Source organism: Amblyomma mixtum, chromosome 10 (genome assembly GCF_055824585.1).
Source record: "Amblyomma mixtum isolate Tamu chromosome 10, ASM5582458v1, whole genome shotgun sequence".
NCBI lineage: Eukaryota > Metazoa > Arthropoda > Arachnida > Ixodida > Ixodidae > Amblyomma > Amblyomma mixtum.
Genome location: NC_143021.1, coordinates 124,005,479 through 124,077,567, shown reverse-complemented (window position 1 = coordinate 124,077,567; position 72,089 = coordinate 124,005,479). Strand labels below are relative to the sequence as shown.

General features: G+C 45.3%; 2 protein-coding genes across 2 annotated transcripts; one reads left to right on the top strand and one right to left on the bottom strand.

Annotated features, from left to right (window-relative positions):
* The first annotated feature begins 20,293 nt into the window (after positions 1 to 20,293).
* Positions 20,294 to 55,931, top strand: LOC149326849 (uncharacterized). The gene is made up of 10 exons (XM_089564701.1): positions 20,294 to 20,429; positions 22,241 to 22,302; positions 40,960 to 41,016; positions 43,096 to 43,165; positions 46,642 to 46,679; positions 47,347 to 47,436; positions 50,125 to 50,203; positions 54,807 to 54,886; positions 55,736 to 55,828; positions 55,920 to 55,931. Exons 1-10 carry the CDS (start codon positions 20,384 to 20,386, stop codon positions 55,929 to 55,931), a joined length of 627 nt encoding a protein of 208 aa, XP_089420827.1. The 5' UTR covers positions 20,294 to 20,383.
* Positions 39,049 to 40,453, bottom strand: LOC149326850 (uncharacterized). The gene has a single exon (XM_089563418.1). The coding sequence runs from the start codon at positions 40,399 to 40,401 to the stop codon at positions 39,049 to 39,051; it is 1,353 nt and encodes a 450-aa protein (XP_089419544.1). The 5' UTR covers positions 40,402 to 40,453.
* Positions 55,932 to 72,089: the final 16,158 nt, after the last annotated feature.

Below are 72,089 nucleotides of genomic sequence, written 5' to 3'. Positions count from 1 at the left end.
GGAAGAACTACATCGCACAAATCTTTATACAACTTCTTCCTGCTAACAGAAGATAAATATTCATACGAAAATCGAACAGACAGGAATCGAACACTCACGACAACCTCTCTAAAGTAACCAAAAATACGTCCCGAGAACCTTTCGGTTGTGACAACAAAGTCCGGCAGTGCATTTCCGAGCCTTAATTGGCACACAGTGCGCAAAAACGGATCGCTTACATCGCGCACAAAACAAAATCTGCTTACAATCTGCCGCAGAAATAAGTGTCCCAGACTCAGGCCGCCATCCTTCACCCGCCTAAACAAATTGGTCCGGCTACAGCGTTCCCAGTCCGCAGCCCACACAAAAACGGCAAAGATCCGGTGCAGTCTCTGTACGTTCATCCTTGCACAATGCAACACTTGCATCACGTACCACAGCCTAGACATAAAAAACAGATTGCACACTGTGGCCCTTGCGAAAATTTAAAGGTGTCGCCCTTTCCACCTTTCCACCTTTTCACGCGTGGCTTGCGTCTGTGCTTTCCAGTACGAATCGCTATCGCGATAACCGTCCAGTGGAACGCCTAAGTACTTTACTGGGGTCGTCACCCAGGACACGTTTGCAAAATTGCCGGGCTTCGTTGGCCATTCTCCGTGCCAAAGCCCCAGGGACTTTGAGCAATTCACTTTACTACCGGTGATCTTGGTGAATTCTTTTACGCATGCCACGGCCTCGGTTATACTCTCCCGGTTCACTGTGAACACCGCAACATCATCCGCATAAGCCAGCAGCTTAACTTCTGCTGCCTGTAGCTGGAATCCTCGAATTTTTTCACTTTCCATGATATTCAAACACAACGCTTCAATGTAAATGCAGAATAGAAGAGGGCTGAGGGGACAACCCTGGCGCACCGAACGCTGCAGGCTAATGGGGGCCCCCAAACTCTTATTTACAATTAATCTTGTCGTGCAGCTCCGGTACGCCAAGGCCACTCCCTCACAAATAATGGACCCTAAATTCACATGGTCGAGTATGCAGAACAGGATATCGTGCGAAACACAATCGAATGCCTTCTCAAGATCTAGCTGAAGGATGGCTACACAGCTATTTGTGTAATCACAACATTCCAGCACACACCTCGCTTTATGAATATTGGAAACAATAGAGCGTCCCTTGATCCCACACGTCTGGTGGGGACCGACTATATCCTGAATTACTGACTGTAGTCTACAGGCTAAAATCTTCATGAAAACTTTATAATCCACGTTTGTGAGGGCGATAGGACGATATGCTGTGACCTGCTTTAACTTTTCTGCGTCATCGGATTTAGGGATTAGCACTGTATGGGATTTACCATAAGACGGGGGCAATTCATTTTCTTTATAGCCTTCGTTAAAAACTGCTGTCAGTACTGGCACTATTTCGCGTTTATATGCTTTGTAAAAAGCGGCGCTTAACCCATCAGGTCCAGGAGATTTTCCCAGGTTCAAATTTTCTATCGCTTGCTCGACCTCCGACGCAGTTATCGACAGCTGCAGCCTTTCTTTCTGTTCGTCATCTAATCGCGGCAAAGCGCCAAGAAACTTTTCCTTGAATGCGCTCACATCCACTTCTTGCTTTGCAAACAGCGCCTGATAATATTCAAGAAATGCCTGCTGGATATGCCCGCTTTCTCCAGATAACGCCCCGCCCCATTCAATCTGTTCAATGTGGTTTCGTTGAGCATGCGTTTTTTCCATTCCTAGCGCTCGTTTTGAAGGTGTCTCCCCATCAGCTATATCTTGCGCCCTAGCCCGCACCAGTGCGCCACGATAGCGTTCTTCGTCAAAGAGTTCAATCTTATTTTTTATTTTCCTAATGTCATCCATCCATTTGCCAGGCTCTTCGCTTTCCCTTTCGAGAAGTCTAGCTAGTAAAGATCTTAAATTGTCCTCCTCACGCTTCTCCTCTTGTCGTATGCAACTTGACCTTTCGATTGCTGCTATTTTCATTTGTTGTTTGCAAAGTTCCCACTGCTGCCATACTTTCAGTTCCCCGCTCGGCTTTAATTTACTGATTTCTTCGTTTACTTTCCTGCTAAAGATGTCGTCTGTAATGAGCTTATTATTTAATTTCCACATCTCCCAAGAAAACTGATTTCCTCGTTTCTTTGTCCCTATCCCACACTTCACTAAACAATGGTCCGAAAATGATACCGGTACTACATTGTAGCTACTGCATTTTGAAATAACGTTCGGTGACACATAAATGCGATCTAGCCGTGCATGGCTTGACCGTTGAAAATGGGTGAGTCTCACACAACGCTCGTCTTCTAAACACTCGGCCACATCATCGAGGTTGCATGTGTCTATAATTTCTGAGAGTACTTCAGTGCTTCTGTCCCTAAATGCCCTTGCACTGGTTTTGTCACAGCCCCTCAGGACGCAATTGAAGTCACCCATTACGATCAGGCATTTCTCACAACTGAAGTGCTTTTGTACGCGTTGAAAAAACGCTGTCCTCTCATCCACCGCATTTGGGGCGTACACACAAATGATGCGCCAATATGTTTTGTCGTACAGGAGGTCAACCAAAACAAATCGACCCGAAGGACACGCCGTATATGCCTGAACCTAAAGTCCCGGTACATTCTTTACAAAGATGACACAACCCGCAGACGTTCCTACAGCGTGGGCGAAAACTGCAAAAAACCTAGACGTGAAACGTCTCACCATGCTCCCGGTCTCCTCTTCCCCGTCAATTTTCGTTTCCTGCACTGCAAGGACGTCAATGTCGTGCTCAGTTAAAAGGCGGTACACCTGGCTCTGCTTCTTCTTACTTGCTAGTCCCCTGACATTAAGTGTACCGACTTTAATGGGGAACGCATGAGCCATTCTAATGCAGAAGAAAGAGGCCGGGAACATGGTGCTTACCGTTCACGTCTAGCGCTTGGCTAGACGACATCGTTGACACCGGAGCCATCCGGTGCTGGTGCCAGGCCTGGCAGCGGGGGCGGCTTGTCAAGGGCTCTCCTCTCCGTCGACGCATTTGATCGTGTCCGGATGGACGACCGCCGTCCTTGGGTCGTTTTTGCCGGCGGCTCTTCGACGCTGGGGGCTTCCGCCTTGTCGTCTTCGGTTCCGGTCTGGGCGTGTGGCCGCTTCGCTGGGGCAGGGACGCCGGTCGTGCGGGCGCCGCTCTGGTCAAGGTTCTCCTCGGTCAGAGTCGCTGGCTCGGTTTCTTGGAACGCTGGCACGCTTACTTCACCGCTCGACGCCTCCGTCTCCTTTCTAGTAGGTTCTGCCCCCTCAGGCTTGCGTCCGGCATCGCTGCTGGCATGGTAAAAACCACTTTACATTTCGATGAGAAGACTTATGCTATGCTTCCCACTACTATAGAATTCGACGGTTAGGTGCGAGGACAAATGTTTATTTTTAAGGTATAAGGAGCTGAACTACAGCCGATTGCACTTCCACTGATATTGTGGATCTTGATGTGCTCTGTGATAAGTACTGAAAGATCTGATATTTGTATGTATTTTAATTTTCACAGCGCCTGCACCATTGATCGTAGTACTCTCATTGCGCACATATTGTTAACTACAGTCGGAGCTCTTGCATGAAAATACCTGGCGTTATTAGCTCAACTAAGCCCAGAAGGCAACATTTGCCTTCTGGCTGAACGTTTGTCCAAGCACATTGGAAACGCCTAACGTCATACTGTTTGGATAGGCGCGGTTTACAACAGGAGGGCACAAGCAGAGAATCAAGGAGAAAAATATTTGAAACAGGCCAAGAGTTTTTTTTATGCGTTGGTTGGGCACTTGTTAATCGCTTGTTCATCCCTTCTTTTCCGCGTGTTTCAAACAGCAAGGCCCACTCTATGAGAGGCACTCATCAGCGGCTATGTGTTTCGCACGAGATTGATGTAAGCTGATACGGTGCATATCGGAGCTCTTGTATACGCACGAGTGTCGCGTGTCAGTTAAGGTATGCCACATATGTAATCCATACAAGTCACCTTTCTGTAGCGCGTGAACTACTATATATGCAGCAGATGTGTTCATCTGTTACATTTGTGACGCGTATGAGCTCGTACGCAGCCTATACGCGTTCATACGAGACACATTAATTTGTGACACACATGAACTTGTATGAAGTATATGTGCTGATACGAGGCGCATTTGTCGACACATATGGCTCATATGGTGCCCATATGAGTCAAACGAGGCACATATGAACTCGTATGAAGCCTATATTTGTTCATATGAGGCACGTATACTGACACATATAACTCATATGGGCTGCATACGAGGCAAAGAGAGAGAACGAGTACCGTGGAGGCGCAATGCCTTCGCATTCTTCCAATTCGAGTTCCCGCAGACGATGTCTAACGTTTTTTTCTTAAGCTATATGTATCTCTTATATAAGCGCATGGTCAGCGCTGTCCTATCATGGAGCAAACGCACGTTACTGTTTACCCATTCCGGCTTTAATGGAGTGCTCGACACGTTGCGCCATGCATATATGTTTTGGTGCTGTTCTGCAGGTATACCGCATTAACTGCGACGCCCAGGCACATCAAGGTACAGCGTATTTAACGTTAGAGTCGAGAAGTTACTTTTATAAAATGCTATTTATAGTTTTTGAAATTCAGGCCTGAAAATCGGTGCTGCATGTATGTTTCTCCGACTCGCATTCTTTCATTGCACGACTGGACTTTTTACATTTACACAGAACGAAGACCACAACCTTAAAGGGGGAAATAATCGCATGCATGCATGCAACTTTGCATATTTTAGTTTAAAAAACTGAGATTTAAAAATCTCACAGGAGGTTATGCGGGTTTTTACGAAGATATCATTATCTACGCCCCGAACTATATATGCTTATAAATAATTAACAATGTGCGAGCTATATATATATATATTGCGCCTATCGCCGCCATTAAGAAAACTAAGAAGTCACAATAGCAACTGCATGATGCTCCATAGCAGTCGGCACTTCAAAGTTGCGTTGCCTATTGCAGGAATTGGCCAGCTTCTAAATATGGCAAAGTCAATGCAGGGGAAACATTCGAGAAAGTGGTCCAATACTGCCAACTTCTAAAAATGGCTGAGCCAAGGCGGGTGAAACGTCCGAGAAATTGGTCCAATACTACCAACTTCTAAAAATGGCTGAGCCAAGGCGGGGAAAACGTCTGAGAAACTGGTCCAATACTGCAAACTTCTAAAAATGGCTGAGCCAAGACTGGGAGAACAGAGGCAACGCGGGGCCTTCACAGGGCTGTCGTTTGCCAACTCAGATCCTACATTGGAACGATGTCATGTGCTGCTCGGGAAGCACTGGCTGAATGTGTGTACCGAGAAAAATGCCACACACTAATGTTACAATAATGGCCATAAACTCCGAACATTAGTAAGGTCCTGCCGTAAAACAACGATAGCCGACCAATCATTCAAACTAAATAAAAGAACATATTTTATTATTCTGACGGCTGATCAGTGCTTGGTACTTTTCTGCGAATATTATTACCAGTAAGACGGAGTTTCATGATATCCTCCATTTCGTTAGTAAAGCGCTCATCCTTTAAAAAAACAGGAGTAAATTTACTTCTTCAAGTACTGTGGGAGCATGCCTACCAGGGACGATGTCAATAGCAGTAGCGAATGATATGTACCTGCTATATTTGCGATATTTTATCCCTATCTATAAATGCGATATTTTATCCCTATCTATAAATGATGATATGCTTAAGTTCAGCAGTGAAAGCTAGATTCCTGCACATGGGAGTTGCAATTCATCCAATTCTGGAGACTTACAATGCAACACGAACTTTTAAAAGAAATAATTATACAGAGGTGTGTCAGATATTGAAAAGTTTATTTGAATTGAGATAAGAACACCAATCAGAAATGAGATTACTGTAAGTTGCAGATCCTACACTGTTCCTCACAATTACAAGATTACAAGATTAATGGAGTTTCATTAGACAATGTTTCATCTTATAAATATCTGGGTAATCACATCACTAAACTTTCCTGGCTCATGCAGATAGCATATGTTATTAACAATGAAAACCGTGCCCTTGATTACATACGCACAAACTTCTCTAAGGCTCCGTCCCATTTGAAGTTACTTTTATATCAGACACTAATACTGCCAGAGCTAGATTATGCATCATCAATATGGGACCCTCCACGACTAACTTTAATCGATGCTATAGAATCTATTTAGAATCGGTCAGCTCGCTTCAACCTTTTCAATCATTCTCGCACGGCTAGTGTTTCTTTAATGAAAACTAAACCTGGTCTGACTAATCTCGCAATTCGCAGAAATATTTCACGCCCCAGTCTTTTCAACCGCATTTTCTTTCATAACGAGACTCTACAACAACATTTTTTTTTCTTCTATACCATCATGCGTGTCATCACGTGTTGATCATCCGCATAAAGTTTCCATCCCAACTTGTAAAACGAATGTGCTTTTTAATTCTTTCATACCGAAGACTAACACTGAGTCGAACAACCTTCCACCCCATATTGCCTGCTTTGAAGACGCGTCACCTTTCAAGCCACTTATCACCAAGCATATCATCAAACAAGCATCTGCATTCATGGTTTTTGCCTTTTGCCTGTACTTTTTACTGCGCATTCTTATTTCACCCACCCCCTCCATAACGCCCTGCGGGCCCTGATGGTATTTTAATAAACAAATAACTATGTGACTGCGCTTGAGTTGGAGCTTCGTTTTTAAGTTCACGTTTATTTAGCCGCGGGGTTTTTCACAGTATATCTTTAATGCAAGAAGGAGGAACAGTACCGAGGGAGGGGTTAACATTCCTCCGCGCGAGTTGAATGTACCATAACTCAAGTAAAAGCCGCCTGCGTGGACGAGGGTCGATGTTCAGAACAATGGTTTCCTCGAACTCAGTCTTGTGGTCACACGCCTTGCAGTGCTCGGCTAACTCTCTTCGATCCCTGTTCATTGTTTCACATCCGATTTCTTGTTTTTCATTGTCTCGGAGAAATTCTTCGTTTCGCCATATTAAGATGCTGAGAACTTCGAACAGGGTATCATGTTTACAGCGCCTTGGGCTTTTTATTTCGGGCCTCGATCTTTTGTGTGGTGGTACAGCGTCCGACGGTGGAAATCGGTTTGCGTGTCGTTGATTTCCTTTCCCTGAACAAGAGCTAATGCTTCACTGACGGCTTTTACATAAGGAATGCCAACGCGTTATTGCCGATGGCACGTGCTTGGGCGAGGGGTAGAATAATTTTTGTTTTTACTTAGTCTTTTTTTATTCTGGATAATAGGCTGAATGAAATAGGCAGAGTGTTTTTTCACAGGTCAGAGACAATTTGGAAGTTTCACTTCTTTTTTCTTCTGGAGCGGGACAGGCGCTGTCCGCTCTTTTCAATGAAGTTCTTGCGAAAGATGTGGCAAATGGTATGGTTAGAGCCGAATCAGAGGCACTGTCTCTTGTGGCTTGGCTTTCTTTACAACGAGAACCGTAAGCCTTTCTTGTGCGTTGTGAACAGAACGTCGAGAAATAGAAGGCTGCCCTGCCGTTCATCTCGACGTAAACTTAATGGCTGGTTCCATGGAATTTAGGTCAAACGCCTCGTTTTTCTGTTGTGCGGAGTGGTTTGCGTACATTGTGAAAACAATCACTCTGGCGTTTCGTCTACTACGTCATCGGTCCGTGCAGTCAGCAGACCACCCGCTGTTCCCTAGCTGTCACTAGCGTTATCCGAATGTTCACCACTAGTTCACCACGGCATGCGCTACACAGTGGTTGTAGACGTATTGTGCGTGTGTTGTCTGTCTGTTGCGGGAAGTGCACGCATGTGTGAGCCTGTGTCACTCGGACTACAGTTCATATGCTTTGTTTAAGTCAGCTCCCGCGTATAAGGCGGCGGCGATAACTCGTTGCTACTTGTAATGCGTTTATTCCAAGTCTCCGGCGATCTAGTTCATATTTATAAAATAACTGCCAGTATTTATTTTTCGGCGATTGCTTCACTCTATCAGGAGGCCCTATTTGCAGTCTCGACTTTTGGGCCTCCTGATGTATATACCCCATACCCATGTACTGTAAATATGAAATAAACTTGATTTGATTTGAAAAAAAAGATATTAGGGCGATGAAGAGCATACGTAGGTAAAACCATGCAGGGGAGAGACATGCCGTGGGCGAAGAGAGATTTCATAAAACAAGTAGACGCGTAAGCATTTGTGTTAGTTGAGGGCATTTCGTTACAGCATCATATCCATCTGATGTGAGAACCAATTTCGGAGCGTCTAGCTATATGTCTGGCTCTTGGACGCGCCAAGCTGAATTGTATTCGTTCCTAATAAGGTCTCGTCTACATTTTTGGTCGGGCTCTGTTATTATTATTCCTCTCTTGTGGGAGCTTTTGTTTGGTTTTTGTGCTTGCGGTCATGATCGGCAAGCGCCAAGGAGTCGAAAAGTGTTGGTACTTCAGAACAGTGAATATATTGCAATTATGCATTCATTTTTTTATTTTGTTTGCCAGCCTTCATGTATGGTATAAAGAGCATGACTCTGAGGCCATTTGCCACATGTGTTTGTTGTGTCGACGTCTGGGATAATGTATCGTTGAAAAAAATACTTTATGAAATAAAGATGCTCATGTACATTGAATTTGAATGATGTCTTAGGCTACATTGAGAAAAAATTATTCTAAGCGTTCATTACGCAGAGGAAATTGACTTTGCGTTTCTTTTTGTGCACCACTAGTAAAATGCGCATCTATGCTGTGACATTGCTAGAAGGTAGAACAGCAAATCGCAATAACTCTTGGGAGAGCTGCAATGGTGGACACTTTAAACATGAAACGCAGCATTGAAATAATCTACACTACCATGAAACTAATACTGTAGGCTACTCATGCTCTTCAACTTCTCTAAATAATCTCAAAAGCTATGGTCACGCTTATAACGCATCAAACCAGTGCTTGGATGCGAGAAATTCTCTGTTGCTGTGCTACTATGAGCGCTGTCGCCCCTCGATATTTCTGTAGCCTTAATGAGCGGCTCTTGGAGTGGTGAATCAGAACTCATTGCTGGCGTCGGTGACATATGAACACATACTATGAGCATAAATTTGGCATTGCGGTTCAAAAACAAAAACTTGTTTATAAGTTTGTTAGTCCCGAGTGCTGTATCAGAAGTCATTAATGTCACGGTCAGCAGCCCGGATGCTTGCTTTGAAGCTAAATATCGTAGTCAAGACTAAAAACTCAACACTTATCAATTTTTTTTCTCTCACTGCTGTCGACATTTGTCCTACAGAACTTTACAGAAAGCTGACTTTGTTTAAAAGCAATGCTTTAAAGCGAATGAAAGCAGAAGAGTTGCTTCGGAAGCAAAATTAACCATACATCATGATCGAAGTTAGGCAGTAAACAAGGACCGAAAGAGGAGAAACGGCGCAGCCAAACTAGGTATTTTTCTAGCGATTTGTTCACTGGTACAATGTGAGATGTTCATATCTGAAAAAATATAGATCCTGTGCTAGGACGCTCTTCAACGTGTATGACTAATTTGGTTCCCTCTTTCTTTCTGCTGTATTTTGACAGGAGTTCTGTCTCTATACACAGTGTGAGTGAACTGAAGCTTCACCTGCGAGTGAATTGTGTCTGGCCGTGTTCCTTGTTTTTTCACTGCGCACCTCCTACTTTCTGCATGCTTTATGAAATGCTTTGAACTTGCGTTTTCCATGAATGCACGTTCGGATTCTTCGGTCAGTTGAAAATTCTCTGTTGAGCTACACTATTGATCGCAACCACGTCCGTCATGGGGACCAAATATGGCTATCATACATCATTTGAAGGTATTGCTGAGACATTAGAGATTCTTAACTGTCCACTATTTAGATAAGTGCGGCGGTTGCTATGCTACACAATATGTTAAAGGGACACTGAGGAGAAATTGAAGTTGGTTTGTATCAATAAATTAGCAGCTTCTGATTACAAAAACGCCAAACTCGCAAGTACAAGCGTGATAACGTCATAGGACAAGACAGCGTTGCTAAAACCAGTGGTTCTATCACGTTCAAGAAGAACAGCGCGAAAAGACAAGGACCACAGGAAGATACACAAAGACAAGCGCTGACTTTCAACTAAAGATTTATTGCTCGGAACGTGGAAATAAATACATCAGGCTCTAAGCAACAAAAAGAACACGTAGGGTTGATACACACTTGTCCACGCACACAAAAAATACCAAACAGATACAGCAGCATTACTTCCTTGCAGATAGAAATTCTAATTCTTTCTTTGACAACGATAAGGAGGGACTACTGATACATGCGTCATTTAGCCGGGCGATTTCAGCAGCTTCAATGATTTCTCGAGTCAGCGTATTGGGGTGTCTACTTAACACTTTTGTTTGTTGGAAGAATGGTTGGCACGTTTTGCTTTCGCAATCTCGGCAGTGGATGCCGAGGTGCCCTTTAACAGTATTATAAACAGTGATATTATGTTCTCTCGGGCGCTCGTTCAGGCATCTGCCCGTCTGGCCAACATACTGTTTCCCGCACGAAAGTGGAATAGAGTAAATGACACCTTCTTGGCATGCAACAAACTGATTTTCATGCTTTATGGAACACTTTTTTGGCGTGAATTCATCATTCAGTTGTTTACACAATTTCCCAAGCTTTTCGGGAGCCGAAAAAAGAACTCTTACTTGAGCTCGGTTGCCTATTTTCTTTAGCTTATGGGAAAATTTATGAATGTAAGGAACAACTGTTGTCTTTTCTTTTACCTTGGCAGACTCTGTCAGATCATTCTTGTTGTTTTTGCTTAAACTTGCGAGCACCGATTCAGAAACTGACACGAGCAGTTGCTTGGGATATCCTGCCTTTACAAGGCGATCAGTTTGCTGGTTGAAACTGTCTTGTTGAGCGTGAATGCAAGATTTATTTAGAGCGTTGTAATAGCATGACTTAGCCACGGCGCGTTTAACTAACTTGGAATGCGACGATGCGAATGGAAGTAGAGGCTTGTTGCTTCGTGGTTCAAACGACCAGCAGGTATGATTCGGCGTAAAGCTGAGTCTAAGATCAAGAAATCTAATCGTATTATTTTCAGGAACTTCGGAAGTCAACGTGAGTGGATGAAGGCACTGGACAAAAATATCTTCAATCTCTTGCTTGACTGGTTCAAAATTATGGACAACGGTGTCTAACAGAACAAAGAAATCGTCAACAAACCGAAAACAGCGCAAAGCTTTTGACCCTTCTAATTGTCGTTAGAGCCTTGTGTCCTTTTGTGCGAGCAACAGATCACTAAGCACGGGCGCTATGCATGAGCCGATGCAGACTCCTTTCTTCTGCAGGTAAAGAACACCATCCCAGATAGCAAATGTCGAATTTAAATACACTTCAAGCAGTTCTAGGAACCCTGAGACTGAGATGCCTGCCTCATTTTGGAAGGCAACAACGCCGTGTTTATCGATGCATTCTTCGATACATAAAAACAGCTCATCATGCGGCAGTGAATAATAAAGGTCTTTTACATCAAACGAGCAAGCCATGAGGCCTTTGTTCTTATGGGTTTCTAAAACCTGAATTACGTCCTGTGATTTTTTCACCAGAAAGGGATCGTCTAAGGTCAATGAATTTAAAATCTTAAGAAACACTGCTACTGATTTTTGCCACGCGCCGTTCTCAGAGACGATTACACGGAAAGGACATTCCGGTTTGTGCGTCTTGGCATTAAAGAAAAGCTGCAAACTGAGTCCTTTACATTTGTCAATTGAATTTGCCAAGACATCAAGGTTATGTTTTTTACATGTTTTTTTGGCTTTTGCCTTGATCTTAGCCAGAGAAACCTTCTTTGCTGCATTGAAGGACGAAAGAATGGCTTCTCGACCCTTAGTTACATATAGATGCGACGGTAGCACAAGGAAGCCTCCTTCCTTATCCGCGGGAAGTAAACGCACCGAATGTTCCTTCAAATAAGACACAGTTCTCTTAACTGGACCGGAATTCCCTGGTCCCTTAGAACGTAGCAACGCATCGACTCCTTCGGACCCTACGTGTTCTTTTTGTTGCTTAGAGCCTGATGTATTTATTTCCACGTTCCAAGCAATAAATCTTTAGTTGAAAGTCAGCGCTTGTCTTTGTGTATCTTCCTGTGGTCCTTGTCTTTTCGCGCTGTTCTTCTTGAACATGGCATACTAACTCGCCCAAGCATCAGTCCTAACGAGGTTCTATCACCACTGGGACACGAGAAGTCACGAATCACTAAGGCTAACAAAGGAAGGTTGCGCGGTTGAATACTGAAGTAAGTTTTGTTTTGAAAACAATAGTGCGCTTTTATCACACAAGGAAGACCGACAAAAGAAAACCCGAATGTTGTAAGCAAAGAAAATGAATACTTAGCGGCGCCACAGGCGGCCAGATGAGTTTCGGTATATCATGGCGCTTCGCGTCTGTGCGCTCTGCATGCCCGCGTGGTTTCGTTTCTGAAGCGCCTCAATTTACAAGCGCGGAACAGCAGAGGAACTCCAAGTGCGGCTCCAAATGCTAGTTAAGTTTTGAAGGAGCCTGTTAAGGTTAGCCAGATGATCGCCACGGTCGATGACAAACTACGATGTCACGATTTTCGTTGATCGTAGAAGGCAGTTTGCAGTGTAAAGATCACCCTGAGTCTTCGTACGCTCGCCCGGCAGAACGTTCCCGGTTGTGCCAGTCAACTTCCAACTACTTGACGCTCTTTGGGGCTGAGGTCGCTGAAGTGCAGGCCGGAGTTATTAGACACTTTTAACATACCGTGTACCGTGCTCCCATTTCCGGTGCCTAGGTTCCAGGAGCCCGCACGCAACCAATGAGCACGCGCAAATGTCCTTGACGTCGCCAGATGGCGCCTCGTACCCAGCAGCTACGCGCGCGCCTGGAGCATCGGGACCAATCAGCGCCTGCTCACTCCGCTAGCAGTAACACGTTACACGATATGCTAAAGGTGTCTATTTGCGAGAACTTCGTTGACGACTTCGAGAGCGGGATCCATCGCAACGCTGGCAAAAGGCCAGTGTAAATATAAATGAAGCGACTGTAGGGACGACCGCGATAGCCGATAGATGCCTTAAACGTGCGCCCGGCGGTAGTTTCCATTTCGGCTGCTGCTAGGCCGCACCGCTAGCAGCGAGAAATCACGGAGTGTGCGTTGCGTCATGTTTCACGCCATATGTGACGTCACTTAGTCGTATGTCGTCGTAAGAGAGTCGCAAGTTTGAGTCAGAGCGGCGGGGAAAACTTTGTCAACTTCGAATCCAAATTTCCGATAAACAAATTCATCTTTCCCTGCCGGCCAAGTGGCAACAAAGCCATGAAATGCCGAACTATCGAATTTTGCTATAAAAAGTATTATTAGAGCTCTCCTCACTTATCTTTAAAACTGTTACGTTCTTCTGAGCCAGCATGGCACCACAGACATTATTGTTTCGTGCACGAAATGTGTAACCAGTGGGCGCATTCGTTTTGCAGTACGGGACTGTCCGGGACTACTTGCGGACTCCAGTCCGGTGTACGATTTTCTCAGGCAACCCTGAAGCTCCGCCCACCAGTCAGAAAGCGGCCCGCATCGCCATAGCAACGCGTTAATCTTTCGCCTCTGCCAGTCCGCGGTCTACTTGGGGCTGCGGGGAAGGCCGCAGACGACAGCTTCCCGGAAAGTGAAGTGCCACGCTGGCAGCCATATTGGGTTAGTCTCTGTGTGTATTCTGAGTATTTTGCCTGTTCTTGCATGACCATACCGAGCGTTAAACTTTCACATGAACTCCGTAGCTACTCTCTGAGCCATCGGAAGACTTGTTGTTCTTGCATCTCCGTTCTATTTTCTTGAAATTCACCACAAACGGAGCGCCTTCGAAGCTGCGAGCGCGTATTGTTTGCTCGTGTCGTCGAGAGGTTCTTGTTTCCTTGTTTTGTGATATGCTGTCTGCGCGCTTACCTGACAGCATCGCAGGTGAACCACTCGTATACAGGAGCAGTTATAGCGCTTGCTGTCAATATTTTTGCGAAGACTTTCGGCTATCTGCCTATCCGCAGCCAGTTGGGCTACTATGTACGGACTTCGCCGAAAGCAGTAGTGGCGAGCATACCCCCGAAGCTGAGTTCTGTAATGCACCCTACGGTAAGCTGGAAGTATGGTCTTCAAATCGAGTCAGTGATCGCGATCTAACGCACGACGTTGCTTCTGCGTCGTGGTGGCTATGGCTTGAGTCGGCTGCTTGCAGATAACAGCGGCCTGGTACGGGGGAAGCCCGGCTCCGGCGGCGAGTCCGCAAGCAGCCGCTGGCAAGTAGTTCATGTGACCATGACAGTGTTTCCTCTCAGAGCGGAAGCCGAGACCTGTCAGCAAGTAGTCTAAGATTGGAAAATCGAATATGCCCAGTGTGCACTAAGGAGCACTTACCGCATATGTCGAGGTTTATCATCCCGAAGCTTGATTGTGGTCACGACATGTCGTGTAGTGGTAAGAAAACTGACATCAGCCACCCCAGGCCATTGCTATCTACCAGCGTCAAACGCTACTAGGATGATTCTACATTTCTACGCCGCTGAAGTATACTTGTAATCACTGCGACTAGATCTTCAAACTATACTCGGCGGCCGAACGTCCTCGCCACAATGTCGGCAACGGACGGCGAATGAAAAGGAATGGTGATCAAGCAAAACATACTAGACGCATACTTTTGTTATAACAGCACGCCTCTACATGTTTGCAGTATTTTACTCCAGTATTCGTTGGTGTCTCTCACATCTGATAGACCAACTTGCCCTTGCATAGGCTTTATTTTTACCTTGAAGCACAAAACCGCCTCTTGAGCCTTTACAGTGGTAAAAAATGCTTTATTCGAAATACTACACTTGACAGGCGACAGTTATGTACACTCGTGCTCAAAGTCTTCGTCGACATGGTCTGCCTTTGAGCTACTTGTTGAGCGCTGACTGCATCTTTAGTTACCACAGGTACCTCAAAGGCTGGCACAAAAGTTCGCACCTTGCAGAAGTTTATAGCTTTATTGGTGCATTTATTACTTCACTCCATGGCTTACTTAGCTTAAATGCAAACCCTCTGCCCTAAAGATATCACTGGTGGCGTACATAGTTTGTTTTTACTACAGTATGCATGGTGAGCAAACGATGAGTATTCACGAATAGGATTACGCTATCTTAGATATTTTTGCGCAACATAGCACTCGCTATCTGTTGTCTGTATTTATTGCGTACTTCTGGAATTGCCACTTCTTTCTTTATGGGTTCACTAGCTGCGTTTAGACTGCGTTCAGATTGTTATGACCTTTACAGAACTGGAGCATCCAAGGTCATCCATGAAAGAAGATGATTTCGCATACTTTTAGTATGATAGATACGTTTGGTATGATAGACTCTGGAGGCCATTGAAAGGAATATCTAGAGCTTGCAAGGAAAAAAGAAGCTTATTGAAAGTGTGCATAGCATGTGACAAATTTTCAGGGACGAAACCATCTACCGTGTCATCAGCAGTGGTATCCTGAAACTTCACATCTGTGGGAAATAGCCATCATGACCCAAGCTGCATGAACATTATGCCCCAACCAACAGATGAGACTGCATTTTTATTTCCAGTAACTGCAGATGAGGTTGTGTCTACTATCTTATCTCTAAACAATACTACCAGTACTGATGTAGATGGTTTGGAGATTCGGCCACTTAAACATGCTGCTACTATTATAGTCCCTGTTTTAGAGTACAAAATTAATCAAATATTTCCATGCGGCCAATTTCCTCGCCGGCTCCAAGTGGCAAGAATTACTGCCATTTTTAAAGGTGGTGAGAAGTGTAACATGTCTAACTACAGGCCAATTTCAATACTCCCTGTATTCTCCAAGGTCGTTGCGAAGGTAATACACGTACGAATGAGCTCATTCTTAACCAAGCATCAGATTATGACAGCGTATCAGTTCGGTTCACCAAAAAACGCTCTACAGAAAGGGCCTTGCTAGTGCAGAAAGATATAATTCTTAACGCCTTTGAACGCCAATTGTATTCACTTGGAATTTTCATAGACTATTCAAAGGCATTTGACAAAATAAATCACGTTACAGAATTAACAAAATTGGAATATTATCGTTTCAGAGGCTGTTTCCTTTCTCTTATTAAATCCTACCTACAATACCGCCAACAAAGGGTGCACATAAATAACTCTTGCTCCAGCTTCAAACCATTGCTACATGGCGTTCCGCAGGGAAGTATTCTCGGGCCCCTACTTTTCAACCTATATATTAATGACCTTGTTAACATAGATTTAAATACATCATTTATTATTTATGCCGATGACACAAGATTATTTTTCTCCCATCACAGTTTACCCCGCTTGTAAAGAAAGCGAATGCAGTGCTTTATGTATTGAACACTTGGTGTCTAAATAATTCCTTATCTATAAACGTCTCGAAGACAAAATCAGTTCTTTTTCGCCCTAAAAATAAACCAGTTAATTCAAATATTGTCCTGCAACAACTTGGTCTTCCAGTCATAGAGGTGGTATCAGTAATAAAAACCTTAGGTGTTCTTTTTCATAAGAATATGCAGTGGAACGCACACACTGACCTCGTTCACTCCAAACTATCCCGCATAGTTGGTATTCTTGCACGTTTTCGTTACTTTCTGCCTAAGCAGATTAAATTACTTTTGTATAACTCTCTTTTCGCATCCACATAATCGTATTGCTACTTAATGTGGGGCACAACAACGTACACAAACTTGACCAAAATTTATCGACTGCAGAAAAAAGCTAAGAATTGTTTCAAATCAACCCAATGACGCACATACAAAACCTCTTTTTGATGACCTTAGATTACAACCATTACCGAACCTGTTCAATGCACTTCTGTTAAAACGTCATCATGTCTTTAATCTAAATAATAACCCTTTCCTTGAAAACCTTTCGACCCTGTCTCCATTTGCGAAAGCATATAGCACACGAAGCAGTCAGACATGGAAGATTCCTCACACCCATACTAACTATGGCCGCCAAATGCTGATGTACACACTACCACACGCTCTTAAGTCTTCTGATAACACGTCCAAGTGATTTATCAATCAGTGTATGTGTAATTACTCAAGACATTAACACTTGCAATTGTGAACCCGTAATGTTAGCCCGATCACTTAACGTGTTTTTATGATTATGTGTTGCCGTCGCCATATGTATATGGCTTTTCTTTATATCGCTGTCTCTTTTTGTCCACTGCTGTATTGCTCTGTGAACGGGGTGCTGGCCTTTGTCAAGCCATTACAGGCTTTTTGCTAGCACCCCGTAGCATCACGACTTTTGTAACATGATTGTTGATGCTAAATAATTTTGAATTTGAATTTGAATTTGAATTCCTTGTCGCACAAGGTTGAGAAATAGCTATACAGCTGGCATGTGCGGATTGTGCTCTCAGATTCGATTTGAAGCATACACCAAACATCATAGAAGTTATGCAAGAGGTTAACTGTATATATACTTCTGAGGGTGCCCCTCAGAATTGTGCCGCGAAAAAAAAATGAGCATATTGGAAAAGTTGTCGCACGAAGCTGAAGCTGTACTTCTCGCAATAAACGCAGAAATATATGCACGCATATTTCGGGTGGTAACATCGTTCACAGAGCATACCTGGGTACTCGTTAGCTTTTTATGCACAAAACAAGTTCTTGGCCTGTCATTACAGTGGCGCAAAAGAGCTCTGCTTACTTATCACGTCCAGTAATGCAATATCAGAAATTGCAAGTGTTTACCCGGAGTTCCCGCATTTTAATTTATGTTGATTTGCAATCTTAATACAGTCGCCAGTAACGTGATATCGCAACCTGCGTACACAAAGCGATACCTACTTCAAGCAAAGACGATTTACCGTCGATATATGCAGCCCTCCTCGGCGTTCTGCAGTGAAATGCGTCACGTTGGATCGTTGAGCGCGGCCCCAGCGAGTGGTAGAGAGGTGCAGTGAAGACGTCAAATTCAGCGAAACTGTCACTATACGAAGTGACCACTTCGAGCATAATGCAAGCGGCCGGCCTTCTCTATAAATGCTTACAACACTCATCTGAGCGCACAGCTTCCCCGAAACTGGTACGCAGCTGCGAAGCTCTCGGCTGTGGCGAGAGACGATGTCGGAAAAGTGCACTAGCGCGGAGCAGTGTCTCGATCGCTCTCCTCGGTTTTTCTGCCTGCCACCAGGTTTCAATAATACTGCGCAATAAATTCGCGATACTTTCTTTTGAAGCAATAAAACGTCGTTATATATAGTATATACAAACACTGTACCATAGCCATTGTTTGTTCTCGTTCTGCTCGATTGCCACAACAATGAATATTTATTCACACTTCCATTGATTTTATTTTGTTAGCACGCTAATTTTGTTCGAAAATAAGACATTCCTTTTCGTGTTGAACTCTTTGAGGCACATAACGCAGTTCATCATTCGCCTCTTCAGCCCCACTACGGCCACTGCAAACGGAAGACCTTTCCGATGTCTCTCCATTTAATCCTGTACAGTGCAAGCTGGGATCATCCTATCCACGAAAGTTATCGATGTCATCCCCCCACCTATCTTTCTGCCGCCCCCTGCTGCACTTGCCTTCCCTTGGAAACCACTACTTTACTGTTAAGGACCATCGATTATTGTGCCTTCGCAATGCATGCCCGGCCCATGCCCATTTATTTATTTTCTTTAGGGACTATTTTATCCAGTGGAACTACTCGGAGAGGGCGTGCTCCAAGTGCTTCTCGCAGGTAAAAAGTGATCGGCCGAAACGTCAAACGATAGGCCTACAGGACTGGTTGGTAAGAGATCCTTTAAGGTGACTTCGCCGCTTCATACTTGTGTTTTCTCCGGCTATAATATCCTGTAGAGAAATATTCTTTGGCGAGCACATATTACCACACTCATATCTTCAACCAAAATATCTGTAGAATTTGTGTATTGACATCTTTGTCATTCGCCGCATAAAGTGAAGCTTGTGGCTTACAGAACCAGTAACAGACCTAAACATGAGCAGGCTAGCTGTATGTGGGACTAGGACGAAATAAACCTGAGATCTACTCGAATCGATGCAAAATTGTAATAATCCCTTAGTTCATTCTGCATATTTCTATACAATCAGAGCTTAATTTCTAATAGTCATTCTGTTCTTGAAAGCCTCAGTGCTCGCCGCAGCAGTGCCAACCTCCTCTGTTTCCTCCGCAAGTTTTTCGACAGCTTTATTAATCAAACACCTTACACCTTTGACTTTCCTGGCCACTTCCCTTACTTCAACTTTTCTGCTTTCGTTTTCTCTGAATGTTCCGAAGTGAAATTCCCTTTTCAGATGCTCCAGTCGCTTTTATCTCAACGAAATGACGTATACAGCTATTGATAACTATGTAACCGATCATTTATGTAAAAGCCCTTGAGGGGGGTCTGTAAGGTAAATAAAATAATTGAAGCGAACCCTGTTTTGTGCGTGGCCAGCACACGTCACTATGATTTATGGAGTGATTAGTCCAAATATTAACCGGTTGTGAAAGTCTAAACCCTGTCATTTTATTTGTTAGTTTTGTATTCAGTAAGTTATTATCACTGCTACCTCACGTCTGAGACGTTTCAAAAGTTGTTGCTTAGAGTGAAGACAAGAGATCATAATACATAACTAGGTACTCGCTTTTCAAACGGTCCAGGTTGTAGCTCTCACATAAAAAAAGTAATAATTTTGTTCCAGAACATGACTTTGCGCGGGGAAAAAGAAAAAAAAATCATGACCATCAAGATTCCCTAATTTTTATTTCTATATTCTGTTGTCCAAAGTATAAGCGTTCTGATGTTATTTTAATGATGCTTGCGTTTATAAATATCGGTTCATGCGACGTATTATATCCGTTTCCTAGACCGCTATCTTTCCAGGAAAATTATTCTTTCCATGTTTTAGGGCAGCGCAGCCGGCAGGCAGCGTTACAACGTGGCTCCAGGTATCGCAAGTGCCTGCACACTGCATTGTCCCTCTTTTCAAAGGAGAAAACTGATGATGCCATGCATGCAGGTGGCGGCTTCAGAGCATAAACCTTTCAAACCTTATTGCACGAGCGACACCATTGAATGTCAGCAAACGCCACCTCCTTATTGTTCGCACTTGCCTTGTCTTCTTCCGAAAAATAGGCCATTGTCTGGGTGGCGAAGCACGGGAACAATATATCTAAAGGGGTAAAGTTGTTGACACCAAGCTGTTGGTTTCTTAGAACAGCTGGAAACCCGGCAGCATATTTTAAACTCAACACATGTGTATTTCAATCCATAGTTTGCGTATCCTTCGCTGTTGCACGAATCTTCCACGCGTGCGAGTTCCTTAAAGCTTTTGAAGCATTATCAAGCAATCCTGCAGCAAGATATGAAAGTTGAATGTTTTCTCCTTTGTATAACAGTCGTGATAATTGGTAAGTTTTCATTGCTAACTGCTGAGGACCTTTTAACGGCAATTTAAGGATGCCAAATATTGCGAAGATGCTGTTGGTTCTTCCTTTTTTATCTCAAAATCGTAAGAGGGCAAATAAAAAAAATGCAACCATCCCGTGGTAGTTCGTTCCCCGTCTGGTTGCGTTCTTCCTTCAGGACCACGGGAGACGGCGCTGACTTAAGATACAACTGTCAGATTGTTCCTATTTTGAGCAAGGCCCTCACAGTACCAGATACATACAAGATGGCTGCATTGTAAGAACGAAGTGCGCATATATCAATGACGTTGTAAACGATGTTCCTGTAAAATCGATACTATATAAAGACGACCGTGCCCTGCATTAAGGAATAGAGAGCCCCTCGGATCAAGTATTGTTGAACAACGCACCTCAGAAGCTTGTTGCCTGGCGTGAAGATTGGCAGATTGCGGTAAATTTTACGAAAAGTGCTTATATGTGTATTACTCACAAAAAGAAGAAGCTTAACTTATCGATAACAAACAACCTCAAATGGAACAGCACATTGGTAAAGTAAAAGATAACGCCTGCTGCAAATTTTTTTTTCTCAGAAGAGCCTTAACACTGTCCGCAATGAATGTCCATTTACTGGCATATAACACAATTATACTTCCAGAATTCGATTACGCAGCAATTATCTTAAACCCTCTTACACAAACTAACATCAATATCTTGGATGGGTGTAGAAAAAATTACTTCGCTTTATCTGCAATAATTTTTCCCGCACGTCAGCCACAGAATTTTTAATACGAGCCAACTTTCCGCAACTATCCCATCGTGATCGCGTTTCCCGACTAAAATTCATGTAGCAGGTTCTAAATGGACACTATACAACGTTGGCTTCTCTGGCATAATGACATTCTCTTCTGGATATTCCACTAGGCAGAGGCATCAACTAACTATGAAGCCTTTCTATGCAAAAAATTTATTTTTTAAAGCTTTTTTTTCTGAGGACCGTAACTGACTCGAATAACTTCCATATTACAGAGTGACTCAACCTTCCCCTTCTTTGTTTACTGCCAGTCTGTGCTGATAGCGAAAAAGCTCAAATACACCTCTTTTTCTTTTTCTGCAGTGCATTGTTTTGCGTGTTTTTGCAGAGCATTCTGTTGTGAATGATGTTTCTTGTTGTGGCCCGGGAGTGTACCTGTAAATTTTAAATAAATAAAATGAATTCTCGACTATGATTATACTGTACTTTGGGATACAAGTAGAGAATGAAACAGTTAAAGTGGGGTGTGCGCAAATTACTATTCCCGAGCATTTAGGAGTAAAAGACGATCAGCTAGTAGAAGGGAGTCGACACATATTTCCTTCTATTGTGCTAGTGACGCCTTGATATAAGACTGAAGGAAACACTTTGATCAGAATTGCCACCAGCAGAAAAAAAGATGTACCCGTGGCATGTTGATAATTTTGACTACAAAAGCCAGTTCTATAAGGTTACTATGCGAAGTGCCATAACCTATACTTCGTAATTCTCTCGTATTATGCCAAACGTCCTTTCTCTTCTGCTTAAAATTTTAGAGCAAATATAGGCAGCTGATTGCATGTTCAGCATGGCAACAAAAATCGTTAACCAGCGGAGAGTTTACATAATTCACCTTTTTGTGTCAACATACTTTGCTATCGCCGCTGAAGCCATCTCTATAGCTTAAAAGGCTATTTTTTTTAACTAAATGGTTCACTTTCAGTTAATCGTTTTTTATTCAGGGGACTCAATATGCTATTATGCTGTTTGAAATATAAAAAATTCCACATTTTTTTTAATGCAGGAAATGGTTACAGTGCCGGCGGTTACCGACCTGGCACTGCTTTCTGCTACCCTGACCCCAGGGTAAGCCTGAGATTTTTCTTGCACCAATATACTGAATGATAATGTTACAAAAACTGAAATATTAAAAAAAAATAGTGATGATAACCTGCTGTTATGTTTACATCCAAATGTGGCGAAGGTTCACTGCATTCTAAACAGTGTTAATATAGGCAAAAACATGGTAGGGTTTCAAGTAGATAACCCTAATAGACGGTTAATGCATGTCCTTAGCCTGCTTGCCCGATAGTTTGGCTTTGCTGCGTCATCGACACGTCTGGCGATGACATTTTAACTGGGAAGAATACAAGTAAAAGTATTTTCAGGAAGGCGCATACCAGCAGCCGGGATAGCTGCGAGCAGCGCCAAGAGGTACGAGCGAGAGATCTTTGTCTTCTTCGTCCGTAATCGACTCGTGGCATAGTGCATCTCTCCGTCGTCGTCGTCAGCCCCCTACATGAGCCGGGATGGTAGAAGCGCCATCTCGAAAATGGGGGGGCCCAAGGGTCAGCCACGTGGTAGGGCTGCGGAGGCGTAGGGTAGGGAGGAGGGAGGGTAGGGTAGGGAGGCGGACGTGGATGAAGTCGGTGGCGGGGCGAGAGGACGATGGTGAGGTCGCATGGGCAGCGATTTCATACTTGACGTCAGTCACTCTGCGCACCACACGAAAAGGGCCACTGTAGTGGGAAGGAAGTTTCTCGGGGAGACCATCGTGACGCGAAGGCAACCACAGAAGGACGACGCATCCAGATTCGTAGTTTACTTCACCGTGTCGGTGGTCGTAGGCAGACTGCTGGGACGCTTGAGAGGCTTGGAGCCGATGGCAGGCTATTGGCGCGCCTGGGTGGCTTGATCAATGTCGTAACGGGCTATGCGTTGATGGGGACTGGAGAAGGCGGCATGGAGTGTCGAGGGCAAGATGGGGTGCCTACCAAACAAAAGTTAGAGAGGGGAATAGCCCGACGAGGCATGCCGTGAGGAATTATTTGCGAAGGTCACATAAGGCAAGGCGCTCTCTCAGTCGTGGTGGTCGTAGGAGACATACATAGCTGATATATCGGTCAAAGCTCGGTTGAGCCGCTCAGTAAGCCCTTTGGTTTGTGAGTGATACGTTGTGGAGAGCTTGTGCTGCGGGGAACACGAACAGAGGATGTCCTGAACGACTCTAGTCAGATCTGTGCGGCCGCGATCGGTGAGTAGTTGGCGAGGAGCGACACACTGAAAAATGATATTTTGCAAGAGAAAATCCGCGGCTTCTGCTGCACAGCTCTTCGGTAAGGCACGTATGATGGCGTACCGAGTCGCATAGGCCCTTGTGACCGCGATCCAATTCATGCCGGAGAGGGATGTGGGAAAAGGGCCGAGAAGGTCGAGGCCAACACGGTGAAAAGGTTCCAGCGGGACATCAATGGGCTTGAGAAGACCGGCAGGTAGTGTGAGGGCCTTTTTCTGCGTTGAAACAGGTCACAAGCGTTGATGTAGCGCTTAATGGGACGATATAAACAGGGTCAAAAGAAGCGGCGCCGGTCTCGAGCATAAGTGCGGTGCGGGAGACGCCAAGGTGTCCGGCTGTCGGCAGATCGTAGAGTTCTTCAAGGACAGAGGAGCGTAGCTGTTCGGGAATAACAAGCAATTGCGGAGGCGCATCAGGGGATAGGCTGTGGTGGTCGAGCATGTCATTCTGAAGAACATAGTTTCAGGGACGGATTCGGGTGTTCTGAACACAGGCCATCAATGAGTGGTTGTAAGGAGGAGTCTAGGCACTGTTTATCGGCGACGTTGAGGAGATCAGAAATAGCAAAGAGACAAGGCACGCTATTAGTTTCTCGAAGATAAGGGATGTCCACAGGGCACAGGGACAAGACAACGTCATCTAAATAACAAAGACAGGTAGACCACTTAAAGCCGCGAAGAAGGGAGTCCATCATGCGTTCGAAGGCAAGCAGCGCGTTGCATAAGCCAATCGGCAAGACTTTAAACAGATATAAGCCGTCAGGCGTCATGAAGGTGGTCTTTTAGCGGTCCATGTCATCGACAGGTACTTGCCAGTACTCAGAACTAAGGTCAGTTGAAGAAAAGTTCTTGACATCGTGAAGGCAACCTAGTGCGTCATCGATTCTAGGCAGAGGATAGATATCCTTCTTACTGATGCGGGTGAGGTGACTGTAATCGATGCAGCAGCGCCAGCTCCCGTCCTTCTTTTAACCCCGGACCACTGATGTGGCCCAAAGGCTCGACGATGGTTTGATGATGTCTTTATCTTGCATCTTCTCCATCTCCTGCTTTGTTATACGGCGTTCTCCCATGGACACTTTATACGGACGTCTGTGAAGAGGAGCGGCATCACCGGTGCTGATGCGATGCTTCACATTAGAGGTTAGATACAACGGGTGGTCATCGAAGTCAAAGACATCGCAAAAATTGGGCACTAGACAGAGCAGGTCTTGGGCTTGCGTTGGTGAGAGTTCAGAAGCGATCATTTTGCCGCAATCGTCGGTTGGTGTCACGATAGCAAGGGGCGGAGAGTAGAGAGCGAGACGCAATTGGCCACAACCACGGAGATAGAGGCATTTAGGAGGCGAAACTCGTCTCTCTCCCGCGACCGCGGAGAGTCACAGGCGCTGTCTGCTTCCTTCGACCGCCGCCGGATGCCGCCCTCGTCAGGTTCCCGAGGACGACGCGCGCCCGCGCCATCGCGCGCATTTCAGTGCTTCCGCGGGTGAGCATTTGCGCGACCAACATTTTCTTCACAATAATGTCATGCTGCCCTGAGTTATCGTGCGGTACAACGTGGCTTCATAGTACGGGAGGCAATCTACATTCGAATTGTAACCGTTGATGTTTCCTGCGGCTGGTGCTCTTCCGCCTATTGGTGGGCAGTGCCGCGCGCGATGGCTGCCCTTTTTTACTTGACGGTCGTGAAGGAAATTCGTTGGATACACATGAAGCATGCGAAGCATTTTAGCTTTGTGCTCTTACCTTCAGGGACCTGGGGACCAGAAGAGAGAGGCATGCAGCTAAGCTTGCCGAAGAAGTAAAAAGATGAAGAGGTGAATATGCTCCCGGCGCAAGCATCGGTCATAAGGCAACACGTACTTACATCATAGCCTGCTGATTTGCGTGTCCTCTTCGGTCGGAACAAATCAGTCAAATAAAATTTAGCGCCAGGTTGTTCTCTAAATTCATTGTAAGCTGCAAGTAATACATCATTGCACATTATAACTTCTCATGGTTTCGTATGTTGCTTTCAATTCAGCCAGCGCCAAAGTGTGAAATCTACATGTAAGATAGGACAAATGAATAGCAATATACGAAGGCATCGCATTTATTCACATTCCCTCCGAGCGGGACGCACCACACGAAATGATTGTGGAAAGTGGTACACTATGTACAAATCTATTTACATATATACATTGAGGGCGTCAGTTAATACGGTGACAATCATTTCTATCAAAGTTATTTTTCTGCGCCACTTTCCACATGTCTTTAACAAATAGTTAACACTGCAGTCTCGTGTCTGTGCTGCACTTTGATGGTTCGCAGACGCCTGGCATTGGGAGCTTCTTGAAGTCGTTGTGTGGCACAACTCGCACAAATGCTTGATACTCCAAGGTCTCAATCCTTACAAAGCCTTGACATTTTCTTCTTTTCTTTTGTTGTTTTCTGAGTGTCCCGTGTTTCCCCAATGCAACGTTGCCTCATACGCATTGCGACGTAGTAGTGCAAAATCTTCGCGATAGCGTCATTTTTATGCTCATGGCAAGGGAACGTTACATTAAAGGTGTCCAGAACATGGTCGATGGTGCGCCAAAAGACATCGCAGTCATCCATATTCTTGGAAAAAAAGTCTTCTGCGCAGCGAAGCAGGTTATACAGTTTGGTGTTCGGGTGCAGGAGTCCACCCCTCGTTTTGCAGAGTGTCAAAGAGGCTTCTTTCATCGTTGGCACTGCAACTGAAAGAGATGCTCTACACTTTGAGCAGGGAAACATTTTTGTTAGTTTCCTAGTCAGGAACCGTGTCACATAATATAAAACTGCGTTCACGACTTCCGCATCGTTGTTGTCACTGCGCAGTACCTCATCGCACTCCCATTCTTCGGTTTCAATGATGCCGTCCAACTACTCTTTTCGGTCATCAAGTGGTGATCGTTCCGAATCGCTTTTAAAATTTCCCGGAAAGCAGAAAAATTCAATACCGGTCCTTCTTCTCGGGCTTCGCAGTTGCTGAACTTGGGTGGTTTCATCAAGCTATACAGGCTTAGCATCCGGTACAGCTGCAAAAATGTAGGCATATCAGGATGGTCGTTCTCCCCTGAAGCTTGACGAGTTTTCCCGAAGAATCGTTCGAGTGGATCTTGGTTGAACTTTGCAGTGAGGACGTATCTGAACCTGCATTCAGTGAGAAAATACTGTGCGAGGTCTAACGTTGATAACAACGTAACCCGCAGGCCTTCAGCAGTTGACTTAGTGAGAAACATATCTTTTATGAGTCCACTTCGGAGGTCACTTTCCCACGCGTTCAGCCATTGCAGGCTTTCCGTGATCAGAGAGAGGTCGCGACTTCCACTGCGCACTCCTTCACCTGGATGCCGCCTATTCATGGCATCGAACAAGTCGTTCATTCTCTTTGTGAAGGCAATCGTACCAGCAGCTTTAACAGCATTCAGCACTTTCATTTCGCTGTAATATTTTATTTCTCAGGCCATAGATCGGCTGAAGACTTGCGTTGCAAGTTTTACACGCATCAAATCCATGTGTGATGGGTATATATGATGGTTCGTTATTTTAGGGCACACCTTGAGACCACCAGCGTTCTTGCTGTCTTCCTTGTATACGGCCGTGTAATAGGTCCAGTACACCCACTCCCCATTGACTTTCAAGAGTCGCTGCTTCAGCAGCCTGTTGCTGACGCACTTGAAAAGGTGTGGCACGTCAGAAAATACGTATACTTTCCTCTGATCATTTAATGGATGCTCAAAGAAGTGCTTTGGAGCCTCAGGTTTTCCGTCTAGGTCAAGCTTGGTCCACATTTTCCGATTGGTGCTCGCTCCGTCGCATACAATGCCATCGACAATGGCGCCAGACTCTTCCAGCATTATAATGGCTTGGATAACCAACTGGGTGAGAACTGTGCCTTTTGTGGCTCCTTTCGAGGCAACAACGCCCACTGGCTGCGCATAGTTTTCCCCAAACGGACAAAACATGAAAACAAGCCCGTGATTCGCCAGCGCAGAGCTCTCTCCACAACCTTCTCCATGGTCAACGAGGCCAGTGTACGTCAGCGTTGTGGAATTTACACATTTTCTTTCTCTCACCTGTATTTCGTCAAAGAGGAGCATTCCATGACTCTGAAATTCTGATTTTTCCGCCATTTTTTTCTTGAGTGCCTGAAAAAAATTTGAATCAAATCCGCACTTCATTCCTACCATGGCAATATATTTTCTTATGGTTCTAGCGAAGGACAAAGGTAGTATATTGTTCTCCTGAAGGAATCTGTAGCCCGATGGTGTACGGATATGAAGAAGAAGGCACAGTAGGAGCCAGTTGTCACTATAGCGCCTACCGTGCTTTGACGCAGCCTTTGCAGCTGCTACACACTCCGTCAGGAGCATGCGATGCGTTTCAGGAATGTTCGCCTTCTGTGCCAGGTCTCCAATTTCATTTTCTGTTAGTGTTTTGACGTGCTCCCTGCACTTTAGTTCAGTCTCTAGTGCTTCCTTCCTTTTTGCAGCCTCGTTTTTGAGCGGTAGCAGGCAATCCGTTGCTTCCGTAATTTGTCGCTCCGTAATCCGTAATCTGTGACCAGGTCCACGGAGATAGACCAGGACTCGAGCGTGAGCACTCTACCACGCCGGTCACACAGCTTCTGGAGACTAGAGCACAAGACCCCACTCGCTGTTTCGAGGGTGTTACGTGTTACAGTGTATTTCTTATTTATTTATTTTTTCTTGGTTTCTTGTCTTCCGAAAGTTTGTGTCCGACGCTGCTAAAAGATTTGGCGGAGCTCCTCTGCAGGGAGTGGGGGGCGTTTCCCGGCCGTCACTGTGCACAAGCAGGGCTGTCTTCCTCGCCGTTCTCAAGACAGTCTGACCGGGGCAGCGACGCATTGTGTTAGCCCATTTTGACCCGAATACCCAAATAGAAGGGCCTGACATCTCAGGCATGACCGCTCCACAACAAGATGAAAGAGGCCGCTCGGTGACACGAAGCCGTATCGATACGTGCAATGCCCAATTAGCAGTGACAGCGTTGTGATGCCCTTGCAGCTAAGGACGCAGGGGAGATAACGAGCCAGCTGGGCTCGTCCATCGTGGGATTCTACCCGCCTAGGGAAAGTACAGCGTTTGGAAGACCGCTTCGGCGTCCCTCTGACCGCAGGGGATGAAAAGGGAGCGGTGCAATGTTAAAAAAAAAAAGTTGTGAGCCCGTCCGTGAGCTGGCTAGTTTAGCCGCAGCTACAAGCACGGCGTCTACAACTACTTAGCCGCCGTTCTCCGTGCAAGCCGGCTGGAATGGTAACATTCTTGATACCCCATCAGCGGCCCCAGACCACAAACGGAGGGGTTCCCTGTAACAACCCGCCAATATATTCCCGCACTGCTTTTTCTTTTCCCACGCTCCGCCGTCCCCACGGAGATAGAACCCTCCCGAAACCGCGCCATGCACCGCGCAGCGCGGTGCCTCGCGCTGCCCAAGCGATGGATGGATGGATGGATGGATGGATGGATGGATGGATGGATGGATGGATGGATGGATGGATGGACGGACGGACGGACGGACGGACGGACGGACGGACGGACGGACGGACGGACGGACGGACGGACGGATGGATGGATGGATGGATGGATGGATGGATGGATGGATGGATGGATGGATGGATGGATGGATGGATAGGAGCGCCCTCTTTGAAACGGGGGGTGGCAATTGCCACCATGCTCAGCTTTTCTTTCTTTATTATTTTTTTTGTTTACTGTGTTGGCAATTCTCATTAAGATTCACCATCACCTTCACCTACGGTTTCCTACAATTCTAACCTTATGCCACATCTCTGCTTTTCAGCCACCAATCATCCAATCGCTTTTTGCTCACTTCCACTGCAGATTTATTTACATGACCAGCGGGCACCGCGCGTGAGCGCCATCTACCGCGCGCCACGGAAACCGACCTCCCTTCCTCTCCTCCACTGTGACGTTTTCTGGCCACCCGCGCCGGCCGCGGGGCCTGGAGTTGCGCCTCCTAAAAGCCTTCTATCTCCATGGCCACAACCGATATGACCTTTCGGCAGCAGGTCTGAGCGTTGCGATCGGTATGCATTGCGGGAGCGGCTGGACACGCCAGGCAATGTTAATTACTGACAGGTATGCGCGATTTGCAGAGATTGTGACGACAGTAAGGGTAAGCGCAATGCTGCGGACGAGGGACATATCAAGGGCCGGAGTGATGATGTAGTCAACATCGGGAACAGGCGGGACACACGAGAAAGACACGTGAGTGGGGACGTCGGGGGGCAGACGGAAGAGCTCTGCCGTAGAAAGACTGGGTACAACTTGAGGTGGCAACTTTGCAGAAATAGGAAGGTCAAGCTCAACGAAACTAGTGGTGCAGTTCAGAGTAGCGTGTTGTCGGGCAAGTTGGTTCTGCATAGTATATAAGTGAATTACGCAACAACTTAGACAGGACACAGAAAGAAACACATACAACAGTTCACGAGCGCTCGTGAACTGTTGTATGTGTTTCTTTCTGTGTCCTGTCTAAGTTGTTGCGCAATTCACTTATATGCTAGTGGTGCAGTCGATGAGGGCCGAATGAGCAGAAAGGAAGTCAAGACCGAAAGTGACATCCTGAGGGCACTGGTCCAAACGGGGAACAGAACAGATGTGCGGCGCCAAGAGATTGTCACATGGGCTGTGCATAGTCCGACCACCGGAGGCATTCCACCATCGGCAACACGGAGAACGACTGTGGTGGCTGGCTTCCGTACTTTACTTTGGCGGTGGCGTGATTGGGAACTCATGACGGATACTTGAGCACCAGTATCGATCAGAGCTATGACAGGGACTCCGTCAACATGAATGCCGAATCGGTTACAGCTAGGATCTTCGAGCCGGGTCTGTACTGCAGCATCGCCTCCAGATGGTGCAGTGCCCAGTTTTGCGAAATGGAGCGTCCGCTGGGGCAAGGAGGGGTTAAGCGACGGCGTTCGGGTTAGCGGGACTGTTGGTGCAGAGGGGACGGTGAGCGGCTCAGGCGGGGAGTGAGGACGTCAGCAAAGGTGCTTTGCGGGTCCACGTTCGGCGAGAAAAGACCGGGTTGTTCTTCGAGGCGGTGAAAGCTGGGCATGTAATTGGACGCATAAGGACAGAACCAGTGGTTGCGATAGTGGCGGGTGAGGTGGCCAATACGCGAACAGTGGAAACAAATAAGCCGATAATCGGGTGTCCGCCAGTCGGGAGGATTGCGTCGGAGCGGGTTAAAGTACTCAGGGCGTCCATGATTGATCGCAGTATTATCCGGGGCTGGAAAGAAGACAAGGAGCAAAGCAGACACTTGGGCTAGACATTTTTCCACCAATTAGACATGGAGCCGCCAGGCTAAAGACCCCGGTTTGCAAATTCTTGGCGGACTACTGCTTGGATGACAGACATTGCGGGCAACTGATAGTCGGCATGAAGTGGCTGCGGGTGGACAGGAACATTCTGATATTTTGATATTTATTTATTTACCACCACAATATACATGGTGACAGGGTGCCCATAGTAAAAGCGGCCTCTTGGACCGCTTGACTTGGCCATGGACACCCAGCTGCGAACTTTGGCAACAAAACCGTGGCACACTTTCAAACTAAATACAATATTGCAAAAAAATCGCGACAGGTACTTCCCGCAAGAAAAACAAAATGACAAACAAAGCAATGAAGAGTGCAATACAGTCAATTCGGTTCACAGATTCAATGCAGTATCTGTAAATAAAAAATATTCTAAAAGCTTTCTGTGTGAGGTGGTTTTTAGGTCAATGTCATTGACACAAAGAGCATTTAGTAGACGCGGTAATATGTTTTCAAGCGTTTGACAGCCATATGTTGTTCTGTATGTTTTAATGTGCCACTGATCGACGTTTCTTGTGTTGTGTACTTTATAGCTTACTTCAATGTTGGAGAATTCATGAAGGAAGGACGTGTGATTAATATTTTCGCGCTTCAGTGCGTGGCTGAGGAGAAAGGTGTACAATTTAATTACCGGGAGTATTCTGTATTTATAAAAACGTTCTTGTGTATGGAATGTTCTAGGAACATTTTCAATTATTCTGATAAAATGTTTCTGTAATACGAGTAGCTTATTGATGTTTTCTTGCGAAGTTCTTCCCCACACTAAATTACAGTAATTGAGGCGAGAACTAAAGAGTGAATGATATATGGCCAGCAATGCTCTTGTTGGCGATATCTGCAAATTAAACCAATAATTTGCGACAGTTTGCTGGCAAAAAATAGGCATGGTCATCCCAAGTCATTTTTCATTAAATACAACTCCCAGTGTTTTAAATGTAGGTACTATATCTACATGAGCATTATTGAAGCAAATGTCTTTTACAAGTGTAACTTTCTTATTTTTTTGCTCTAAAAGTAACTGCTTTTGTTTTCGCGACATTTACCTGTACACCATTTTTTTGTCCATTCATATAGATTTGAGAGGGTAGAATTCACTGTATCTATTAAAGTATCTACTTGAGTTCCTGAAAAAAATATACATGTCTTCATGTTCTCGACAGATGATGCGCGTGACAGTTTCAGGTGGTGCTGAAGGTTGTCGGGGCAACAGATCTCTATATGATGATGTCTCATTCGTGTTGGAGAGGCGGGCGAACTCAAGACTAATGCCACCGGCTTTTGGCTTCCTTGTACAGTCGGCATTCCTTTACGATGCCGTCAGCCGCTCAGCAATTTTGATAAATTATAAGGTGGAATGCATCGTCCGCAATGCCTTTTTAAACGTGGCCTACTTTGTCCCATTGAGACATTTCATCGTCAAGTTTGTGGCAACACGTCCTGCATATACAAAACGTACGGCTCGGTCGAAGTGGGAAGCAAGGTCGGTCTTGGCCGCTAATTGTCGGTTTTCTAAACAGCTCGCGAAGCTTTAGCTTGCATGTGTCCCAGCTTGTGAGATCATCTTCATGGGTCTCGTGTCAGACGTGAGCGGTGCCTTTCAGATAGAATATTACATTGCCGAGCGGGAGCGTAGGGTCCCATCGGTTCTAGGCGCTCATACGTTCCTACATGTTGAGCCAGTCGTGGACGTCGACGGCATCTGGGCCGGAAAACGTCCCAGGATCACGACGGTGAGCCAGAATGACCGACGATGTTCCCGACGGCTTTGTTTGCTGCGAGACGTCTCGGGCATGGCTAAGCTGCCGAGGTGCCGTCCGTCGCTTGATGTAGGCGTTGATGAAACCCGCACCACACCAAATATGTAACAGGAAAAAATATACTTACAAATATTTAAATAGAGACTTATACCAGCAGCCAGGATAGCTGCGAACAGCGCTGAGCGGACCGAGCGAGAGATATTTGTCGTCTTCACCCGTCGTCGGCTCGTGGCATAGTGCATCTCTTCATCATCATCATCGTCAGCCGGCGACAATATTAGCCTAAGGTTAAAATCTCATTGAGATCAAACTGATCTGATCGCTTCTGTTAGCAGATGGAAATAGACGAAAATGACAATGTGCACTGCACAACGCGAGTGTGTGTTGCAGTCTAACTCGAAGCGTGATCGGCTGCAGTTACAGCATAGTTGTGTCATGCAATGGCCAGCGAAGCTTATCTGTTCGCGCAACCCCTTGTTCGAAGCGCAGTCACAGCAATATTTATTTTATTTACGCGTAGCCTCTTCCTATGCTAGTGTTTGCCAACGTCATCTTCAAGGTCAAGCTTGACAAAATATTGATGACCCGGTTAGTCCTCGTCAATTAGTGTTTCCGCACTAAAAGACTTCCATGCGCTTATCATGGCAGCCAGTTCAGTCGCTATTCGCTCGTAATAGCGGTGGTTCTCGCAGCGATGTGCGCTTTACTGAAGTTCTTCCTGACAGATGGGATGGCTGCAAAGGGCGCGTTAAACTGATGGTTAGTTTCTTCGGTTATTTTAAGCTTTAACATACTATTGTGATAGGCTCTATGAATGTACTCCTTTTAAACATTCGAGTCAGTGGTATTAGCTGTTCGTATACAGGGAGGTTTAGCAATGCTGGAGTGGTGGGAACAGACACAAACTGCTTCTCATCAACAAACTTCCTTCAGTCCATAACGCCTGTTAGACTGATAAACATGAGAGTTACGTAAGCGTCAAACATTTAGCACTTGAATTTCAAATTGCCCTAGTTTGCTGGCTAGAGCGAAAGACGAGCTCGTAATGCCTGGCATGACAATTTTATATCGCCTAGTTTTGCGATGAAGATGTCTATTTCTATAGCTAAGGAGGGACGTCACATGCATAGCTTAAAGTTGCATGTTGCATGAAGCAACATACACTAATGATATATTTCAATGCTGGCGGCGCCCAATTATAACTGCCAGATTTATTGTATGGCATTCAACCTACATTTTTCTACAAGGCCTAATAGAAAGAACAATATGACGATTGGCAGATAGCTAGCCGTTTTTTAGGGCTATCAAAATTATGCAAGAGATACCGAAACAACCACATTCATTGCATTAAAAATTACAGGTATCACTGATATCACCTGGAAACGTTATTGGTGATTTTTGCTCAGGAAAGTGTTCTAAAGAACATAAATAGAAATATTATTTTATTTTTGAATATACTTGATTAGGCCAAGAAAGGTTCACCACTTATCCTGCAAAAGGCGTGCTCGTATGAGCATTGGAATTCATTAATTGTGCCACCTGTACAACTTCCCTATTAAAATGAAACCCTAACTGAAGGTAGAACGGCCAACGCCACTGGTTATCGGGTAGAGCTCTTGTGTGGGGTCTGTTGGTGCATGAGATTTATAAAAGAAGACGGCGCGAGAGAAGAAGAGAAAGGAGGCACGCCAAGCAACAGGACCAGCGCTGGTCCTTTTGTTTTTTGTGCCTTCGTTGACTAGGTGTGTAGCGCAGCCTTGTTTTGCAATTCTGGATATCGGTTTATAAACAGCCCCCATTAGGTGTTTCTTTATGTTAACTTTTAGAAAAATGTATTAGAAAGATCCTTGTGCATTTCAAAAAACTTACTCTGTACACAGTATCGCTGTTTATTAGTGTCGTAGCTTCACTGGGTGTTTTGCTTTGAGTGCACCCTAATATGTGGAGTTAATGAATGTTGAAAGCTGCTACCTACTCTACGAATGTACAGAGGATACAGCAACACCTCGAGTCTCCGCTAGTGAGCGAAAGATACGCCAGTTTCGAGCAGACAAATATCCAACAGCTTGTGTACCTCAAACTGTGGTGCTGAACCACATGTATTACACACTTACGCCTACAGGCTGACACATACACCTCTGTTACCATAAGTATTTTTGTCGTATCTGTAATAATCGCGTGTTTCTTTTTTCTTAAACAGTGTTAATAGATAGGAAATTGGTGTTTCTGGAACTGTTTTTTTTTCAGTGAAATTCAGTTTACTGTGTTCTAGCTTGCTCTGGTGCCTTACGCATCGGCATTATACAGTCCACCTAAACGCAACTTAATTAACTCCCAATCTGCACAAACCCAATCCGTTCGTTTGATTAACATCAACTGTCATCTTTCAGCTAGGTTCTCCTAATAAAATCAAATTTTAGGCTAAAAAATTGTAGGATAAAACGCCTTCATTGCATGTTTTCTTTATGTTAACTATTGAAAAGTGTATTAGGAAGACCCTTGTGCTTTTCAGTAACTTTCTCTGTACGCAGTATCTCTGTTTAATTATTAGTGTTGTAGCTTCACCCGGTGTTTTGCTGAAAGCTGCTGCGTGCTCTGCGGATGCCCCGAGGATACAGCAACATCTCGATTCTCCGCCAGCGAGCGAAAGATGCGCTAGTTTCGAGCAAACGAATATCCAACAGCTTGTGTACCTCTAATTGTGGTAGTGAACCACAAGTATTACACCCTGACGCCTGCAGTTTGACACATATGCCCCTGTTAACATAAGTATTTTTGTCGTGTCCGTAATATGTTCGTGTTTGTTGTTTCTTAAACAGTGTTAATAGAGAGACATTTGGTGTTTGTGGCACTGCTTTTTCAGTGAAATTCAGTTTACTGTGTTCTATTTTGCTCTGGTTCTTTACGCATCGCGATTATAGAGCCCAGCTAAACATAACTTAATTAACACTCAGTCTGCGCGAACCCGATCCGCTCGTTTGATTACCATCAACTGTCATCTTCCAGCTAGCGCCTCCTAATGAAATCAATTTTTAGGCTGCCGCATTCACTTCACCGAGTGAAAATTTCTCACCTGTCCCTGATTCATAAATTTCCTTTTTTCGCCATCGTTAAAAAGCGAACCTCAATTCTAGCTTTTATGCATATCATCTCGCACAGACCACCTGTTTGTGGCCGCCATTCCTTTTAGCCGCACCAATGTTCTCTTCAACTCATACTGCGAAAATTATGCACAGAGTGAAACGCCGTTCGCCCATCCATTGCCTCGATCGCGGATGCACCATCCTTCAAGTCAGGGCTTACTTACTTTTTTTTTAATAGCCATGTTATTATACAGTAGGTTAACAGATCTGCGCATTGTACTTCTGTATTTTTTTTTTGTTTTGTGCCCACCCCCAAGTCAACGCCCTTGAGGCCTTGAGGGTAGTGAAACTAATAAATCAATAAATTTTGTCAGTAACACTTTTGCCCGTGTTTTATTTATTCTTTTATTGAAATGAGCTATTAAAGGTTCACAATATGGATTTGTGAATAAAAAGTGGAGTAATGTTACTACGAATAGTTTTATTGCACCTACCGAGGCTTTGAGAATTGCTTTTGGCGAAATTTTGATGGCAGGCCTTATATCCTCCTCCCACCTGTTCACTCGCTTTTCATAGTTTACTTTCATTTATTGTCTTTATATAAAATTATGGTTTATATTTCAACGCTTTCTTATGGCGGCTTTTTTATCTGAGGATTTTGGCATTGTTAGCGACATTTCCTATCGTTCGTAAATGAACATCTTGATTCCTCTTACGAATCATCGACTGCATCAATAAAATTGGCAGCGTCATTTTCACCCTTTTCTTGTTGCAGTTATTGAGAACGCAGCAGTAGCTGACATTTTATTGCATGCAGCATCCCAGACATGTGATTCAAAAATATCCATAAAATGTGGCAGGCGTTAGGAAGAAACCCCTAGTGTTTTATGCTGCACCCGTTTACAAGACCTATTAAGAGTCTTGCGCTGGGATGAGTTGCGTATAAGATTACTATGAACCCTATTCGTAGGCTGTCATTTTGCTCAAGATATCGCACTCCTAAGTTATTCAGGGAAGTAGTTGCAGGACGTGACTTAGAAAGTAAACATTCAAAGTAAACTGTCAGCCAATAAACGTTTGTACAAAAAGACAAACTGTCATCGAGACCACGTGAGGCATAAAAACAATTCATTACTAGTATCAAAGTAATGCACATATAGCGCGTAACTCTAGCAACAATTGTTGGTAAGTGCAGATACCGACCTCTAGAAAACATTGCAAAATGAAATTTGGTGCATGACATTTTCAGGTGTGGCATTGTTGACCAGAGGGTCTTTTCGATAAACCTTTACATTATAGCATCGGAAAATGTATGTCGCCAGCACTCACCTGTTGTTTTAAAATTAAAAGTAAGCATGCTTCGAAGTTTTGCGACTGGTGCATCAGGTTACGGTAAACAAAATGACTTGGAGAACGATGGAAAGAGAGAAAATACAAGTATGTTTTGCAAAAGAAATCATTGTTACGCGCCTAACGAAAGACGGAAGGATTTTCGACCAATATTAACTCTCAATCACATAATTCTCGAACATCCAAGCCTTATCTATGATTGTTAGTTTAAATTAATAAAAAATACAGTGCCAAAATAATAACCTGCTGTGGTACAGCACACAGAAGGCTTGAGCCAAATATTCTTAACTACACAAAATCTCAACTTGTCTTGACTCCTTTTCCACTGGTCCGCTTGTCGACACGTTACCTAGTGGACTAGTCAGTACTCCACCTCAACCCTTCTTGGTTTTGTTTTTGTGTGCGGGAGCTGGAGTGCGTTTGTTCAAAAATATCAAGCAAAACAGAAGGGAAAGTTGGTTGTCGGCCAGGGCACGAAGCTACACTCAGGCGATATAGAAAGGACAGGGTATAAAAAAGGGAGGAGCGATGAAAATTTTAGGTGAGCTAGTAAGAAGCGAGGGGGTAGATTACATAAAACTATATAAAAGGCGCAATTGACAGAAAAAATAATAACTGAATTATGCTTCTCATTATACTTGAGTGGTAACTGTCTGCGAGTGCACATGAATGCCTTCATGAAAAAAAAATTACAGGACGTGGGTTAGCGATCAAAAAATATTTTTGCACGGTTAGGCAAAGCAGTAACTCTAAATTATTACAGATGTGAAGGAATAAGCGCGCTCCATTACTTTGAAATGTTACCAACGGGTGGAATTTGGAAGCAACGCAGGGGTAAATTCGTTTACGATTATAGACAATCCACGTTCTTTATTCCATGACTGGACGCTGTAAAAAAGCGTGCGCATATTGTGTCACGTGCCTATGCATATGGTACGCAGCGTTATGTATAATATTATAAAAAACAGGAATATTAGTTTTTAGGTAGCAGATGCGGTGTGTCCTATCTATGCAAGATGAGCTGTTGTAGAGCAGAGATACCTGAAAACATCTCCGCTTCATGCAGAAGACAGGAAGTTGAAGCTACATTTCCGCCGAACGAGTGTGCTACAATAGACAAACAAATGAGGTCACGCCTCTGCAGCGAAGATTTTGATGTGTGCATTGAACGGCTAAAATAATGCCTGTAAGGTATAGACCCGATGAATATTTGTTTGAAATCACTTAAATAAAGAACCAAATTGTGTCTTTCTGCAATCGCTGAGTAAATATCGAGGGGCTTTCATCTTCTGACATGCAATGCAGGCCGCAATGCAGCTGCTCGAGGCGTTGTAAACTGATGCTAAAATCAAGAAGGCTCGAAACAAACTACAGTGAGAGCTTCCAAAAATGCGTGCCCGTCAGAAATGCTCACTTCTCTGTTCTGAATAATATTGTCACCGACAAAGGCAGCAGAAAAGCGGGAAGCACAGCGTTTCCTAGGACGAAGCCCGCCGAACCGCCGAGCTCATGCAGAACGAAGACGACGCGCGGCCACGCACTGGGAGCCAAGGTTCGGCCACCAGGTGGCGCCGGCAGAGTGCCAGCAGTGTGGCATTGCCCCCCCTCAGCAGACCCCGGATCTGGATACGGCAGGTGCAGGCGCCGATCGGCGTCACTACGTGGCCACTGGCGGTGCGAATCACGGCTCCACACCAAGGCGTCAGAACCTTACGGAGAGTCGTGGCGAGTTGACTGCTCATCACAGAAAAATCAGCGCCGGTATCGACGAGTGCGGTCACTTGATAACTGTCGGCGGTTACAAAAATTTCAGATGAAACTAATCGTTCGCAGCACGTCGGTGAGGTCGTCGGAGAGGTCGTCGGAGAGGTCATCGGATCGGGTTGCCAGCCCCCGGGCAGGGGCGTCGAATCGTCGGGTGGAGGCTGTTGACTCTGTACAGTGGCGGCGGCCCTACCCCCGGAGGACGCCGTCTTCAGTTTTCCCGGCGAGGGGACGTGCGTCTGAACTGACCAGATGTTGAGGGCCGACTGGGCGAAGGAAAGCGCTTCGGGGATGGCGATCGCGATTGGCGCTGCTGCGAGGCCGGGGGCAGCACGTGAGCGGCGAGGTACTCGTCGATGTCCTGCGGTCTTTCACCATAGCGAGGTCGAGGCGCGTCGGGCGGGAATCCTCTCAAACCCATACGCCGGTACGGGCAATGCCGCAGAATATGGCCAGGCTCCCCGCAGTGGTAGCAGAGCGGGCGGTCGTTAGGCGTGCGCCACACGTGCGCTTTGCTGATAGGAGGGCGCAGGTTCTGCTGCTGCTCGACGGGGCGCACGTAACGGTGGGATGTTCGAGGTCCGGAAACTGGGCGAAACTCTTGCGGCATGGGTGCAGGTCGGCGCAGCGCATCGCTGTAGGACATGACGTGTGGCTCCGGTAGTGGTGCTGGTGGTGGCTGCACCACTCGCTGGATTTCGTCACGGATGACGTCCCCTGTAGAAGGTATGCTTGCCGACGGAGCATCCATGCGGAGGTGTCGCAGTTCTTCGCGGACAATGCTCCGTACAATATCTCGCAGCGCCTCATCCCCGGGGCCTGGCAAGGGCGCGAAGTATTGAGTGACCGCTACATTTGCCTGACGGCCGTATTGGGCGCTCCGTTCCAGCAACGAACGCTCCATGGAGGTAGCTTCCTTGGCGAAGGCGGCGACGGTTAGCGGGGGGTCGCGCAAGAGGCCAGCAAACAGCTGCTCCTTCACCCCACGCATAAGGTGCCGCACCTTTGTAGCTTCTGACATGGTAGGGTCGGCCCGATTGAAGAGGCGTGTCATGTCCTCTATAAACATGGCCACGCTCTCGTTAGACTGCTGTGACCTGGAGCGAAGGGCAATTTCAGCGTTCTTCTTCCGTTGGCTCGAGCTGAATGTGGCGAGCAACTCACGGCGAAAAGCTGCCCAGTTGGAAAAGGACGCCTCGTGGTTCTCAAACCACGTTTTCGCCGAGTCGAGCAGTGCGAAATATACATTCAGCAGCTTCCGCTCGTCGTCCCACTGGTTAAATGCGGCCACACGGTCAAAATTGGCCAACCAGTCTTTTACATCCTCAAACCGGTCGCCGTGGAAGGATGGTGGCGACCGAGGTGCGAGAAGGACGCACGGCGGGGCACTGCCGGAGGACTGACCTGTCTGGCTGCCAGTGGTCGACGTCATCGCTCTCACAGGCCTTGTTAGTGGCTCGAACTCGGGTTGCAGTCCTCGCAGGCGACGGCTCGTTTTGTGGACGGGTGTGGCGTCCGCGGGTCGGGGAGAAGCGTCACGGCTGTCGTCGGGTTCAGCGTACATGGGATGGTACCCAGCACCTCCACCAAATGTCACCGACAAACGCAGCAGAAAAGCGGGAAGCACAGCGTTTCCTAGGACGAAGGCCGCCGAACCGCCGAGCTCATGCAGAACGAAGACGACGCGCGGCCACGCGCTGGGAGCCAAGGTTCGGCCACCAGGTGGCGCCGGCAGAGTGCCAGCAGTGTGGCAATATTATCCAAGCAAAAGAGCAGAACACACTTCGATGGGGCGTTTGTTGTACAGGAAAAATTACTGACTGTTTTGTTTTTTTAATCGAGTGAACCCAAACGCTAGGAGGCTACATATCTGTATAGTATAGATGGATGTTGTCAAAGCCGATAATAAAGCTGGAAGCCGATGTATTATAACCGGCTGCTCCACAGCAGTGCTTATTGGATGCCAATAAGAGAGACCTTTGCAGAGCACTGTACGCAACATAGAATGGTGGATATGGCGACGGTGGTGATAAAATATAAATAAAACTTTGGGACTATCTGTAACTTTTCTGAGTGGGTTTTGTTTGAGCACTGCATCACGCTAATGCTTTGATTATTGCAGCGTCTTCCATTAATGTCATGTGTCTCTAGCTGCTACACGACTAACGGCTGGACTCGGGTACGTCACGATGGATTTCCTTGCTTTGTAAGTAAAAACGTCGCAGCTTGTCTGGGAATCTCATTGATCTGATTAATATTCAGCGGCTCGATAACGCTTTGCGTGTGCCCGCAGCTAACATCACTTAAATCGCATGAGTTTTAAGAATAATTTTGCATAATTAACCTGCCTTTATTCGAAAAAAAAACACTTGTGAGATACTTCTAAATCATAAAGACTTTATGTGGTAAGCAAACCATAAATATCGAAGGAGAGTGAGGGTAACTTGCAATGGGAAAGGTGCTAAAGTGAGTTGCTTTGAATTGGGCTAAGTAATGAATCTAGAATTAACGAATCTGTTTAAGCGGTGAATTTGTGAAAATGAGACCCCACTTGAATAGGTTCCAAGCCAAACTTTCAAAATGAAGTCATTAGCATCCGCCCTAACCAGTCCGCAGCGCTTAGAAAAGATAACCCGGTTTCTAATAAAGTGCAGCACTCCTACTAGTAATTAATCGCAGCCTTTCAAATTGTTTCCAGTTTGCTAATCAGTTCATCCGATTACATATAAAAATTTTAAGCAGTAAGAATATGCAATGTGATTTATTTCTTGGTCCGAGGGCCATGTAGGTTCTGGTCATGTGTCAATTCTGGAGCCTGCGCGTAGTTGCCCGATGTGAATCTCAAATTCGAGAGAACTTCTCGACTGCCCTCTCGGTTTGCAGCCAGCCTCGAAACTGTCCAGAATGTGAGGAGAGCAGAGACTGCTGTGCTGGCTTCAAAAACTTTATTTGATAACGGAAATACTTCGGTACGGTTCTCATAAAGCCTGACTTCACTGTCCTATAAGCGTTGGAAGACAATTTCTCAAAATATCCTTAAGGATGGAAGTTTGGTAACAGTTGCTGAATTTATTGCTATCAGAACGTATTTCACGGATGCCTGTTCTAACTTATATTAGCAATGATCCTTCAGCGAACAGGAGAAATTTTATGCGCTTGTCATTAAAAAAATATACATTCAAACTGCATATCATATGCTAGCATAAGCTTGGAAATGAAATGGAATCTCCTCATCGCTATTTGCATTGTTTAGCTACTTAGTAATAGCTGAAAAAGCACATTTCACAAACAAAGAAAAACGGTACATTTAAGGTGTTCATAATAATTCAAAAACATATGCGATTCTCTTTCAGGTTCTTGAGCTAGTAGTGTGCGTGGTAATTAGGATTCTTTAGAAGCTGCAAGGATTTTGCACAGAGTTCCTGTTTAGTGCTGCAATGGCCGCCTGTGTAGTTACTTTGTTCAAACTGAGGAACTCGGTATTAAATTAGTAATTTTACATCACATGAATTCTGGCAAATGCGGGGACACATTTTAAAGCAGGAACTAGCCGCTAACGCGCTGGCCACTAAGCAAGTACAGCACGGTGTGGATTTCAGAAAACTAACAGTGTATAGTTTCGAGGCACAGCACAAAGTATTTCCGCTGAAAACTAACTGCCAGTTGTGCATTAGGCGCTGAAGTGGGAACCGTTGAACCTAAGTTCATTGGTCTCTCAAGCTCCGTCTTAGGATTATGACGGATAGCCTTCATGGGTCTCTTAAGCGTTCTGGTGTTCACTTTGAATATAACTTCGCTAGCACAGACACCTTTATGTATATTGTTATTTAAATTTTTCTTGCCCTTTTTAACACAAAACACACCAGGCCTCCTTTCAACCAAATCCATCGAACGGTCCTCACTAGCCGAGGGGTAGCGCGCCGGTCTCAGGACCTAAGGGGCCACGGCTCGAGTCCCGGGTCGACGGCTTTAATTTTAGGAAGAAATGCCATTTTTCAGAGGCACAGCGTTTGTGGTGGAATTACGTCTCGGCCTTGTACACCGATGGAGAATTGTGTAGTGATGTTATCATTGTTTTTCTATGGGGTCATTGTGAAGTGTTAAATTACCCTCACTCGGCTGTGTGGTTACGACGTCAGGACCCTGTTCACCAATCCGCATTTTCTTGACGCAAAGCCAAAGCCAGCAGCTAAAACTTCAGCTTGTGTCCTGAAGGGGACTATCAACGCCCTGGCATTAAAATGTACTTCGCATCCAGTTCCAGCTCAATAATTGGGGACGGTGGAGTATAGGCCAATGCTCCAAAGGCGTCTGCACTGCCCTGCCTCGTAAGTATGTTACTGGAAGTGACGATGGTGCACTACAGAAATTTGGCTGCTAGGCTTAAACGAGCTAAGCTTAGTGGTTGATTAGGCGTTTCGTGAACTGAAATAAGGTCTGAACCTCGGTATCTCAACAATATGCTTTTTGCAGTTCTCTTGAATACTACTTCGCAAGTAACATCAGAGTTCAATGCGCATTTATGTGTACCAATATGTGTTTTAAGCATTGCTTTTTGATTACTCCGTTCGGTTTAGCTAGATTTGGATGTTTTTGGAGAACAAATGAATGAGATTATTAGGTAGTTAGTTTAAATTTAAACTACACGCTGAACTTTTGAGCAATTCCAGAAAATTTAAGCCGGCAAAAATGCGCAATCAAATAAAAGATCGTTTCATTGCTGCCTGCATAAATAAGTCGTAAGAGCGTCCACAAATATTTATTTATAGTCTTGCGTAATACGACAATGCATGCGAAGCTGTTTCATCTGCTTTTGGTATGACAATGTTGTCCGCTGTCCTGTCCCCTTAAATGTTGGTTATGATGATGCTAAAGTGGCACTGTTAATATAACCAAAAGCGACTGTAATCCACGGACGACGCAATTCAACGAAAAACTACGGCAATAAGTCAGGCGGCAGTGGTCCATGACCATGTTTTTATCATGATTTCTGTGTCGTCACCTGTGCTCAGCGGCTGCTTTCAGCCCTCGACTCAAAGTGATGAGACGTCTTTTGCAGAGCATAGCCCGCATAGTTTCACTGCGTACTGTTTCCGGTGAATTCTAACCATTGTTGCAGAAGTTTCGCTGGCAGTCTGTGTTGGCAATATATCATACTGATGCTCTCTTCTCCTACGCTAATCTTGTAGAGATGTAATTTAAAAAAAAACTCGAAAAGGTTTTAAATACAAAGACGAAGCTCGTTATACCACCTGCGACCAGTTTTAACTGCTCTGTGCCAATCTGAGGAGAGAGGATCCGAAAAAATCAGTGCGCTTGCTTATCATTGCCTACCGCAGTGGGCGTTACAAAAGGCAGGGAAATAACATTTTCTTAAGCAAAGTTTACTTCTTCTCATCTACGCTATTTTGGAGTACTTCACTACACGGCAGGTGTCCTTACCAGAAACAATATGAAATATTTGGAGGTAGATCTTCGTGCAATCTTCCCAGAATTTTTTTGGTAGCCGTTTTATAAATATTGTTTCAATTTTATTTTTCTCTTTACTCTACCGTACGTCAGAAAACCTTTCCGCTAATTTTTAGAAAACTAGCCTTCTCAGGACCCAAGGCGGCTACTGCGCAGTATTAATATAATTCTTAGAAGCGATGAGAAATGAGGTGAATCATAATACCTATACTCAGCTGGTTAACCCATTTCTGAAAGGCAACTGTTTAACTATTAAAGTTAAACGCTTCGCTTCCCCTGTAACTTGTGGCCCGCCGTTAATACCACTTATACCACATACCGCTTATAATTTCAGAAAAGTAATTTGTCACTGCGCTAAGTCTCTAAAATATCGGCTGACTTGCGCCAAAAGATGTACTTATGAGAAAAGCATGTGTCTTAGGCGTGCCCCAAGAAACGCGCCTCGGCACACATGACTCCACGACGCATGCGTCACGTCACCGCCCCTAAGCGTGGTCTGGAGCAGCGATTATAGCAAAGAGCAGCGGCAACTACCACAGTGCGGACGGAACTGAGGTCACACCACACGTGCGCCACTAACTCCCGTGGACCTACGAGCATTGCCTAGCGCGCGCTATTACTGCTCTCTTTTCAAGACCAAGTGTTTTGTTTGGCACGTTAGACGGGTAAGTTAGGTGATCCTCAGGGCCAAAGTTGTTTCCGAAATTCTGAATACTGATCTGGCTATTACGAACGATAGCTACGGATGACCAATTGCAATCCGGTACTTGTGATCGTTACAAAGGTAACTCTGAGCAATTAAGCAAAATTATTGCTTGGGCTAGTTGGTTCATACTTGAAGGTGTAATGAAAACGGCGTAACGAACGAGGACAACGGTAGAACACATACGACAGGACCAGTGAGTATAGTACGACAATCAAGCGGATTCGCAAATGGTTAAGAAGTAAAATACAACAACATACCGCCAACCCAAGGAATCATTGCTGCCGTAGTATATCAAATGATCAGTCAATATACCACACACGAAGCATACAAAGCAATTCATGGAGTTAATTATTTACGAAGTCAACAGGGAGCAACAAATTCATAACAAAACAAAATACCTCTCTACGCTACATAACAAACCAAAGAACAGATAAAACCAATCAAACGCTTAAGGGATAGTCAGTCATACAAAGAGCTTACTGACGATGAGATCAATGGCCAAAAAAACACACGGAAAAACACACGAAAAGGAAAACAGGGCCAGCGCCTACGTCGAAGCGAAAACCTCTAGAGAGCGCTGCTCCTGTCATTTGTGTTCTACTGTTGTGCTCATTCGTTACTCTGTTTTCATTATAACTTCTAAGAAATTAGTTAACCACATTATGGTAGCCTGATGCACCGGTTCTTTGATGTCCGCCAACACGTATATCACTCTGCCAACTCAGCTACTTTGATACCTGCTGAACCCGGCATCTACACGTATGCGGCAGCTTTGCTTGAAACACCACTTAACCTTTTGTTTGGCGTTTTGTAGGGCATGTTGTAGGGCTGAAACCTATTGTACGGCCGGACCAATAAAATGTTTCTTTTTGTATTGTTTATTTTTACCGGTTTCTCAAACGTGGGTGGTAACGAGCGCCATTAACGTAAAAGAGGACGTTTTATGCTTTTATTAATGCTTTTCTTCTCATGTTTTCTAATATGAGTGTCCTAATAACAACCACCTGATACCAGAAAAACTAATTCATCTGTTAAATCATTGGCAGTTCTTTTTACGTTGCGAAAGAACACTCGGCGTCATAAAAGTAGTCACGGCAGCTTCCATTCATCCTTGCTCGAAAAATTTAAAATGCTTCTTTTCTGCTCACATTGTCTTTTTACTCATGGCCCTAATAATGAAATCCCCTTATGACTCTTGTAATTTTGAAAAAAGAAAGTTGAAGACCGGCATACGTTTTTTTTTACTTTAATAAATACTGCGTGACAAATTGTAAGTTTCAAATCTAGCAGAAACTAACTTTACATCAGATGCCTTAGCTCAGAAAAGATGACTTTTCTTCACAGTCGTCCATCATGACCTGAGACGCTTTGGGATGTTAAACGCGCCCCACCCCCGCAAAAAAAAAACAACACTATTTTCTTCACAGTATTTTGTTCTTTAATTCGAATTATATGTTAAGCACCTAAGCTGGAGTCTGTGATGGTCTCCGCATTCGGTTCTCGAGTTCGAATTTCCCAATTATTCTTTTTTACCGAATGGTTCACGTCATGACTTCTCAATACACCGTTGCACCATTTTGCCACGATATCATCTATGGGCTCATGGTTGTATGTACTTGTCTTTTCCAGGTCCTCGCCCTAAGCCTTGTGACAACGCGTACAGAGGCGTAAGTACAGGGACATAAAAACTCCTATGCGTATCACTATGAATGCCAGAGCATTATGACCCTTGTTCTCAAAGGTCAACGTATCAGTAGCAATGCGTAGAAAACAGAAAGCACCAGCGAAGACCAAACGGTCGAGTTCCTGCTGCGGAAAATTTGTGCCATAACACGGAATAGTCGCCCGGCATTTTTATTATACATTTCTCTATGAGCATAAACAACCCAAAATTGGTTTTGAAAGTTTGCTTGTATGGTTTCATTTATCCGTAAATATCATGCGAAATGAGTCTGTCGCTCAAATAATTCAGAACACAGCAACACATCTGAATGTTTACGGCCAACGCTTTCGAGGCACGCTATCTGTAGAAAAATGAATTCCTTTCTATCACAATTATATCTACATCGAATCATCAGCAAGCGAACCTTGCATGTTGATGCCGAAATCTCAAGGCGTATTCATCGCGCTCATATCATCTTGAGACCTAAATAAAGGATTTTGAATGCATTTGCGAAACAGATTGTAACGGTTTTACGGTTATCAACGCCCAACCACAAAAACCACAGAGAATAATGGCAGTCTGGCGCCAGTCAGTAAGGAAGGCACTAAGCTGCAATGATATGTTTTGTTTACAAGCGTTCTCATTATGCATTTGAAACTGCAATATTTCAGGACGGATACGCATCAAACTGCAGCTACACCTGCAGTCAAGGCCGCTTGGGAACTTATCTTGTCCATTATGTTCAAGGAACGCCGTGCATAGTAAGGCTTGAGTTTGTATCTTAGTTTGCTTTATACTTCAACAGAATGACACACTGTCAGATTTGCAAAAAGAATAGTTTGGAACTGTGAAATCTGCTAGAAAACATCCCACGGAATAGTTACGCATCAATATCCCAAATATTCAGCGTCCGCTAGTTTAGGCAGACTGGGAAATCATTCATAACACTTTCTTTTTGGCCGTGATGTCTGTTTTTGCCGCACCCATAAACATTATGTGTTGACAAATTTGTGTTCTGCTGAATTCATCGTTTGAATGCATTGCTCAATGTGTTTCATATGATACATATCAAAGTGTAACAACAAGAAATGCTATTATACTTATTATATTAGCATGCAGTCATTTAGCCACGCGCGTTAAGTAATAATGACTAAAGTGAAGAAGTAATGATTTCAGTGTAAACTGTGCCAGAAAGTGCAGGCGTAGCATCATCGAGCCGCTTCTTGGTATCGACAGAATATCTTTTGAGTTACGGAGTCACTGACTGCTGTTATTCTTTCCTTCAATAAAAATAAATGCCTACAAGGATTGTAGGTATTCGAATAAATGTAGACAAATACACGAACTATCCTCACTTCAGGCTGTGTATCGTGGCGGTAGCGCATTTTATTGATCATAATGATATAAGGCATAGAATGAAATTTCTAAACTTGTACAATAAAGACTGCCGTGGGATGGCATTTGTCTACCCCATCAAAAAGTTCACTCTTCTATATAATTAGATGTAGCTCGGTTACTGGCGGAAATTGTGAAGCAGGATATTTTTCGAAGTGTTCCATGTAAGTTGTTGTACTTAATAGTGTAACGAGCAGGCTACTTGAGAAGAATGATTCGGAAGCCGCAGCGTAGAAATTCATAACCCAATTCATGATTCGTGTGGGAACAAAAATACTGCGTTGCTGTGCCTCGCAGAGGCTCTTGTACTGTTCGGCGATCGTCGATATTCACACTATAAATCAAGGGATATAGAAGTGCACAAAATGCAGCCAACCCTTATATATAAACTGCATTGATTATGAGAACGCATTTGACTCGGTGCAAACTTCAGCTGTCATGACGGCATTGTGAACGCAGGGTTTGGGAGAGTGTTATGTGCAAATGTTGGAAGATATCTATAACGACTCCACAGCTAGCATAGTTCTTCATAAAGTCAGCAATAAATTAATTAAACGTTTCAGGCAAGGACACACAATTTCGCCAGTGCTGTTCACCATCTGTTTACAGGAGGTATTCCGGGGCCTGAAATGGGAGCAGTTGGGGATAAGAGTTAATGGAGAATACCTGAGTAATCTGCGATTCGCCGATGACATTGCCTTGCTGAGTCTCTCGGGACATGAACTGCAAAGCATGATCAATGAACGAAGAGCTGAATGGTGGGGCTAAAAATTAACATGCCTCTGAGATCATTAACGGCAGTTTGGTGGTATTCGTCAAGAAAAAAAGAATGAAACAGCTGTATCTTACCGGTATTCGCCTATGGGGCAGAACCGTGGAGGGTAACTAAAAAGGTTCAGTTCAAGTTATGAACAACTATTGGAGAAAAAAAAATGTTAGGTGTAGCGTCAAGAAACCGGATGTGGGCAGCGTCTGTGAGCGAACAAACGCGAATTAATTGCATTCTAGCCAAAACCAAGATAAAGAAATAGGCTTGGGCTGGACATGTAATGCGAAGGCAACATAACCGCTGGTTTTTAAACGCAAAGGAATTGATTCTAACAGAAGGCAAGCGTAGCGGGGGGGCGGGAGGAAGCTAGGTGGGCGGATGAGATCAAGAATCTTCCGGGGATACCGTGGATGGAGCTGGCAGGGGAAAGGGTTAATTCGAGGTACGTGGGGGAGGCCTTTTCCATGCAGTGGGCGTGGTCAGGCTGATGATGAATATAATTGCTGAGCATGGAACGTGCATTCACTCCTAACAATACGACTGTTCTCGCGGCGAACCTGAAATCAGTTCTTGAAGACAAGTTTCTGCGCGTAGCGGTATCGGTTACTCAAGTTGATTTATTTCTCTGCGATTCATCCGGAGGTATAGTTCATAGTCGACAATTCATGGCTTGAGATAAGTAGATGGCATCATGCTGCTTTTTGAAAATGTACTGTCTCGTTATGCGACTGAAAATACGCAGAATTTTCGGAACTGTATCTTGGGCCTTTGTACGGCTCTTGCACAGCCTCAGTCTTGTTGAACGTCGTGGTCTATTTTTCCTGTATCAGGTACGGGAGGGACTTCATCGCGCTCTAATATTAGCATAATGAAGGACGTTCCTGAGGGGTGCAGACGTCCTTTCACATTTTTTTTCTGATGTGCCGTCTTTTAAACATCCTGGCGTGAGAAACTGCAGTTTTAAATGCATGTGACGCCACAGGTTTACTTTATTCAAAGTTTTCATTACTCTAGATCGGTCAGTGCTAGGACATTGCGCACACAAGCAACACTCTACGGCGCACTCCAACGACTGCTGCGGACGCGTTTCTTACGTTAGCTAAGCATATTTCATTCACCCTTCAGTCCACATTACCAACAAGAATGCAGACAACCGTTCTATCGACTGATGCCCCTTTTTCTTGGGCAAAGCGAAGCCCTTTAAGAAGGCCTCGCCTTTACACCGACTAAACATGGAGTATCCTGGAAACGTCATTGTTGACCATTTATCTTCTGCTTTTTTTAGCAAACAAATGAAAGGGGAAAACCCATTGGAAGCCCGGGAATCTGCAAAGGTGGCACATGCATCAGACACGAAGACTTAGGTTCGTAAAACTCCGAACCTTTCCACCTATCTACTCCCTTCAAATATTGTTTTAAAAAAACCATTGCAGTAACCAAGGAGCAGAAATAATTTTTTTTTTCATTTTGTAATTGTCGTGTTTATAACTAGTAAATAATTTTGCAAAGATTTTGTCGCTGAAATATAACCGATTAGAAATCAGAAGAAACCATTTAAAAGCTGAATCAACTAGACATTGATGATGCAAAATTAAAAGTACCTACGAACCATACCACAAAATAAAACACTGGCTATGTTCTGAACTTAAACCATTGTAGGGGACGTACCCAGCACCTGCACCAATTGTAGGGGTGCGTTTATTAGGCGTCCTCAAGAGACCGAACTGCCGTGTAGGATCTGGCAGCGTAGACGGGCGTAGCCAGCACCAAGAGAGCGGGGCAACTTCCCTTCTTCTCTTCGTCACCTACGCATATAACACTGCGACACAAACCACGACTGGATTCTCTCCTTTCTTTCTTCTGTACGGCCGCGAGCCCCCCTGCACGATAGATACTCTTCTTCGCTACCGGCCCGACATTTCCGAGTCCACGCCACTCTCCGACGCTGCCAGGTACGCCGAAGAATGCCGTCAGATTGCTCGCTCGTTTACCACGCAGACCCAGTGGCAGCAAAAACATGACCGCGACACTTCCGCGGCCTCTACCTCCTACCCTGCCGAGTCCCTTGTGTGGCTCTGTGTGCCTCCCACAACTCCCGGCCTTTCGCCGAAACTGCTGCACCGGTATCATGGTCCCTACCGGGTTCTCAAGCAAACCTCTCCGGTCAATTATATTGTTGAGCCCGTTGCACCCGCTGCGGACTTGCGTCGCCGTGGCGGCGAAACCATCCACGTCAACCGACTGAAGCCCTACTACGACCCCTCTGTACTTCCTTCCCCTTAATACGCCAGGCTGGCTCCTTTTCGCCCGGGGGAAACTGTAGTGTGCCAACTGTGACAGGTTCCGCTACCGCCATGCGCCGACACTACGCTGCACCTGACGACGACGAAGTTATGCGCCGACACTACGCTGCGCCTGATGACGACGAAGTTGCCCCGCTCTCTTGGTGCTGGCTACGCCCGTCTACGCTGCCAGATCCTGCACGGCGGTTCGGTATCTTGAGGACGCCTAATAAACGCACCCCTACACCATTTAATGTACATTGCATTTAAACTTTCTTAGCTGTCTATTTTCTGAATAATCGCAGTTCTTGTAGGCACTTTTATGGACACGTTGACTTTTTGCACTGAACTGCGAATTATTTTTCGCCACTTGAACCAACTACTTCTGAGGTACTTCACATCCACACAGTGCGAACCAAAATATCCCGCAAGATAGGTTAGGTTAGGTAATGGGGTTTTACTTCCCAAAGCGACTAAGGCTATCAGGGACGCCATAGTGAAGGGTTACAGACATTTCGAGCACATGGGGTTCTTTAACGAGCACTGACATCGCACAGTACAGGGGCGTATAGAATTTCGCATTCATCGAAATTCGAGCGCTGCGGCCGGGATTGAACCCACGTCTTTCGGGTGAGCAGCCGACCGCCGTAACCACTGAGCCACCGCGGCGGGTTTTAAAGTGAGATTAAAAAGCAATAATGGAGCTGTCCTTGAAGTGCAAGAATACTAAAGCACAGAAAGAAGCCCAGCAAATGCGAATGAGTACCCAAAGCGATCTAGAAGAAGTTTCATCTGTCTAAAACTGTGAACATGCATGAAGAATCCACAACAAAGACAATAGAAGGCAAACCATTTATATCAGCTTATTACGAAAGAGTGTTGAGCAGGAATGTTTGATGAAAGAATGCGATCTACAACTACGAATTTCGAGCCGTCATTAAGGCAACCGAACCGCATGGCCTCTCGGCGGCCCTGGCGGCTTTTGAATCCGCTAACACAAAAATACCTTGTACCCTGGTGCCTGTTGAAGCGAATTCTTTGTATGCCGCCCTTAAATACCTCCGTGAAAAGCTTTCACTTTTACGAATAATGGTACCCTATTTCAAGACACGCCGCCAGCTTCTAGGTTATGCATTGAGACAACATAGCAGAAAAATAACAGCGGTGTTTTGGTAGCGCAGGTATTAGAGTCATTCAGTTTAAGGGCATGGCATGACTGGATCTCTCAAACAATGTTTTTTTTTTCAAGAAACTGCTATTTTTTTATTTTGCATTGTCATTCTTGCTCAGTTATGCATGTTTCAATGCAGTGTTATGTTTCCACAAAAAGCATCCCTAATCCATGTGGTTTTATGTAGGAAACAAGATAAAATTTTGCTGGAATTTAGAAACCACATTCTTTTTCTGAAATCTAACATTGGCAGGAATAATACGACCACAATAACGCTGGCTGGAATTTCTTTCGCAGAAAATAAATGTTTATTCGATAAGTGGTTCAGTATTGCAGGGAAAACGATATTTAATGATTGCTTTGATATCGCTGCATATACGTCAGTTTCGATGTCTCCTAGTGTGTTAATATGCTAAGATGTTGTCTAAAGGTTGAATGTTTTGAAACTTTCATCTTGATTTTAGTGACTTGGTAAATACAGGAAATAAATTTCGAATTTTATAATGATGCCAACAAAATTTATTCCCGAATTGCTGCACTTCGTGCAGAATGCGCTTTATTATATCGCGGAATCTGTAATAATATAATCATATATAAGTCCTTTCTGCATCAATTATTTTCTTCTTCATCTCATGCTCTTTTCGCAAAGAAAACTCAGCTGTAGTGTCCGTTAGTAAAATATTCCACAGAATGAGAAAGTAAAAAAGTTACAGAAGCGTACAACTTGCTGGACGCACCGTATATGTTCCCCATGGCTGACTTAATATCGTGTGTTCCAAAAGCGATCTTTTTCTAGGCCAGGAAAGGCACTCCCAGTATGTCCAGGAGAAATTTCAAATATAGCCCGCAGCACTGATATTTTTGATAACGCCTCTGAACACATCGCGAATTTAGTGCGACAATGCGCGCGATCAGCGCGGACAGCAAGCCTTATATCTTAATTGTACATTGCTAGACGATGTAGTATTGAAATGTGGATGGTGTTAAATGACGGTTATTAGTCGGGAAGGGCGATGCAAGTCCCGAGCTGTGCGTGAAATAAAAATTAGGAAACAGCGTTCGGTACGGCAAGAAAAAATTTTGTGTTTGCGAGAGTAATCAACGCGACAGAATGATAGGACAGCTCGATAAGACATATTTGCGATGACTTCAGTGCGCTGGTGGCTCTTTCGGAGCTTTATTTTGCGGAATGGGCCGAGGTGAGAAAATTAACTGTGAGAAGCAAGTGACGGTAAACTTAAGGTGTGCTTTATAGTTAAGATACTGGCAGACTGTTTGTAGTTCTGAAAAATGAATGGAGTGGAATTATTCAGAATGAACTCGCAGGGAGTTACTTGGGCAAGCTCGGCGGAATTTCACTAAGGACTAAAGCTTTGCATACAAACAATGCTTCTGATATGGAGGCTAATGATTCGCATACAAGCAATGTTTGTCACATAGGGGCGGAAGACAGATTACGTCGTAGGTATCCGAGCAATTTGTTAGGGTTGTTCTGCGACGCCAAAAGGCTTTTCTGTCCGCCTACCATTATGAGTGCCGCCCGCGATCTATTAATGCGACAGTGTTAAGGCTGCCGTTCTTTAAAAGATCCGGCGGTTTCGTCATCGTTCTTCTCGGTGTTGTAAGCGAAAAATTTCAGGAGAGGCAACAGAGGTGGGCCACATTAGTCACCTGACCTTGTAGCGGCAGCAAACTGGCCACCGTGGCGAGTGGCAGTTAAATTAATGATTAGCAACGAGAGGTTGCTAAAAAAAAATTACCTTGTTCTCACTAGCGGCATCATCGGCCATCGCAGAGCAATGACGCATCGCTTAGCCGCTGCAGCACTGCTCCTGGAGTGGTATGTCGACTCTTAGGGATATACGAACGTAAATTCCGAAATGACCAAAAGTGCATGTGGGGGCAATTATCCATTAAACCTCTCTTGTCATGCCTTTAAGGCGGAACTTAATAGTCTTCTCCTATAGTTCTCTTCCTGGGTAGACAATTATTTGTGAATCCTTTCCGGGGCAAACGCATTATGATCAGGGCTTGAGTGGTGCCGTAGAAAGTTACTCCATCTCCTTTCTGCTTCGAGCTTCGCATTTACGCATTCTCGTGAGCTACAGCTGTCTAGGCTCTGAGAATGGTGGCTTCTGAACTGTTTGGAGAAATATAAAACAATTTAAAATCATGTGTGTCAAAGAATATACTATTGAATTCAAGCAACATTACACTATTTGCCGGGACAGCAATCGATAATAAATACTGTAGTGAAGTGGCATTATAATACTGCGAATGAATATTGTTTAGTCCCGGAAAGGCACCGCAAGCAAGAAATATACTGAAGGGATGAGGGGGGGGGGGGGGGGGAGGAAGGACATATTTCTGGCCCCGCTATAACACCACATTCTTTCGCTTTGTTGGTGCCTGTTCCCTCCCTCAGTTTTTCTTTAGAGATCAAGTGTGAGTTTCGTTCATTCTACTCTTTACAAGGAGAAGGGATCTGCGTTTCGGCACCCTTTGACTTCGCAGGGGAACCAGAGTTTGGGGCAGCCGCGCGGCTCATATTTTCTGAGAAATACCACAGATGTAAAGGCAAGGAAAACTCCGCAGTAAGTGATATGAAACTTCATTTTCTTGGAACGCTTGCATGATAAATTTTGTCATGAGTCTGAGATTCAGCTGATATCACTAGGATTTTACATTGCAAATGATGCCTGATTCTTGTCTTGAGAATAGAAATATTAGTGTAATTGCGGATAGTTTGGATTAACACTGAGCATAACAGCGGCTTGTATTCAGTAGAAGCAATATTATTCTACTATAAAATCAGTTTAAAATTATAGATATTGTGGAATAAAAGATTTCAGAAGTCCGTTTTGTTATGTCTATAAGAAAAAATTGATAAATGAAGCACCCTAATTCTTTATGCATAGGAGAATTTCTAATTTTAAATGTCAACTCTATTTAAACAAAACTAAAAAAAACTTTCTGGAGTGTTTTGTGTGGTGGAAACTATGCCAGACAGGTAACAAAAAAGGAGACATAGAGAAAGGAATTGCTTAAGAGACGAACGCACACTTTCAACTTCCACGTTATCATTATGCCGCACACATGCACTTAAAGACCGCATGTTGAGTCTGGATTACTGGCCATCCGCTCCTCCTCATAAACTTGGCGCTGCACACCTAGTGCTGTAGCATTGTCGAAATTTGATTACGTCGTAGAGGCAGATAATATATGCTCACAATAGGTTATTACTCTGACCACCGCGAACTTTTTTTTTCATGATAAAGTGTGCTTGAAATAACTCTAGAGCGTGCAAAATTTATATTGTCAGGATTGGAATTTAACGCGGAAACATTCAACAAAAGGAAAGCTGCGCATGTCACCAGCCTCAACATGCCCTAGCAGGAAGAGATATATGAAAATGACAAATGTTTTTGTTTTTATTTCCACAGAAAATTGTGCTTTCCGATTGTCGTTACTACTGCGAAAAAGATGGCGGGCTGTTCTTCGGTCACTACGGCAACGGCGCCGACAACTCCTGCTTTGTAAGTATTTTGGCTGTTTTAGAACCTTGCGGCTGGAACTTCCTGTATTAATTTGTTTGCCCATGGTGTGACTGGTTTATTTTTTATGTAGGGGGAGGAGTGAGAGAGCACGGAACTTCTAGGGCGGAATGTGTTGTACTTAATCGGCTGCGTTCCGAGATGAAGCGGTAAATGCTGGTCGGACTCACACTGTGCCCGTCTCTTGTGTCGTTTTCTTTTGAGCGCGTTGGCTATGCTGTCACATACGCAGAGAACAGCTTTACAGCATGATTCAGCGGTGAGACCATGCGCGAGAGTAACACCCCTCACTGTTTCTATCCACTGCTGTGCCAGAATGAATTCGGCGTTCGGCAAGTCAGCCCAAGATCGTGGGACTGACACCCGCACGCGGAAGTCGCATATGAATGTAGGCAGACATTACGAAATGCCGTGTTCTGCATGAAAATGGGGCGTAAAGAAACTCGGTTGGTGGCAGTGCATCTGAATGTCAACATGCGAATTCAGGTCATTAATAAACGATTTTGAGCGCAACGGAGACAACACAAGAAAGACGACAACACGGACGCTCGTGTTGTCGTCTTTCTTGTGTGTTGTCCCCGTTGCACTTAAAATTGTTTATTATGTCTGAAAATCAACTAGCTCAGCAGTTAACCCTCTCAGGTCGTTAAATTTTGAAAAACGTTGCTCCGGCGTCCAACAACGAACAAGCAGCGTGAAAGCAACAAGAAGAAGGAGGTTTATTCGAGATTGCTTGCTGGTATATATAGCCTAAAGGCTGCTGCATGATATCGGCCACGTATTACAGATATCAGGCTGGACAAGGCCCATACAAAAGTGTGCATGCGCGACTGATACAATACAAACGTTAAAGAAGTTTTTATATTCAACGCACTGCCACACGCCAGCGACTATGCCTTGTTGCCAGGGGTTCCACTGTATGTGACTTCCAAAACAACGCTGAAGACTTGGTTCCTGTGCACCTCCCAACTCGTTATTGATAATAAAATAGTTTAGCGAACAATTTATAACGCACATTTTCCCTCCGTTAAGCTTCGCCTTAAGAGTAGACGCGACAGCGCCTTCTCTTCTTTCCTCTTCCCATTCCTTTTCTTTCTCACTTCTCGCCTAAACTCAGGTTGCAGTCATAGTTCGTCGGTACATCGTGCAATGCCACGAACTGCAATGCCACGAACGCCAGCATAGCTTCCGCGCCGAACGAGCGGCCAGCAGGCCGCAAGCTTTGTGGTGAACGCGTCTTGGATGTGCGCAGCGTTGTTCGCCGCTCACCGCGTCATTCCTGCGTCCCGGCACGGCCCCACTGCGCCCGAAGGGGACGAGCGGGAGGCGCTGCCGTCGCGCGCTATCTGTTGGGACAGTGCCATGCATTGCGAGGAGGAGGGAGTGATTTTAGTGGACGCCGCCTGACAGCGCTACGTGGGCGCCAAGGGAAGAGGCAAAGTAGCGGAAACGTGCTTAGCTACTCGATTAACCGCGACTTCTGTAATTGCAATGCTCATAATTACTAATATACACCACAGTACATGCCTCTAACGCACCGTTCTTAGACAAAACCCAAACGAGCCTTTGTTCATTCCAAAGCATTGAGCTGGCGTGGTGGAGCGGTTAGCGTGTTCGTCTCCCGACTCCGGGAGGTCCTGGTTCCAGCTCCCGCTCGACCGATTTCCTACTTTCTTTTATTTATTATTGCTGCTGGGATTTTTCACTCGCGGCCAACGCCGCTGCCGCCGACATCGGCTTTTCTGCGACACGGGACTCTTAACGTAAAAAGAATGAGGTTTGCGTTAACTTTCCATCTATGACCTGAAATCAGATCCGTCCCTATGAACATGAGCCTCGGCGTCTTCTCCTTTGGATATCTTTCTTCCCTTAGCAATTTCTTCGGTATTTTAGGGTCTGTGCTCGCGTACACAAGCACAAAAAGGGGCCAGTCAAAAGGCCGCAACCGAATGTATTGAATTAGGTCATTCAACAGACGGCCCCGAAGCAACCATGAAGCGAATTCTCAAAATTCCTCAGACATATGGACGGCTCCAGGCCGGTGTGGAGCTGCAATTGTGCCCAGCATAGCTTTCGCACTATTCACGTGGCGCCGACCATCTTAGGACACATGCACTGAAGCACCGTGACCAACACATCACTTGATATGCTTGTACCAGATGTAATGGCCACTTAACTTGCGCCAATTTTTTGACGCAAAAACAGCTTACCGGCCAGAACGAAGCAAGCAGAAATAAAACTGTAGGAGATAAACTCACGGGCGAGTCTGTTACACATAGTAAGAATTGAAGCAGCCCAATGGTACGAGGCTAAAAGGATGCAAAGCGCCGTGTTTCCCCCTTTGTCTTCTCTTGGCCTCGTGCAGTTGCGCTGCTCCGCTTGTTACAAGAAAGGCCCTTTTTAGGTTCACCGCTTCTTTGTTTCTTGTCCCCACTGTCTCAACGTACCGTTCAAGTACTTCCAGAAGACCCCGAGAGATAGCTTACAGTCTAAAAATGTAGAATGCGGCTCACCACATCTTCTTAAACAAATTTCGCATCACCATCTCCCCGCCATTACAAGCAAGAAGGAGTCTGGCAAATTCAGTTCACATAATGTCATTTAGTGTGGAGAATCGCATATATGAGATTTATAACAGGTCCTTTGTACACAAGCCTGCACAGAAGGTGAGCAACTGAATAATTGAAGTACATATCGCTCATCAGGCACATAAACTGACAACTTCAACTCGGTAATATTGCAGATATACATCGTGTATGTGCGATGACTTCGAGTACATTTCAAAAATATGCCTTCTGAGATGAAAGTGTGATTCTTTCCCGATCATAGCGGCGGTGTTCGCGGTTGTAATCAAACGTGTTAAATAATTTCATGATTTTGCAAACAAGTAAATGCCGCTAAATACATTTAAACTTTTTGCGCTCAGACGCATGGTTACAATTACAGAGTTGTGGTTGGCTGTCACCACTTCGCGCGCTTTAGCGTGCGTTCGCAGACACCCTTAGGATGTGTGGGAGTAGCCGTCTCGGAAAGAGAGATGCCCTCGACTCAGCGTGGCAAGCTCTGCGGAGACCAGCTACCAAGTGACTAGAGGTTTTTAGTCGTTTGGTGCCCAGCTTTCGCCGGTTGCAAGCCAGAGAATGGGTCGGAGCCCAAGGTTCACAAGCAAAACAAACTTTATACAGTAATGAGACGGTACAGAGGATTTCACAATCAGCAGTACAGGCACATACAAAGTTATCAACAAAACAGTGCAACTCGTGCAATGTTACACTTGCAATACAAAGGAATTATTGCACCTAAAGTGCACTAACGCAGAAGGGAGGCAACCAAACAAAACACAATTTGTTCACCGGGCACTGCGACAGTCCGACGACCACAGGTTCACGACGGAGGTTTAAGCTGCCGTCCCGTAGACTGGCGCACGCTGCCCCGTTGGACAGTGGCTGGGCGCAGTGGTGTTTTCCCGGGAGTCGAGCGGGCGCGCTTCTCAGAAGCTTAAACGGCGGCTCGGGCAAGTCGACAGCGGCCAACAGCCTTCTTATATACACTTGCTCCACGTCTCTCTGTTCTTCGCGCCAAGTCAGGCGCGCACATGCACATAGTATCGGCTGTGCAGTCTCCTTCTCCTTCTCGCGCCGTGCGCTCGACCCCATATGTCGAAACCGGGAGTGGCTTCGAGTTGCTTACAGATTTTTAGGGCCTGGAGCCGCCGACGACGCGCGAGTGAAGAGGGAGGTATATCTCTCTTTGCACACGAAAGGCTCTTAGCATCTCTTAGCACACGAAAGGCTACGCCCTCATAGAAACGTCTCCGACAGTCGAGAAGGTTCGACGTCATGGCTGACGCAATCCTCCCGCGCGTCGCGTCGGCGGGGGGTGATGGAGGGGGAAGCCACACACGCAAGGCTAGTCGCTCTCCGGGGTTTCCTTCTCCCTGTTTTACGACATGCGCCGGAAAGTGGTATACGTAAAAGTATTCGGAGCAAGGGGTTTGCTTGTGAGGCCAGCTATATGTCTCGTTATGCATGCTCAGCTACCGTAATTTCTCGAATGAATGGCTTCGCGTCCTAAATGCTCCCAAACTTTGGACTGCTAGATGTGCTAGCGACCCCCGCTAAACAGCTTAGGTACACTTTTGACAGGGTCTGTACCTTCCAGCGTGTAATGAACACCTTGAGCCATCAAGTCATCAAACTGGCTCACGACTGACGATCCCATGATTCTGGAACATGGTCACACAGGGTTTCCTGCACGCGAACACACTGTCGGTACAAAGTCATGAAAGCACGTAAGGACAGTATCACACTAATAGAGGCAATCATGCAAGACAAATTGATTGCAAATAGACTTCATGCAAACGCGGCTGGAAAAGCATTTTCACCGGTTGAATTGAATGCATTCAAATATCGACACTAAGATACTACCGCAGTAAGAACTGCTCAAGAGAAGGGACAACTAGCGCTGGGCTGCACATGGGGGACTGTCACCGAGACTTCGCGCACTTTTACGCGTGAAGCTCCCAGACACCCTTAGAGCCTGTGGGGGTAGCGCTCTCGGACTCTAAGGAGATGCCCTCGACTCAGCGTGGCAAGCTCAGCGGAGACCAACTACCAAGTGACAAGAGGTTTTTGGGCGTTCGGTGCCCAGCTCTCGCTCGTCGCAAGCCAGAGAATGGGTCGGAGGCAAAGGTTCACAAACAAAACAAAGTTTATACAGCAATTGAGACGATACACAGGATTTCACAATCACTAGTACAGACACATACTAAGTGATTAACAGAACAATGCAACTCGTTCAAAGTTGAACTCGAGAGACAATGCAATACAAAGGCAATATTGCACCTAAAGTGCACTAACACACGAGAGAGGCAAACAAACAAAACACAATTTGTTCACCGGGCACTGCGACAGTCCGACGACTCGAGGTTCACGACGATGCTTTCCCGCAGACTGGCGCACGTTGCCTCGTTGGTCCGTGGCTGGCCTAGTGGTGTTTTCCCCGGGAGTCGAACGGGCGCGCTTCGATGGAGCTTAAACGGCGGTCCGGACTGACTAATCTGATAGCGATCAACGCCTTCTTTTATAGGCTCGCTTCCACGTCTGTTTGTTCTACGCGCCAGAGTAGGCGCGCACATACACTCAGCATCGGCAGTGTGTCTCCCTTCCTTCTCACCGGCCGCGCGTCCCCATTGGTCAGAGGTCAGGGGTCGCATCTCGAAGATTCGAGTGTGTTCTGGCGTGGCACCGTCGCCGACGTCCGAGTGCAGGGGAGGGGGACATGTCTTAGCGCACGCAAGGCTTCCCCCTCTTCCCCCGGTTAACAGTAGAAACGACTCGCACGTTCTAGAGAAATCGGCGTGGATGACTCATTCCCTCGGCGCACGCCGTGTCGGTGAGCGGTGGTGGAGGGGAGAGGAAGCCACGCGCTCAGCAGGGGTTTTCCTTCTCCCCCTTTCGGCTCGCGCTGGCGAGACGCCGTGCGCGCGGCGGTTTTTCTCTTTGTTTCAAAAATGCGCCGAATTTTGTGACAGGGACTAGGATGGGAAGGTGTCTGTCGTGGAAAACGCCCGCAACTATGAGAAGCTGGAAAATAACCTCATTATACCAACGCATCTCAATTTCAAAACAATCATGTCTGAAACCTTCTCAAAATTTCAAGCTTATCAGATATGTGCTGCGATAAGCTGCTTTGTGCAGAACCGCCACCGGGGCTCTGCCGAGCAAGGCAGCGCCATCTATCTTTATGTATTTTATTTTCGTTTACGTAATACAGCAGACCTGATGTGGTCCAAGCAGGAAGAGCAGATAACAAAGCATATTTACAAGCGCCATAAAGTTAGTACACAGAAAAAAAGTTTGACACATGACACAAATGAGCGAAACAAGTCAAAAGAAATACATTGCACATCAATTTCCACATCAAAATTCATTGCTAAGAGCCCTTTCAGAACTCTCACTTGAGACCGTCTCGTCAGGCAGTGCATTCCACTCGTTTATTGTGCGCGCAAAGTATGAGAATCTAAACGAGTTTTTTTACGCGAAATATGGTGTTAGGGTATGGGAATGTTGGTGACGGGTTTTTTATGTGGTTAAAGATGCAACATAAGGTGAATAAGAAATTCCAAACTTTCCCTGCAGGAGTGAAGAAATATTAGTCGAGCAGTTTTCCGTCTTATACGAAGACGTTTCATTTCGTTGGCGGCCATTAAATTGAATTGTATTGGGTTTAAATGGCGCATAAGGGCAGCCATTGAAGCAGATGGGGAATCAGTTCTCTCGAATTTATTGTACATGAATCGCGGAGCCCGTCTTTGTACGTTTTCTATTTTTGCTATATCTTTTTTGGTGCACGGGTCCCACACAGATGCTGCATACTCAAGTTTGGGCCGAATAAGAGAGTTATAGGCTAATAGCTTAACGTGACTAAGTGCTCCCTTGAGCTTGTGTTTCAAAAGTCTAAGTTTTTTTGTTGAAGATGAACAGATGTAATAAACATGGCCGCTACAGTTGAGAGGTGAATTTATTAAAAAACCTTAATATGTGGATTTTTCGACTTCCGAAATAGTAGTGCCGAAGCAGAGTAACTAAAGTGGATAGGATGTTTTTTTTTTCTTGTCATGCGCAAAAACACTGTCTTATCAGAACTGAAGACCATTCCTAATCTGTCACACCAGGCCACAGTTTTGCGAAGCGCATCATTCAGTCACATTTGGTCACCCACAGAGCTCATTGGGGCGTACAGCATACAGTCGTTGGGAAATAAACCAATTTTAACATTTCTATCAATGGAACACACAATGTCATTTGCAGAAATCAAAAATATCAGCGGACCCAGCACATTTCCTTGGGGAAAGCCAGAGGTCACTGGAAGTAAGGTGGAAGAAATGCCACCAATATCCACAAACTGAGTTCGATTTCGTAGGCAAGCCAGTTTACCAAGGTCAGGAACACTCCTATTAATTTAAGTTTTACAAGTAGTTTGTTGTGGGGAACTTCATCAAACGCTTTGCTGAAGTCTAAAAAGTTATGTTCAGTTGTCCTGATTTATCTAATACGGAACTAAAGTTATGAATAGCAGTAACCAACAGCATGACCGTAGGAAAACCTTTCATGAAGCCGTGTTGGACTGGAGACAAGCATCCTTTAAAGTTTAATATTTCATGTATGTGGTTAGCGATAATGTGTTCAATTAGTTCACAACAGGTACTCGCCAACGAAATCGGACGGTAATTGTTTAAACACGCGCGGTTTCCCTTCTTATTCGCAGGCGCTACTATGGCTTTTAGCCAGTCGGGGGGCAAGGAAAAAGTCTATAAAGATAAACAGGAAATTTTTGTTAAGAAATGAGCTAATGATTCAGCATAACGGCGTAAGAAGGCGTTTGGTGTGTCATCTGGACCATGCTAACTTCTGGCATCAACCAGAAGTAGGGATTCAACAACCCCTTTATAGGATACAGTGATTGATTGTTCAGGCGGAAAGTCAAAAACATATTCAATGGCACTTTCTTCAAAAAATACAGAATGAAGGTAGGTATTGAAAGGGGTAGCAATTGATTTAGGACACTTAATCACGTTTTTATGCACAGCAATTTGATTTATTTGCTTCTGTGAAGTTCGAAGGTGGTCCTAAAATTTCCTTTTCATCTTACGGCATTTCGCCGTTGCTGCGCGTTTAGAGGAGTGCTTTCTGAAGAGCGCTTACAAGTGATCTGTTGTTTGTGGGATTCCTTCTTGCAGACGGGCGCCTGTTGAGGTGCTATTGGTGAAACCTTGTACAGTAAGCGAGTAAAGATTAGAAAAACATGAAGGCACGGGTCCTGCAGTCCCAGTACAAGGAAGGATGCTACTGCCGCGACAACCGAGCAGACAGAAATCAATATTCCTGCAGTTTTGCTGGACATGAGCAGAAAACTCTACTCCCTCCGGTTAATGAAAAAGCGGACGTCACCGAAAATGAAATTGAGATTCATTCTACCCAGTTTTAAAGGGTCAATTAGTGCCTCGGCGTACCGGATAAGGGAAGACAACAACTAAAATTCGTAGATGGGGCGCCGGAAAGAAACTCGGCTACAGCTGAACTGAGCTCAATTAAGGCTAGTATCGATGACTTGGAATAGTGTAGTCGGCGTTTGAACTTCCATACATAGGAAACCAAAGGAACAGGACAGAACTCCAGATGTCCTTGTATACTTTTCTCGTCAGGACCTGAGGTTCAAATGATTCGCATCAAGGAGCGCCCTGCATAATAAAGAGAGCTCTGTCTCTCTGATAGAAAACATTACCAAGTATTTACGGAACCTGCTCAGAATAGTCAAGGACAAGGGAAAGTGGTCTGAATTCAAGTTTGCTTGCCATGTTAATAGTAAAATTTGCAGAGGCATTTAAGCTCCAATTAAATGCATGAAGCGATAGTGTTCACGGGTCAATTTTTATACAGGGTGTTCCGTATTTTTCTCTTCGGGGAGGGAAAAATTCCCCTGCGCAAACTAATGGTCTAATTCCGCTCAAGCACAGACCACAGAGTAGCTTGTGACAGTCTGCGTTTTTCGATAAATAATTCAACATCGGAACTTGCCTGGACTGCCTGAAAACGGTGAAACACAGGAGTCGTCTGCGCGCAGAATTTTTCACCGAGGCGACCGTGACAGCCGAATGGAGAGGTCGCGCCATCTGGCACACAGCGGGATAATCAATATCCCTGCTCGGAGGTGGGGTAAGTCTCGAACACCCCAGATGGCGCAGCCTGTCAAATCTGCTCCTTCGTTCGCCTAGACGAAAATTCTCTGCGCAGAAGGCTGCAGTTTTTCGTCGATTCCAGACAATTCAGGCAAGTTCCGAAGTTTAAATTATTTACCGAAATACGCAGACCATCATAAGCTACCCTACGGTTTGTGCTTGAACCCAAGCAGGCAAGTAGCTTGCGCAGGACAATTTGTTACAACATGGAGAGATAAATACGGAACAACTCGTATATGCAGAATTGGACATTTTCGACTTTATATTTATATATTCCCGGGAGCCTTCATGAAACTTCTGCTTCAGAGGTGCAGCGGTTGAGTGATGCGCCACTGCCCTGCGATGGCAGGTGGCGCCACTGGTGGGGCTCGTGCGACCCAGGATGTGTACCTTGAGCAACCATTCGCCACCAATCAATAATTATCAACTGTCACTGTAGTCAGTTGCTCACAATCCGAAGTGCTGGATGTGATTACGCCACAAGGTGACGGTGCTTAGGTGGACCACCTAAGTTGTTTTTACAGGGATTTTTCACTCAAAACCACAACGACACCGGAATTTCTTTAGAATGAGCGCCTTAATGAAAATATTCGTTATAAAGAAGGAAGGGGACATTTCTTTTGTCATTCAACCCGAGAGTGACCTTGCTGCATTGACACAGTAATTTGTGAAGTAAAATGCGGTATCATGAATTACTACTTCCACACAAAGTAGGTCGCTGGCTCAATTAAATAACTTTTCTGCCTTACATCTCACTGTCCGATCTGCACGCAAGGTATCTGACGCCTTCGATGCAGTTTCATCTCCTGTAAAATTTTCTCTGTAAAACAAATCTCCTGTAACATAATTGTTACGTCTATGATATATGTGTGCGCTGACCTCTCACTGGTAAATGCTTGCCTGAGAAGCTTGTTTCTATTTTTATAGACTACCATCATGTGATGCAGATAAATTTCTCATATGTCTCGATTACGTTCTTGATTTCACTTTGCAAGATCACTTTGCTACCATCACTGGTGGTGAATTCAACATCCACATACTTCAATGTTCTAATAAAAATCGTTACTTAAATTACACAGTTACTTCCAATGGCTTCACTATTATTGCTACACTCACAAAGATTACTCGTACTCCGTTCCAGTGCAATTGACTTTTCTATAATATGGTTGTTTTACCATTTATTTCAGCTGGTACTAATGCGCTTCGCTCGAGTGACCACTGTGGACATTTTTGTACCCGTACCATATTTATGTACTACTCAGTGTTACACATGAAGAAATGGTTTCCTTATTAGTGCATAACTGACGTGACTGTTGGCCAATTTCATGACTGTGTACGTGTTGCGGAGTGGAGCCGCATTCCTACCTGTCCTTGATGACTCTTATGAGCTGTTTTTAAATGTGTTGAAAGATATTTACATTAAGTGTTTTCCTTGGAAGACAAAGCTATCAAACGATATACTCTATAAGTGTTGGTGTGTCCAAGAACTTTCGAATCACTTTGTCAGGAACTCTAGATAATCATTGAAAAAAAAAACTGAACAGTTTTTAAAGAAGCATAGAATGGCTTTAATTGTCTTCGTTCATGCAGGTCTGTCTTTTCCTTGCCTATTTGAGCATTAGCTTGAGCACTTCTTTTTATTAGGTTTCAGTCACGAAGCCTTGCATACTGTAACTGTATTTGGTGGCTTACTACTTTTCTCGTTTTTGCTTTTTTTTTTGATGACCTTAAATCTCGCCGTTCCATACTATGCCAAGTTCTGCTTCGTGTATATGTTGGCTTGTGAGCCTGCCGGTGTTTGTTGCTCTGCCTTTTATTTTATTTTTTTAACGCACTACTGGGCCTCCGCACCTCTCAAGCTTAGGTTTTCGTCCGAGACTGATTTGCTGCATTCCGCTGCAACGAATGAACATTCAGTTAAAGAACACCAAATGGTCGAAACTTCCGGAGCCCTTCCCTACGCCGCTCTCATAACCTGAGCCGCTTTGCGACTTTAAACCCACAAAACGAAAAGAGAAGACGGCGACCAAAAGAAACGATTGGATGACGTTTCGGCTCCCCCACGGAAGCCTTGTTCACAATGAGGCATAAGTTAGCTACGTAGTTTATTTATACACGGTGCACGAGTGATCCCAAGCACCTGGCGTAGATTGGGAGAAAGTTTCTGTCATTTGCATTAAGCGTATGAGCTGCCGTCTGAATAATAAGCGACTCCAGATAGAGGCGTGATATTTCGCCCCTTTCTTTTGCTATGACATGCGCATCTGCTCAGTTTATGTCGTGTGCGGCGGCCGCCGAGTGCTCGGCAAGCGCATTTTGATCAGCGCACCGGTTTCTGACATCACTTTACTATTTACCTTAACAGTTTGGAGTCTAGTATACAGGTCAACATTGAAGAGGAAATCGACAGCCGCCTCCCGTTTTTCGATACACCCGTTTCCAGACAGTCCTCACGCCTAAATTTCACCGTTTGCAGAAACCTACGTACACCGGCTGTTATCTCCATTCTAAGTCCGTCCACCCTGATTGCAGAAACGTTCTGTGGTGTCATCCCTCTACCGACGAAAAGAAAAGTGTTCCAGAGGAGAACACCAGGGCCGGCTTGCACGAAACAAATAAGACCGGCTTATTTCCAGTCTAATCTTATTCACGGTCTAAAAGCTCTCTCGGTTTTGAAGAAAGGAAAGGCGCATAGATGGTTCACTTTGTCGGTGAGTGCCTCAAATGCGCACGAACGCCGAGTAAAACATTAAGTTACCGAACTTTCAGTCGGAGTTCGTGGTGCATTTGAGGTGTCCACTGACAAAATGAACCAGCTATGCGCCTTTCCTTTCTTAAAAACCGAGAGAGCTTTTAGACCGCGAATAAGATTAGACTGGAAATAAGCCGGTCTTATTTGTTTCGTGCAAGCCGGCCCAGATTGCTGAAGATGGGCATGTACGGCGTGACCTGTCCACCTGTAGCTATCCTGTACACGTCATGGACTCTGTACAGTGCCAAATGGGACGTCCAAGGCTGGAAGCTAATCCCGCTACTCAGAAACGACCCGCAATTCCCTATGTTCCTGTCATCAGGGAACCTTTGGCGCGCATATTACTGTCCCACGATTTAAAGACCGCGCATGTGCGAGCTCGAAAACTGAGGAGTCAGCTTGTGCAAATCAAAGACAAGCTGAAGAAGGAAAAGTTCCCAGGTGTTGTTTATTCGATCCCTTTTGCGGACTAAACGTCTGTGTACAGCGGCGAGTCGGATGACTTTCAGCGAAGAATACGTGATCAGCAGAGTGACGTTAGAATCCGGCGCGCAGATCAAAATGCGCTTGCCGAGCACTCGGTGTTCGCCGCACACAACATAAACGGGGCAGAAGCACGTGTGACCGCAAAAGAAAGGGACATGAAATCACAGCTCTATCTGGAGTCGCTGATTGTTCAGAGAATAGCACATACAGGGTCTGTTCTGAAAGTAGTAGGACTGATTTTTTTCCTGGGCGAACGGGCGGACGAAAGGTTGTCTGCGAGCGCAGGATCGGTCAAGGGGGAAATTGAGAACTGTTCTGTTCTAAGCAGCAGACACATGCTTCAGTGGCAGCAACGCAAAAAGCTCTTTATTCGAGGCAGCAGCGGGCTTTTATAGATAACGCTGCATGCCGGTCAGGCACACGTCACTGCTGGTACAATGTTATCAGACCGACTGGCTGATACAGAACATTCCTTGCTCCTTAATCAAAGCTGCACGCGTTTTTTTCCGCGTTCATAACTGGAGGCTTGATAGCGATCAGCAGGACGTCTTGTGAGATAACTTCTTCGCAAATGGGCCTCTTCGGGTGTAGCCATGGTTGATGCCGGTTCCTCATTTGAAGTGGCGTCATCTAAGTGCACATCCTCAAGCTTTTACGCAGTGGGACCACTAATCATGAAGTCAGCAGGGGGATCTTTTTCCGAGGAAGCTGATGGCAAGTCTCGCTGAACAGCGGCACTTGGAGGGGACTCAGGATGCACTTCTTTTGCGACGTCCGGATGGAGTGATGACTTTGCACCCGATATCCAGTTGGGTTTCAAGTGGTCGATATGCGCAAAAAAAAACTGTTCACCGACTTTGACTACAAACGTAGAGTCGCCTACGCGTTGCATTACGACCGCTTCCTCCTATGACAGGGTTTACCCTCTAGTAGTCTTGACGAGAACTGCATCACCGGCTTCCATCTGCGGGTACCTTCCTCGGCCCTCGTTGCGATGAGTGGTGTCTCTGGCTTGGCGGCTGCGCATGTCCTGCACAAAACTTGGCTTCAGGAGGGAAAGCTTCACTCGGGGTTTTCGTTTCAGGAACAGCTCCGCCGGCGTTCTTCCTGTTACGGAATTCTGGGTGTTCCTGTAAGCAAGCAAGAAGTCGTTAAGTCGTTGATACAGAGTTCTGTTCTGCCCTGTTAGGATATTGTGAAGCACTTGCTTGAGTAGAGTGGCCTTTGTCGTCTGAACTAGCCTTTCTGCTGCCCCCTTCGATGAAGCGTGGTAGGGTTGCGTACGCGTGTGGCGAATCCCGTGAGAAGAGGTGAAATTGGAGAACTACTGCGCTGTAAACAGAGGTCCATTATCACTGATCAGTTCCTCCGGTTAGCCATACGCTGCAAATATCTCCATGAGACAGTCGATTGTTTTCGACGTCGTCGTAGTGCGGAGGCATTTTACTTCTATCCACTTTGAGTAAGAGTCTACTAGAAGGAACAACTTCGAGCCATCCTTCATGACGAAATCGACATGGACTCTCTGCCAAACACGAGCTGGATAAGTCCATGGATGCAATGGCCCTGGTGCCTTCGCAAGCATGGTCGTTTGGCACACTGTACATTGACGGACAGTGTCTTCAATGTTCTTGTCAATCAACGGCCACCAAACAAACGACCTAGCAAGCATTTTCATTCTTTGCATTCCAGGGTATTCTTGATGTAGCAATGTTAATACTGCTTCTCTAAGTTCGTCCGGAGCGATCACTCGCTGGCCCCACGTGATGCAGCCTTGCTCATACGATAGTTCGTTTCGACGAACGTAAAAGGGCTGAAATTTATTATCGTGGTGCGCGGGCCAGCCAGATAAGGTGAACTGCACGACGTTGGAAATAAGGCGATCTCTTTTAGTCGCAGCAGGAACCTGGCTCGCAGTGAGAGGCGTTGACTCAAACACTGCAAGACATTCTTCAGTGTCGTCTTTATGCTTGACCAGAAGTGGAAGCCTTGAAAGAGCGTCGGCAACTTCTATGTTTTTTCCGTTCCTGTAGCGCTGTGTGTACTGGTAAGCTGCTAAGGTGATAGCCCAACGCTGAATCCTAGCTGCAGCCAAAGAAGGAATTGGTTTATCTGATGCCAAGATCCCCAATAGTGGTAGGTGGTCAGTATACAGCATGAATTTGCGCCCGTACAGGTATCTATGAAACCTGCTCAGGCCAAAAATTAAGGCTAGGGCTTCCTTCTCGCCTTGCGCATAGTTGCGCTCCGCAGCACTTAATGTTCTGAAGGCAAATGAAATGGGTCTTTCTGAACCATCAGGCATGACGTGAAAAATTACTGCCCCAAGACCGTAGGCCGACGCGTCGCAGCGTAAAGCGGTTGGCTTTTTGACGTCGTAAAAAGTCAGGACATGGCTGTCGATGAGGCGCTGCTTGGCTTCCAAGAATGATCTTGAACATTCGTCCGTCCACGCCCAACGTACGTCTTTTTTTAGCAGTTCGTACATTGGTGCAGCTACTGTGGCTAAATCTTTGATGAATTTGGCATAGAAATTCAGCAGACCCAAGAAGGCTCGTAGCTCAGTTACGTTGCTTGGCTGAGGGGCTTCCGTGATGGCTTTTATCTTTATTGAAGTTAGAAAAATGCCATCAGCTGTCACTCTGTGTCGAAGATAAACGACGGACTGCTTGAAAAATTCACACTTCTGTTTTTTTACAGTGATATCGTGCTTTGTCAGTCGTTGAAGTACCTTTTCCACAGTTTCTTGACAGTCGTCTATATTGTCGCCTACGACGACGACGTCGTCGATATAGCAACCCACTTTTGGAATCCCTTTCAAGACTTTGTCCATTAACGACTGAAAGATAGCGGGTGCGCTAGGGATGCGGAATGGTAGGCGCTGAAACTGGAATAATCCGAGATGAGTGTTTACGGTTAACAGAGCTTTGCTCTTGCTGATAGCGGCACTTCCTGATAGAAATAAGTGAAGGCGGTCTAGTTGGCGGTTGACAATGGAGTGCATAATGGAACCGCGCAAAACGACAAGGGACGACGAGAGGAAAGCACAGGACAAAACGCGGAACTTCAACTAAAGTTTACTACAAGAAAACCACATTTATACACGAATCGAGATCACACCTGATAAACAGCCGACACCATCAAATAACACAGGCACGTGGGCGTGCGTTGCATAAGTTAGCATCTAGATAGTTTAACTCTTTCTTGGACAAATACACTGAAGTGGAGCTGAGGCAACGGTCATTTTTTTTTATGCAGTAGGCTTCGAAGATTTCCCTGCTAAGCTGGGTCGTCAATTTTTTTAAGACAATTGTGTCGCGGAACCTGGGCGTGCAATTACTACAATGGCGACAATGTTTTGCCAGTTCCCCGTCCCCCGCCAATGATTCAACAGCGGCGCGATGCACCTGAAGTCTGACATTCAGGCAACGTCCAGTTTGCCCTATGTAGCAATTCCCACATGTGAGGGGTATTTTGTACACCACTCCCGTTTTGCAGGGAATGAACCTGTCTACATGCTTAGTGCGGCACTCGTTCTTTTTGCCACTTCCCTGCACCATATTGCACATTCCCGAAAGCTTTTTGGGCGCCGTGAAGACCACCGAGACATGACATTTCATGTCCACTTTTTTGAGGCGATGGGAGAGCTGGTGGAAGTATGGCATTGCCACGGGTCTCCGGGGTTGCTGTTCTTCACTTGGGCTGTGCTTCGGTGGGCAACGAGCTTCCTTGGCGAGGGCATGTATCACCGAGGTGACTATCTCTTGAGGAAAACCAGCACTACTCAGACGTTGTAACTGAAATCGCACGCTATCCTGCATTTCATGTTGGCAAGACTTATCAAGAGCAGCGCGCCCGCAGTTTCTTGCTATTCCCCTTTTAATAAGCTTTGAATGAACTGACTGGTGGTTTAAAATACCTTTTTTTGAGCGAGGCTGGTACCTCCAGCACACCTGCGTTCCACTAGCACTCGTGACAATACATATGTCCAAAAACTCCAAGCATCCCTGCGATGGCAACTCATAGGTGAAGTTCAACCCAAAGGCGCACTCACTGAAGATTTTAAGGATTCCGTTTACTACTGTAATGGCCCCTTCTGGAGATACCCCTTTTAAGAAAATGGCATAATCGTCAAGATATCTAAAAATATTAGCCGAGTGGGCTGTGTCGAGGCTTGCAGCAATTCGCTTGTCACAATATGATAAAAATATGTCACTTAACAATGGGGTAATACATGAACCGATGCACACACCATGCTTCTGAAT

Coding starts and splice junctions, on each gene's coding strand:
- LOC149326849 (XM_089564701.1), top strand. CDS start 20,384: ATGAAAGTTGAATGTTTTCTCCTTTGTATAACAGTCGTGATAATTG. Junction 46,680..47,346: donor GTGACAACGCGTACAGAGGC/GTAAGTACAGGG, acceptor GCAATATTTCAG/GACGGATACGCATCAAACTG. Junction 47,437..50,124: donor TTCAAGGAACGCCGTGCATA/GTAAGGCTTGAG, acceptor TGCTTTTTTTAG/CAAACAAATGAAAGGGGAAA.
- LOC149326850 (XM_089563418.1), bottom strand. CDS start 40,401: ATGTACGCTGAACCCGACGACAGCCGTGACGCTTCTCCCCGACCCGCG.